The sequence below is a fragment of the Xiphias gladius genome, chromosome 11 (assembly GCF_016859285.1).
Source record: "Xiphias gladius isolate SHS-SW01 ecotype Sanya breed wild chromosome 11, ASM1685928v1, whole genome shotgun sequence".
NCBI classification, from domain to species: domain Eukaryota; kingdom Metazoa; phylum Chordata; class Actinopteri; order Istiophoriformes; family Xiphiidae; genus Xiphias; species Xiphias gladius.
Genome location: NC_053410.1, coordinates 14240203 through 14307010, shown reverse-complemented (window position 1 = coordinate 14307010; position 66808 = coordinate 14240203). Strand labels below are relative to the sequence as shown.

The following is a 66808-nucleotide window of genomic DNA, read 5'->3' as shown; positions in this document are numbered from 1 at the left end:
GTGTGTACTCTCTGAATGACAGACCTGTCCATACAAGCTGAAAAGGGCCTCCCCCAGACCTGTCACACACACATACAAACAACTGTACTGCATAACCGGCAGCCAAAAGCAGTCATCTCTTTTGGATGCAGTGTTCCATGGTTTATAAGCCAGACAGACATAGCGAGGGATTTTTGTGATCAAACTCAGATTACTGAGCAGGAATGTCTCCGCTGAAAGCCACGTGGGCAGCTTTGATAATACGAAATGGTGGAACTGTCTGGTTTTGTGCTGCCGTCAAGATGACTTGCTTTTTATCCTGTTCCAGGTGATAAGCTGCTGCTGCGTAGTCCAAGAAGCTGATGACAATGCTCATTAGTGTTTTGCTCCACTAATAATTGATTTACCTGTTCTCACTATTTTGTATGTTTACAGTATATGGGTGTGTTTGCATGAGCTCATGGATCATAAACACTAACCTGATGTACGGGCCCTAAATCACCACCAGGGACTGTTAATATTTACTGATAAGGAGATGCTTTCCTGAATGCTGAATGCGTTTGCATAATTGCCCCATCCTGTTGAAGGAAAAATATATTATGAGACCCATTCAATTTCATTGTCAGGCCCATTAAGAGTGTAAATGACTAGGAAGTGAGATATAATGATTCACAGAAGCAAAGAGAATGCTTGCAAATTAGTACAGTTCCTTTTCTTAGGTGCTTGTAAATTTTATCTGTTTTTCTATGTGATTACTGTAATGTTTGAGCAGTGTGTGTAAGTGAATGTGTCCTTATGTGTGTGCATGTACTTGCACACATACATAACCCGCCTCCCCACCCACCCAAATCCTCTCCACTACGGGATTTACTGCAAAACAGCCCTGTGAGAGAGTACACATGCTCTGCCCAGTCTCTGTACTGCACCCTGACAATTACTGCTATATATACCACTCCAAATGAGAGCCATGAACTGGCGTGATTATAGGGTGGAGCAGAAGCAAAGAGGTAGAGGAGGGAAATGAAAAAGTGAGGCGAGTCGAGAGAGAAGGGGGAGAGAGAGCGAGAGGGAGAAAGACTGTGAGAAGACAGGCGACAGTAGAAGAGGAAGTGACTGAAGTCTGCTGTAAATTGTATTGTGCATTTTTTAAATCACAGTGTATATGTCAAACTACGTTTAGTCTGAATAGCTACCTTTTCAAAATAGTTGAAGTGCGGAAGATGAGATTAAAGGGATGAGAAGCATGCAGGGGTTGAGTAGCATCTTCTGGACTTTTTTTCGTGGAAAGAGTCAAGATGATGACCTCTGTCTGCATGCTTCTCCTCAATAAATTACACAGCAGAGCTTTAAATACCAGAATACTGTATATGGCAGAAGTTACAATGACATTTTGTAAAGAAGTGCTGCCCTCTTCTGGAAGTCAAAGAAACCAAATAAAGGGAAAAGGGAAAAAAGTGACAAGAAGCACTAAAAGATATGAGATTTAAATCACTGTGCAGATCCTTTTCTTGTACAATCTGTCCACGGTTGGATTGGAAAAGTGCTAGCTGAGATAACAGAGCAAGTGGAGAAAGATTACTGGAAGCCTGACAAGAAAATAGCCACAAAAGAAGAGAATAATGTTTGACACAAACATCCTGGTAGGTGGAGAAGCTTCCTCGGGCCATAAACAGTCAGTCTCCATACCTCTTCTCCATCCATCTCTCACTTTCCCGGTGGCTGTCCAACACTAAGCTTGCCATTCCAGCTGAGTGACAGCCTGCTGTCGGTCACAGGGCTGCCCTGACTGCGCAGTCACCTCAGCCCGGCTGGCTGGCGACATCACACTGCCTAAAAAGAGGCCTCTAAAGAAAGATTGATAGCACAGTAACTGATGTCACAGCAAAATTGCCCACATATGTGTAACGCATTGAACTGCCACGTTTAATCGATGCAGGTTGTTGCACAGCTCAGGCCTCGGTGATGAGCCATTTGCTAAACAGACAAGTCTAACTTATGGGGTCAGGAGACTGTGGGAAAGGGTTGAACTGGGAAGTGTTGAGTAGAGAAATGGCTGTTCTTTTAATCCCCCTTCCATGTGCAGAAACCACCCCTGTGGGGGAAAAGCAGCGGGATCACATTACCCATGGACCAGTTTTTTATTCGTACCGAAACCCACGCTCTGCCTCACTCGAGCGGCTCGCATAATTGGAAGCATCTTGGCATGAAGATAGAGTCAAGGTGGCATATCAATAGGCGCGTACTCCAAGGGCATGCAGATAAGAAAAGGCTGCTTCTCTTAAAAGGCTGTGTCCATGATAGGGTCACTGGCCCTCCTTAAAAAAGACTGGCTGGGTGTTGCATCTCATACAAATAGCTTTAGTTGATCAGTAGTGTGAAACCTTGAGGTACAATTCCCTCCCAGTGGCGCTTATCCCTAACAACAACAAGAAACTGTTTTTTTTACCACACCTTGTCTCATTATGTATGCATGTATAGCAGCAGCAGAGAATCCCTGCAGCTCAGGATAAAGAAAAAGTGGTGAGATTTTTACAGTGACTACCTGCAATATGACTGAAAATCAAATTATGAACAGTAATTTGGTCGGTAACCTTACTGCTTTTTGTCCTTGCATTACAACGATAAGAGCTTCACGTATAAGTTTTTTTTTTTTTTACCTACTCTGCACTGCACTAGGACATTGGTATGTACAGTTTTTACCACGGTTGTTGGAATCAAGTTTTTCGAAATCAATATCACAATTTCAAAGGGGAAGCCCAGTGATTAGAGTTGGTTTCAATAAAATTTAAAGACTTGCAACAGACAGATTCTTTTTTTTAAATGGTCAACAATCAGTGCAGTGGAGGCCATGATCCTTACTTTTCGTCCCTAGTATGGGTCAAGTTCAAACAACACTGGAGCCTACATTTCCCACAATGCTACTCAACAGCATTTTTCCTTAGACCCCGCTTGTCATCTAAATGCCTTTCAAACTCCGCGCCAATTTGTAAAACTGGATTACGGATAAAATTTCCAATCCCAAACCAATACAACCCTGGGTTATTTTCAGAACTGTCTCCACTGAGGGAACTTTCCCAAGGGATCAAGAAACGTCTGAGGAACTCAGGTCATTTATTTGCATTTCCACCAGAGGAACCAGGGTCTAAGTTTAGCTCCTAGCCCATTGTTCTACCCCCCATAAGTCCCTGCTTGTGGGATAGTACTTTCCAAAGGCTCAGGAACTTTCTGGGTGAGCCACGCAGCACTGAATGTCGCTGATTGATCAAGTACACTACTATTTTCTGCAGCACTTTACAACATTTTTAACACATTCAGATGCAAACACGCTGTTTGTTTAGTACTTCATTGTGCTGTGACCAACAATAATCAGAATGGATCTGCACAGATTTTATGACTGAAGACAAAGTCTAGGCTTTATTGGGCACAGAGAATGTTAAGCTGAAAGAAAACACTACTGCAGCTGTTTTCGCTGGCCAAGTAGTACTGGCTATGACTAATAAATGAGTAAGTAAGTGTCCCTTTAGTTATTTTTTTTTAAATATATGTATATATTATGATGTGGCAAAATATGTAACACTTTATACAATATTCAAACTAGTGTATCATGGAATTAACTGTATTCCACTGTTTTGCATTACATCTGATAAAGACATTTGTTACTTTTTAAAGACAATTTCTCCGGTTAAAGATTCAGTCCTGCATACAAATAAAAATGGTCAGTTTGTCTTTCTACAACCTACTTGTTCTGTCTCAGCTGAGCATCAACCATCGCCCCACCTCTTCCCATCCTGCAACAGTTTCCACTCCGCTCCACGCCTGTCCAAAAGGGGGAGAAGAGCTGGATTTCTCCGCCTCCGCACAAATAAAACTGTGTGCCAAGCCACATTAACCCTGCATCCTTATCGCCTTTCTGACTTGAGACATTTTATGGGCAGGAGCTGTCAGCCCCCTCAGACTCCAACAGCAAGAAGAGGCAAGCTTTATGCACTGCTGCATCACCAGCACCATTGTCTACTAGACACCGTTATCATTTAACTGCATGTACACTACGAAAGGTCACATTTTGGACCTCAATTTATCACATCTCATTATATGACATGTATAAAGTAGCTTTTAAAGCTGTTCATGACCTGGGGGCAGGTAAAATTGAGCAAAGTTGTGGTGAAGTTAGACATAAACAGAGTTATGTGTACACACCTAGTTAAGGCAGAGACCTGCTGTGGCCTCTGCTACCGGCCTAATCCAGCTCTCTGGGCACTCTTAAAGTTTCTGCCCACACAAAAACTGACCGCCGTGGCCCTTGCTGTCTCTGAAATAGGCATTTCTGCTTACTGAAGAAAGAATGACTGGTCAACATGCTCCACCAGGACAAATTCATTTCATGCTCCGAAGTTTACAATTTAATTTAGTTTAGCCTGATAATTCTTTCTTTTCAGTATGCACCCACTGTTGCCTAATTTAACTGGTATTCAATCTATCAACGTGATTCCAGCTTGCTTTCAACTACAGCGTTAGTATATGCAAAACATCATAATCATGTTGTGGCTTTGGCCCCTTGTGGTTTCTATAGCAGTAACTTAATTCTGCTCCACTAATCATAATAATTATAGATATTACAGTAGTTGTGGTAATTACTGTAGAGCACCGGCTCCTATCCTTTAATGGATGCTTAAACAAACAGATTTTAGATAAGTTTGGGAAGAAAACTCATTTATGACCTCTGAAGGGAGATCAATCAGGTGGAGGGGTTGTGGTTGGGAGGGTGTAACAGTGAGTGGTTCAGTAATTAATACAGAATACAGTAAGAGATGGAACTTGGCTCTTCCTTTTTTTCAACTCTGTTTCCCTTGTATCGCTCCATCCCCCCTTCTCTCCATGCCTTTGCCACATTATTTATCTGCGCTGTCATACCATTGTTGTGATTATGGATGTCATGCAGCCGTAAAGCGCTCCACGATCAATAGGCCTGAAATTAAACCAAAAAATGAATTTCCGCAGTGTCGGCCACATGCACTCCTGAGCAGGAATTACCTTGCAGGAGAATGGCTGATTACCCCACCGAGGAGACAGCAACAGAAGCGCAGGAGGAGGGAGAGTGTTCGACTGAGGTCGGCAGCAATGGAAGCAGCACAGGACTGAGCAGTAGTGGTTGACTGGCAGTTAGTGTGATTGCAGTTTTGCCACTTTCACAGCTACACACTGGAAAACGTACGGTACAGGTGTTGAAACCTTAGCTAAACAAACACTCAACTAGCAGTTTTAACAAATGCTTGTGGATCAAATGGAGAAAAAACCATGCCTCGAAAGCTACCTGGCCAATATTCCATATTACAACTTCAAGAGGTTGGGAGTTTTTGTGAAGCATTCAGAGCCATATTTCTGAAATGTAGTGCAATGAGTCCGAGCCGTACGCCGTGACACAGGCCAACTAACTAAGTGATGTAGTCATTTCTTCCAGGCTGAGATCAATACGCTAGTAGGCATGATGAGATGAAGCAGAGCTCATTACTCCTATCCTCAGATCATTTGGAGAAGCTTGTAGACCAGGAAACTTTGGGCACATGACAAGACCTCGGGTGATGAGCACCACAACAGCACAATAATTAAACAAAGATGTACGGTTGATGAGAAAGGAAAGCTCATAAGAACCATAGAAGGCAGAGTAGTGCAGGAAAGAGGGCACGTTTGTTAGAAAGGTGCAGTACAAGCATCCTGTCTTCGGCGAAGTTATTGTCCATGTTATACCGCAAATGGCTTAACAGTTGCAGTCATTTTGGAGAGCAACAGGCACAATATGAAACCTGCAGCTCTCTGTGTTTTAGGACTGTGTACCTGCTTTCACTGTACTGTCCTACCTGTGCTCTCCATACCAGCTACTGCTATTTGTCCTCAGCAAAAGACATATATCAAGAGGCAGAGAAGGCAGGGATGTCTAAAATGTTCCCATGTTTTTAATATACTTCCTGTAGCTCCCTAAAACTTCTAGCATCTTCCTCTGCCTCTTCCCCTCTGCACATCCCTCCACCGGAGACGGATGCATCCTTTTGTTTCTCACTTGTTTCTCCTGTCCCTCATTTTGAATCGATGTGCTATTAATGCCAGAGCATCACAGAGGGAGGGAGACCGGGGCTGAGTTGGCTTCAGCTGCTTGACAGCCTTCTCCATCTCCTAGCAGGAAGTTTGGTTTACATCAGCCATGGGGCGGAAACTGTCATCGGGAGACCTGAGGGCTAATGGGCTGGATTTATGCTGTCCTCTCCTCCTCTCAGTGTGGACCAAGTTGGAAGAAGCTGAGGTCACTGATCTTAGGTCTTTTTAGTGTTTCTTCTGTGGGTTACGATTATGGTTTGGAGACAGGACGCTGACGCAAGATCTATTTTCTAGAGAAATGTAAAAATCATTATTTGTTCCTATGATGAGATGTGAAATCTGGGCTTAAATTCAAGCACGGTTATGACTTAAATGTTTTTATATAACATGGGCAAGTACTTCACCTAAAGTGATTTCTTTCCTTTCCCCTAACTTGACATGTCAAGACAAATTTCATTCATCACTCCTCCAAGGATCCTGTTGCTGGGCAATACCCACAGTTTGGTTTTCAAATCAATTTGACAAATCCTGTGAGAATTGTAAAACAGTCTTAGAGCAAATAATGTCCTGACACTCTGCATTAGCAGAAAAGATATGACTCAAGACTGACATCTAACAACGTGGCTCCTGGGTTTACAGAGAAACATCATGTTCTGTCACGTATGACACTGTGGTTAGTGTTATGAACACACAAAGGACAGCAATACCTGGAAGCAAAGTGGATTATAGCTCAGTACAGTCAGCAGGACTATGTCAGCCTTCAGTTCTGACCATTATAAAATTAATTCTAGTAATTAGTTCCCTCTGTGTAGGTAGACTGAAACGATCTTTTGCACCAGTTTAAATTGAACAATATTCATATGACTGAAATTCAGTATTTATCATTAATGTTTTCTGATGACTCTGCCCATCAACTGTTTTTTTCCTGCTGTTTGATTCGTTTTCTATTGCTTTCTTTTCCTGTTTCTTCCTCCACACTCCATCTCTCTACCGTCCTAGTGAATATCGCAGTGACTGAACTCATTCTCGACTATTTATTTGCTTTATTTCCTGAGATCAGCTATAAAGAACAAACACTATTAAGCCAGCCAATCAATAAGGGACCATCAGCACTCTTGTCCCCCCACCCCCCACCCTCTCTCTGCAAAATAGATTTATATCTTCTGCCTGAGCAACATAAATCACATATTCATACATTAAATTAAAAATGTGATTGATAGCAAAGCAGAGTGTGTGCAAAACTTCAGGATGTAAAAAAAACAAATATTAGTTAGGAACTGCAGAGGGTGAAGAGAAAACAAACATTGTTTTTCGAGTGTAATTCTTCATAGTCTTACGAGGACGTCCGAGTTCAGGAGATGAGTTGTTGAACTGACACTTGGTAAAATTGTAGTCACAGTAGCAGATCATATAAATAATTATCAGCATCTAAACTTAAATATAAACTTGGGGTCACTGAACAGTTTTCACAATAGAAACACCTGCTGGGGGGGGGGGGGGTAAAAAAATGTCCAAGAGACATTTATCTTGACTTTAAAGGAGCTGGTCAGCTTCCAGCCTCTATCCTCTGCATTTCATTCTTCGGGGCGAACTGAGTGTGGAGAAACAGGTTCATTCACAAAGTGACACTTAATGGGATATATACAGATTGTGTCATGCATTACAGGGCACAGTGGTTATGGGAGCATTCCCGAAAAGAGGGGCTGAGAAATATGGCAGCATCCATCAGCGGCTCGGCCAGAGTGGAAAAGCAGGAACAGAGCGGGAACTAGGGCTGGGGGTTGGTGGGCTGCCAAGGACATTTAAGAGAGTTGTCAAGGGAGGCTGATCTATGAAGCACCTTGTTGGCTAAACCACTAGCCCAGCATGTGAGTACGTGTGTATGTGTGAAGTTCAGTCACACCAGCGCACGCTGTAACAATCACATGCAATCACGCCCACGAGGCTAAAGTACAGCAGAGTAATCTCACTGCACAGGTTCAAAGGTCAGAGCTGGAGCTCATTCACACAGAAAATCAAATGTTATCATTCTGAATATAGGATGAAACGGAGAATAAAAAACAGTAGGAGGGTAAACAACAAGAGTTAAACCTTTCAACTGCAAAAAACGGTATGTTTTCTTGAGGGAAAACAATGTATATTTAATCAAAAGATGCAGTTTAGTTTTAAGTTATATTTATCATTATTGTGTCACGCATTGGTAAGTTTGCATGACACAATATTAACCAAATAATACAAACCAAGTCCAGATTGCAAAACATACATTTTCAGATTAACGACAAAAGTCCAACAATAGAGTTATCACTTCAAATATCAATTACAAAATTTATGCAACTGGATTTCAGATATTCTTGTCTACAACAGAGCTCCTAAATGACCAAAAAGTGTCATTATACCATCAAAACTAATTAAACAGTCCATCATGGACTGTACAACACAACGTGAAATGGAATTCACTTTCTTTTCCACGAGCAAACAGCTCACACAATATATTTTCCTCCTGAATATTTTTCAACCTGCCAGCCTCAATGGCTGGAGGAGGGAATACCAGTTCTTAAAAGGGCTCACTATAAGGCGCTCCACTGGTTCCACTCGTAACATTTCACACGGATACAGGACTCTAAAACTACTCAAGTGACATCACTTCTTGGGTTGGGGCTTGGAAACTACTTCTTTTTTTTTTTTAATCAGAAAGCTTGTGTTACCAACTGGTGGGGGAAGATATGGGCGTTAACAAGGCAGGGAGTATCTATAACAAAATACAGTAATCAAAAATTGGATTATGGATAAGATCCAAGTTTTTTGAAGCTTGAACCATACCAGCAACTACAAGTCATGATATCTTGGCCTCTGCTGCATTAATTATGAAAATTTTTGTCTCTTGCAAATCCCCCAGTTGAATGGAAGAGCAACTCTAATTTGCTGGAATAGTCTTTCAATACATCGTTAACTAGTGTGTCTTGAAAAGGTTCATATCTGCACAAAATTTGTCATTCTGTCTACTAAGAGCTTAAGCTGCTCATAATCATACTATAGTAAAAAACTTTAGCTTTAATTTCGTGTTAAAATAAGTATATATTCTTAAAATAACTAAAACTGAAAAACGGGGGCCATTAAAACTTTGTGTATAATATTAAATTGGTGAGGATACCCTCTGCATCTAGCAGCTTTGCTAAACATTGCTCCGGGAAGCTGAGTCTGAGTTAGCACAGCAGCAGCAGAGAAGCAGTGGGAATCTGCAGGTAGCCAGCTGGCCTGTTAGCCAGAGGAGTGAACGCCAGGCAACCCTGCCAGGGGGGGACGCAGCATCGAGACCATTACTAAAGCTTAATGATATGAGAAGTGTTCTCCTATCCACCGCGGAGGGGATTCATCATGATGCTGTAGCACTATATATCTTTCAACAGCTCTTAAAGAGGAAAGGGGACGTTTCTTCACGCTGTAGTAAAAGCCCCTCCCGTCCCCATTCTTCCCCTGAGCTTTCTACATTCCTCATCTTCAATTAAAGAAGCTCTATTTTAAGATCGTTGCGTCTGAGGATGGGGGGAGCACGACCTTGGAGACAAGTGAGGGTAAGGTAAGGTAGTGGGGAGCGCTGGATGAGTGTGCGTAGCTGATGGAGACAGGCCAAAACCACAACATCTTGTCTGGGATTTGTCCCAGTGTGCCCCAGGGGAAGGAATACAATTCACTCTCTGCCTCAAAGTCACACTATACACTGTCACTGGCTTCAGCTGAGTGCTGATAGATGCCTCTTTGTCCCCTCATAAATATAAAACACTCTGGTCTCCGCTGTGAGAGACTGTAGATCAGGGAGTAAATAGCTGAAGGTATCATGCGCTGCAGTAGGTCAGGTCTGGCGGATTTTCTCTTTCCCTAACCCTTCGCATTTTGTGACCATGTCACAGAACGCTGCAACCTGTAAATCAAATGGGGCAGATAAACTGCAACACACGATTAATCAAGATAATAATAAAAGTCGGACTGACTTTGGGTCTTTAACTTAATTTTACAGCCTGGAGCCAATATGTAGTAATCACAACATGGAAAAGCGTAATGTTTCTGTCCTGGTATTTGCATTGTTTGAGGCAGCGCCAGCTGCCTGCGGATTTACACTAGTAGATCACAGACAATAACAGTGAAGACAGAGGTTCACTGGTTTATGACTTCAGCACTTTCAGTTTGAAGTCTTCCAGCACCAGTGAGTTTAAATTATGGTGGGAGACGTCCTTGGGATGTGAACATCTCATTTCACCAGGCTGTGTGCAACCACACACACAAACACACACACGCACGCACGCACGCACGCACGCACGCACGCAAACACACAAACACACACACACAAACACACAACTAATTTCATTGGGGGTCTCTGGGAGGCTGGACTCAGTGGAGCATGACATAAGAATTATACATCTGGCAGCATTAAACCTGCAAACTCTCTCTATCTCTCTCTCTCTCACACACACACACTCACACGATTGTCACAGTTAAGAGACAGAACACTAACTTTTTGATCATCAGTCTGAGAAAGAATTATTTATTACTTCTGAGGTTCAATGCTATTGATACTTAAATCGGCTCAATGCCATTGTGATGCTGTGTTTGATTCTTTTTATTCCTGAAAAAGGGCTGAAACAGCTCTCTGGTTCTCCTTAGATAACGTAAAAGAGGCTATTTAAGAACTCACTTTCATTTGTAAGTGTGCACTTAATTACTTTAGTTACTGTCTTTTCTTCAGTCAGGTTATTGATACATCAAACTCAAAACCTTAAAGGGGACAATGAGTCTTTTTTTGTCTATACAAATAAGCATATTCACATATAAAACAGAAGATTTGACTTTTTGAGGCAGAAAAAAAAACATTTTATGTGTATGAAGTGCTTTGAAAACATAGACGTGTTTAATGCTTTGTTACAAACTGCAGTGTTTGCAGGGACGGGCCGGGGTCGAACAGATATGAGTGCATAGACTATGGAGTGACTATCGACTATTAGTGATAATGTATACAACGCAGGTTGCTAAACTTTTGCATATTAGGGGGCATTCAGGTCAGTGACACACTAAATCCAGATTTAGACAACATAACTGGATATGCATCAGGACTTTACCCTAGAATAACCCCAGTGCGGTTTGACTGGGGGTTACTGCGGGAAGCCAACCAGAAGAATCTATCTCTAGAACTGCAGCAGGACATTATTTCTGAGACCTGTGCTCTGGTGATTTTTATCAGAGCCACCTTTTAATTCATCATTGTTAGAAACTTTGTTTCAAAAAAAAAGAAAGAAAGAAAGAAAGAAAAGATTCTCTGCATAATTTAAGTAAATAAAAAAAACAATTAAATTATTAATCCATGTAATTACACAATTTAAACGAGTCCTGTCCACATGTACATAACAATGCTTCCACGTGGACGGGGCAGGAGTCAGAGCATCACAACTGAACCGAGGAAGCTCCGCATCCTCATCCCAGCTGCGCCCCACTGCCACATCATGATCAACACCTGGGGACACGCCCTCCTCCTGGTCCCCAGCTCCGTTATTGGCCGCCTGTTTAAATATTCCGCACGCTGCCCGGTGATTGGCTCATGTCTCACACAAGTGATTTCATAAAGCAAATCTTTTGGAAGTTGTGTAAGGGGAATAACTGGGGAAAAAAACCCCTGAGATTACTGCGACATCCACGGCACAATTAGCCGCCCGCATCTCCCTCTCGTTCTCTCCCTCTCTCTCCCCCCGCTTGTCAGTCGCCGGAGGATTTTTCGGAGTTTCCCGAGCATCCCTGCATCTGTGAGTACCTGCGTCCGCTTGCTGCTGAGGCTGCCGCCGCCTTCCTCCGGGGTCCCGGCTCACTGTAGCGCCCCGCTGGGATCTGCTGCAGGAGGAGCCGAGAGAAAGTTGACCTCCGCCGTGAATTGAACGCAACTTTCTTAACAAATCACGAGTCCCGATTAAGATTGGTTCTTATCAGTTATCAGTCCGATAGCCCGTAGTGCTGGTTTAGCATCACCTATATTAACTGCCACGGATTTAAGTGCTGCCTCACACAAAGAGGATTCCCTGAGGGGGGAAAAAAAAACTGCAGATGAGCAGATAGTAAAATGACCGCAGTTTTCCTTTGCAAAAATTGACTTTTTATTGCAGCAGTTATCCCTGTTGTAAAGTTGAAAGTCTTTTGTCATGGTGGCACATTTTTCTGATAATTTCTTCCACAGTTTCTTATTGTAAACGAGTTCCTTTTTGCTTTTGTACTTGATATATAATTTTTGAGTCATGTATTGTATCTAATTTAATATTTGAAAAAGACGGATAGATACACAGATTATTATTATTATTATTATTATAATACATGATCATAAATTGAAAAGTTATTTAGTATCATGCATCATATGGTTGATAAATTCAGGAGCGTAACTTTCTACAAAAACTCCCACAACTAAAATTGTATTCATCGTGAAGTTTTGTTCATGGCATGTAAAATGTTTCAAACTGATGTTATGATCAGTGTTGTGTTGTGAGGCAGATCAGGCGTTATAGAGAGCTGTTGCACTGTGTGTCTTTGCTGGAATGAGCTGTTTTATCGTTTGATATCTACTGTGGTAAGTGATGGATGAATTGGAGCTTAACATTAACAGTAATTGTTGATTGCTCAGTGACTGCTTAGTGTAATTCACTGGTACAGCAACTTGTTTGTTTGTGTGTCTGTGTGTGTGTGTTCTGCAGTGAGTGTCCTTCACAGAGAAGAGCTTCTGGAAGTGTGTGTTTGAAAGTGAAGATATTGCTGGCTCTTTGTCGCAGTGTTATCAGGATCAGAGCTGGGCTTGAACGCTCCAGAAAGCACATGCTGATGTTGCACGCTTTGATAATGGCCTCTTAATGCCAACATAAATAACCAAATTGAAAACATGTCCCTGCTTCAGACAACATTTTCTTCCAGAGCTATTTCATTGTCTTTGACTGGTTTACTACAAATGACTTTATTTGATGCTCCCTATTCTCATAGCGGGACAGACTGTTGTTGACCCTGCAGGTGTTACATCCTAAAACACCAATGAGTGCGTCAAATGTTTTATGAATCCTTGCTTGCGGAAAAGTCACATTGCAACTTTACTTGACGACTCAAGTGGGGTGTCTTGGTTTTTACCGCAGTGAATGCAGGGCAAAGCGACTGCGTGTCCTTGACTGGATAATGTGATACCACACATTTTCATCCCGCCGGTCCCCAATAGTTTCAATTACTCATCTGTCCTTTTTTTTTCAACCTCCCTCCTGACTAGTTGTTACTTTTTATGGAATTATTGCGGATACTCAACTTTTTCTCTGTCTTCAGACTGGTGTTGAACTGATATATGGCCGCAATCCTGGTGCAGCATGGGAATAAAGCCCTGCCTCATATTTTATACTTGTTTATATGTACATTTAAGCTGAGCTGCTCACCTGTATGTTCGCAGCAGAAAATAGTTGATTTGTCCACTAATTGCCTGTTTTAAAAGGATTCTTCAAATACATCTTCTCCTAAAAAGATATTCCAAAGGATCGTCAAAAGATTGTTCCCTTTTCCAACATACTTTTTCTTTTCACTTTTCAAGTTTACCTTTTAATCTGTAGCTCACTGTCCCTATCTAACGTGGAGTATACGAACAAGTCTATAAAGCTGCCTTCTCTAGTCTGGAACTGGTCGGCTCGTTTGTCATTACACCCCGTTCTAATGGGGAGAAACCGCCTCATCCAGAGCTCCCAGTGTTGTTAATTAACCCTTCTTGCTTACAGCCACAGTCTACCTTGCTACCAGCTCTCCAGCAGACATTATCAGTGCGCTGCCTGCCAAGAGAGCTAGCGTTTGCCCTGGCCATATTTCTGCAGGTGTCAGCAGAGGTGCTTCCTATACCTACCAATGCGCTTTTGAGAGAATCACTCAAACAGCAATGTGGTTTTTATCTTAAATTGAATTGTTGAAGGAGATATTAAAGGGCCATACATAACCTGGACACTGGGAGCAGAAAGGGAGAATCTGCAGCAGTATAGAGGCAGTGATGGGAACGGCTCAGTGGCATTACAGATGGAATGAGTACTATGACGAAGGCTGCGTTCATAAATCCACGGGCAGTGCAAATAAAGTTGTCAGCTTGTAAACGCCATTTAGTTTTTTGTGTGTGTGTGTTGTGTGTGTAAAGTTTTGCAGTGCTCTTGATGATGAGTTTTTTTTATTTTAGCCTCAAAGAGGTGACCTTCCTCTTCCTCCCTTCCCTCAGTCATGTTTCTCTTCTCTCTTTTCAGTTTGACCATCAGAAACTCCACCTCTGCCTGCCTGCACTTCTCAAGTCAATTGGATCAATTCCTCTACTATCACCTTTTATCTACTGACTGCTGAAAAGACACTTATGCATCACACAGCCCTTTTATTAAAGAAAAGCGTTCCCATTTTAGAGTTGGTCACCCTCCTTCAGGGAAGAGCACCTCGGGTCTGTTATATCAGGTCATATTGGTTTCCTCTGTGCTCACTTGGCCTCTGGCTAATGCCCTGCTCCATGTATGGATTTTCTGTCCTGTGATTCCTTAGCCTGTCTGCATGTGATCGGTTGCTCAGATCTAACCCTGAAGAATGGTGCTGACTGCATTGGTATATCTTCTTCTTTATGTCTGAGTATAGGAGAGAGCTCTGCCCACAATCCACTGATGTTTGCCCCAAAATAGATTTGGAGAATTAGCAACAACGGCATGAGTTGGAGTTTGCAAGTGTATGACTTATGGTTTTTATTTGATTTCCATTTGCCTGAACTGCCAGGACAACTGTACTTTGTAGTTCAATTGCAGAGTGTGGGAAGGGACGCACATTGTTAAAGTAGCGTTGTTCTGCTTTTTATTGCGCAGTGAATACTTTGTAAATATCTTTGAAGGATGGAAAAGTCGCAGTTTTTTTCTTCGGATATAAACAAGACATGCCTTCCACAGTTTCAAGCTGTTGTTTCAGCGGCATGTTTTTCCCTGTAGGTGAGGATGTTTTTGTGGCTGGTTTTGTTCCTGCCTGCCCACTCTGCTGCTCAGCGATCAGAGCCTATGTTCTCAGCTATAACCAAGACCGTCCTTCCTCCAGACTACGACAACAACCCCACCCAGCTCAACTATGGAGTGGCCGTCACTGACGTGGATGGGGACGGAGACCTGGAGATATTTGTAGCTGGGTGAGAAATGGGGAGGAGGGGTGGGTAAAAAGCCTCAAAGTTAGATTTAGTCTAGCCTCATGAATAGCCTCTAGATCCCTGATGCCCCCTTGCTCTTCTCAAGGCGTTACGTGCTCATTTTTTTTTCATTATAAACAATTCGAGCAATTAATTAACTCTTGAGTGATATCTAATTCTAAATCAGAGGCTTGAAATAAAAGTGCACGGTTATTTTCTAAGCTAAAGGTTGAAGACAAAGGCAAAAGACTAAAAGACGAGAGATGGTAAGGGTGCCCTGAGGCTCACTCAGCTGATGAAAATGGATGTGATTGGATAGAGCGCCATTGATGGGAACAGTTTGGCAAGCCTGCCTCTATCCAGTGAAGCAGCAATGAATTTCTCAGTGCTTATCAGAATATAGATGCGCCAAAATGACCCTGCTTAATAAATGTCATATAGCCAAGCCAATGTATTCAGCAGGCATCGTGGACAGGAGGGCACCACAAAACTCCATAGATGTTGTTATTTCATTGGGGATTAAAGGAATCCCAGGATGGAGTGTTTCAGTTTATATTATACTTCCCTTGCTGACCTTTCGTACTTAAGTATATCATGGTAATTTTCTTTTTACACTGTTACACTCTGATTATGTAATAGATGAAGGTCGCAAAAAGTCACAGTGCTATCACTTTTAACTGTGTAGCCATGTTAATGGAGATGAGCATTTAAAGTGTTGCTATATCAGATTTTTGTACTCCATCAAGAGATTTTTGGAGCAAAAATATTTAGGCAAATTATGATTTTAATTGGAAGTTGTTGACTCAGCCTCATTTGTTGCAATAACAGAATGATTGATTTAAGTGGTACCCTGAAGGAAACTTAGAATTATTGGTCAATATCAGGTTATAGCTAAAGCCAAATATATAAAATTGTGTTGATTATTAAAAATACTTACTCTTAATTTCTTACTGTAAATGATTCATTTTCAAACGTTGTAGTTTATACAACTTTTTTCCAAATAGGCAGTAGTACTCGCCAAGACAAGAAAACAGACTTTGAAGATTTGAAACCAAATGTTCAGGGGCTTTAAAAACTCAGTTTCGTAAAATTCTGCGTAACAGTCTTAGTAAGTTGATCTATAAATGAAGGAATTTTTAGGTAGCATCATGAGTTACTCCACATGAAGTGTAGAACAAAAATGACGCTGCACGATTTAGGCTTTAAAAATTCTTGCTGAGATTCTTACGTAATGAACACGTAACAGCTTGCCATTGGTGTCTGTCGACAGCTACAACGGCCCAAACCTGGTGCTGAAGTACGACAAGCAGAGGAAGAGGCTGGTCAATATTGCTGTTGACAACCGTAGCTCCCCTTTCTATGCCCTGAGAGACCGTCAAGGCAACGCCATCGGAGTGACAGCGTGTGACATCGACGGAGACGGTCGGGAGGAGATTTATGTGCTTAACACCAATAACGCCTTCTCGGGTACAGTACAAGCTGATACACTTTTGTAAAAAATACAAATGCATTTTGTGCACACTCCCACGGGTTATGTCTCTTGTACAGAGACAAAGCAGGAGAATCAGTATGCAGATATTAAGCTTATCTCATCTGAGTCTTCATCAGATAACAGATAAGCTTTTTGCTGCTATTAATCAATGTGAGAGCTGTAGAGCGCACACTGCTAAAACTGCAACACCTCCCCTCCATCATTTTTATAAAAACTCTCACTTTCAGCCACAGCAAGCTGCTCTTATGTTTCCAATCACCCACGGTTCTATATTGCATAATACCTCTTTACTCTCAATCTCTGCCTCCCCTGATCTCTCCCGAACATCTCTCCGCATCAAGGTCGGGCAACATATTCTGACAAGCTGTTCAAGTTCCGCAATGGACGCTTTGAAGATCTACTGAACGATGACATTAACGAACACAGAGATGTAGCCAACCGTGTGGCTGGGCGCTCAGTGGCCTGTGTGGACAGAAAGGTACTACACACACACACACACACACACACACACACACACACACAAAGGGTATATGCAGATCCACACCACAGACGCACTCAAACTCCCCAGAGTGTCTTCTGTGTACATGCATCGGTGCCTCTGTTTGTTTACCAGTGATAACTCATGCCCTGCCTACGCCGCCCTTCTCAGCATGTGCTATGACAGTTCATTTGGGGGAATGGTGTGCCATTTTCTTTCTTCTGTCCACCGCACCAGTGTAATTACAGAAGCCAGGGCTCGTTTGTTTCACAGAACATCGTACGAGGGGAGGAGTGATGACTACACACTACTATTTTTTGCCCGTAACAATTTCTCTCTCTTAGTCCCTTTCCCATTGTCTCCTTCCCTCTTTCCACCTCCTTCACTCCCATTTTTTTTTTCCTTCTGACTGACACGCTCACGCTCTTTCTTTGTCTCTTATCTCATACACACGCGTACAGTTCTCACTTCCAATCAGGGGACAGGATAAAGAAGGTAATAGTGGGAAGAGGACAGTAGGGATTACAATAGATTTTTTTAACCACAGTCCCATCTCACTGAGCACTAATAGGTTATGCAGCTGCCAAAGCGATTGGAAAGATATCTACTTTTAATGGCTAATGCTTTTACAGGAAGCCAAAAACCCTGATGTGTGCTCTTCCATGCTAGTTCCCGCAGACGGACAGAGAAAGATATTAAAATTTTACTATTGTTGAACAGATTTTGAACAACAGCGGAAGGTTACATACGCCAAAAGCAGAGCATGTTGTATAGCTGGCCAGGCAGCTAATGTGTTTGGTCTTGTTTACTCATAAGTAAAGTGTTATCATTCAGGAAAAAAGAGGGATAATTAGTCATCCAAGCATTTCGTCTCTCCGAGTCTCCTTGAGAGTGACATCCAACCATTAGTCTCATACAAACTGATGAAGGTGACGTATTGAGAGGTCTCGCATTGAACTGATGGATTGGTTCACTTTGCACTGGCAGGCAGGATGGAACTTCTAAAAATAAGTGTTTTTTTAAAAGCCAGATTAAAACGAAATACATTCGATTAAAAGCACAATACACATTTCCTTTGTAAGGGAAAAAAAATGGAAACTTAACATTAGAGGTGGTAGCTGTAAAGGGCTTGCGGTCACATATCCGTGCACCAACGTGCACTTTGCAGGCATGCATGTCACACTATTCACAATGCCAATTCCAGTGACAGAAATTAGCCTTGGGTGAAGACTTATTGAAAAATCGTTGACTTTTAGGTTTGTTAAGTAACTGCCAATGGCCTTCACTGTGGTTCATTCTCATTTTGTCAACTTCTAAGTGTGTGTGTGTGTGCATGTGAGTGAGTGTGAGAACGTGTGTGTGTAAGAGAGAGTGTGTGTGTAAGTGCTACCCATTCCTCCCCCCTAAACGGGCCATAATGTGACGCTTGATGACATTTCCATCACCCAGACTCATTTACTTTTCTTGTCTTGTAAAAATACAGTAAGGTTAACACAGGTGGTGAAATGTCGTGTGTGTGTGTGCGTTTGCATATGTGCATGTGTTTGTATTGACTGAAATATGTTAGGCCTGGTGGGAAAGCTCATTGGAGACGAGGGTGTAGTCTATTAGCGTGGTTCCGTCTGTGAGTTTGTGTCTGCAGGGACTCTGACTGATAATGGAGTGTGAAATTAATCTCCTAAGGGAGGCAGACAAAGGAGTGGCGAGAGAGGCAGAGAAAGAGGGGGTAAAGGGTAGGAAACAGGGTGAGGGGAGATAAAGGGGAAAGGAAAGGTTTGATTGGGAAAAGGTGAAAATATGCAGATAATATTCAGAGATAGAAAAGAATTTTAAGAAGATGGTTAAAGGATATATCTGCTGATTTTCTATATTTTGATATAGCTAACAAATCCCATGGAAAGACCAAAACCAAACAATCAACTGATCCTACTAACAAGTATTGTCTGTGTATCCGAAGCTTGTTATATCTTATTCCTCAGTGCCATAGAGCTCCACTGTTGTCCAAAAAACATGAACAACCCTTACCCTCGGGGACATATTCCTTCATTACAACAAACACCTTGTTTGCATTTTAGTTTATTTGAGGTCAATTCCACACACACTGTCCGTTGCCATAAATACTCACTAGTAAGTGCATTAATTCGCAGCTGAAAATAGTCCCCAACAAATGCCCAGCTCTATTACGAAATGACCTGGCCTGCTTTAAAAAATTTTAAAGATTTACATAATCAGTACACCCATGGGCTTCAAGCTGAGATCCACACACAGGGTAGAGAAGTCAGAGAGCACTGGCAGACTAACTAACCTATTGGTGGTTTTTTTTTTTATTGTGGACAACAATTACAAATAACATATGTTCTCACAACATCTAGTGAAATTAAGCCATGTAAGCAGCTTTGGTTTTATGTGACCAGGTTTTGCGATACTGTATCCAACTCTGAGATTTCTGCCTCCAGCCGAACACCAAGGAGTTGAATGAAACTGTGTTTGTGGTGCTTACAGCACTGAAAAGCTACATTTAAAAATATTAAAAATATGTCTTTCCAGAAACCATGTCCTTGTTACTCTGGATAATCCACTGAGCACACGGTCAAAAGTTCTCAGGGACTATGGTTTTCAGTAGAACATAGTTTCAATGACATCCGTTGATAGTCAGTACCACAAATGAAATTTCATACACCTCCATTGTACTGTGGTGGTATCTCAAAACCTAAATAAGCAGCTAGACACTACTAAAGGCAAGTTAAAAAAAAATTATGGTTTGTTTGTTTGTTTGTTTGGTAATTTTGGTAGGTTAAAGGTTCTGCTGAATCATCAAATGCTTTGTCAACTAACATGGTTAATGCACGTGCGGTTTCTTATGGCTTTTCTTTGAACTATGTTTATAAATCAAATGTAAATCACTGTGAAGGCTACGCACTCAAACCTGCAGGTGCGGGTGTGCTGTATAGCTCAGGACAACATGATAAACTTCATGTAGAAAACAACTACAATAACTTGCAAAGAATGCAGGAGCACTTGAGACTTTGTTTCATTAGCTGGTGTTTTGGCAACAGTGTGCCTTTTTCTGAGCCTAAAGGAAAAGGAAAAAACATGAAATCATATTTAACTCTTCTGAGGAAACTGAAAGTATGAAATAATCAGCATCTAAAAAAAAAAACGAAAGAGAGAAATTTCTTTTAAGCAATATTTGCTTTTCCTCCCAGGGCACAGGGCGTTATGCTATCTACATAGCTAACTATGCCAGTGGCAACGTGGGTCCTCATGCTCTCATAGAAATGGATGAGGCAGCGAGTGACCTTTCACAGGGCGTCATTGCCCTCTCCAGCGTGGCAGAGCAGGCCGGAGTCAACAAATTCACTGGTAAGTGTGAAGAAATGACTGTGTGTGTGTGTGTGTGTGTGTGTGCGCGTGTATGTGATGCGGGATCATCCAGCACTACTGGACCTTCAGTCTGATTTATACAGACATCTGCAGAGCAGCATGTGCTCGTTGTACCCACGGAGTCTGAAATATAGGACTTTAGTACAGAGAAAGTGTTAGATAGGAGTAGAGTGAGGGAGAGTTGGAGAGGTGCCAGGTGAGAAAAAAAAAAAAAGGAAAAGCGAGAGAAGGAAAGAGAACCACGATGAGTGTAAGCGTGAGAGTAAATAGAAAGGACTGGAGGGAGAGAAGTGTTAGCGGGTTCTTTTGGCCCTGTCAGCTGTTTACTCCAGTCAAAGTCAGAGGGAAGCGAAGAGGAAGGGCGAAACACACATACATCAGGGAAAGCTCAACAGCCAAGAGATGGCATCTATCACTGCCTAGTGTGGTTCTCCCAGACTTCCGAAGGTTTTAATACATGTATTAGGCTGCCACTACAGCACTGTGTATTTCATGTGCATAAAACGCTTAGCATTTAACATCAACACACTGGGTTCGAATCATGTCGAGGATCTGTGCAGCGTGTCATACCCCTCTCTCTCCCCCCACACGTCCTTGTCAGTCTAAACTCTCAGGTATTAAATGACGGCAAAAATGTCAGCTATAATAATTTATCTTAGTCTTCTAGTCAGCGATAGAGGCTTCAGGAAATTAGGTGTATCAGCTTGAAATGTATACTCATTTCACATGCAATAAATGCATTTAATTCAAATATATCATGCAATGCTTCTCAGCTCCCTGCACAGCCTGGCACTTTATCTTAGCCTTTGTCCTTAGTCTTTGCTGCATGCTTTCATATTTTAAGCTGCCTTGCCGCAAACAGAATTTCCTCCTATTTGACACTAAATATATTTAACTGAATTGAACTTCTATTTAAATTATATTGAAACTGATTGGATGGCCCTGAAATGTTTTTTTTACTTTGAAAAATAGTGCTGAAATCGGCTTGGATCAACTTAAGCCTGTGATGGATATCTGCTTTGGTATAGAAGAAGAGAATAGAAAATGCCAAAATGAACTATTTCACCACGATTAGTTTTCGTTTATAACACAGACCATAGTGAGTGAAAAAATTACTGCCTCTATGATACATTAATTGTAACCAATGAAAAGTCTTTGCCCAGGTAAGTTTTCAAAATGGGACATGACTTTGTATCGGTGCGTGACAGAATCAATCTTCATCATTTTTTTACATGCAGGATGTCATCTAAGCCACCAGGGGGGCAGAGTGAGCTGGCTCAGAATCGGCGTGAATGATGTACAGTAGATGGCTTTATCATAAAACCGCCATTAATCAGGGCAGAGGAACAGTCAGTGAAGTTGTATATCTAATGGTTACATATCTCTGGAGAGACATTAGTGGTTTATGGCTGTAGGGGGCGAGTGATATTTGTCTGGGCTGATGGAGCGGGCCAGTAAATCAGGAGCGAGTCCTTACTCACAGCACTGACTGCATACTGGAAGGGCAATCAAAGGCCTTTCAGTTCCATAATTAGACTCTGCTGGTCTGAGATGAGACACTTTAGGGAGACACTTCACTTTATAGAATGTCATTGGAAAATCCTGTGGTGATATTGAGCATATTGAACAGTCACAAAGATCTTTTCATAAGGAGAAAATTACCATTAGCTTTTGGTTAATGCAAAAGATTCTCTGTGTGTTGCACCATTGCATTTTTTGTATTTGATTGTGCTTCTGCCTATGTGTGTTTAACTGGGTGTTTGTGTGTGTGTGTGTGTGTGTGTGTGTGTGTGTGTGTGTGTGTGTGTGTGTGTGTGTGTGTGTGTGTGTGTGTGTGTGTGTGTGAAGCCCATCAGAGTCAGTGTCTGTATCTGCCCTGCTCAGGGGAAATTGCCTGGAAAGACAATAAAGATGTCTTGCCGTTCAATTTTGTTAAGGAGCTGATCTCTCTCCTTCTGTTCTCTGTTATTTCACCTATCCTTCTTCAATTTTTATGTTTAAAACTGTCCGGTTACCCTCTCTTTTTTAACCACCAAATTTTCTCTCACCACCATGGCTTGTCCCTCTGTCTCTGTCTGTGCAGGAGGGCGAGGTGTTGTGGTGGGGCCCATTTTCAGTCAGACGCTGTCCGATGTGTTTTGTGACAACGAGTATGGACCCAACTTCCTGTTCAGGAACAATGGAGATGGAACTTTCACAGATGTGGCGCAGCAGGCTGGTGAGAGGAACGTGTGCAGTTCAACCTTGTAGATCGTTTAATTCGCAACATGCCATGTGAATCTGGTGCAAAAGCAATACACAAGGAAGGCTTTATTGTATAATAGAGTGAATTACCATATAACTGTAGGTGTGGAGGACCCCATGCAGCATGGTAGAGGGGTTGCTCTGGCAGACTTCAACCGTGACGGCAAGACAGACATTGTCTATGGGAACTGGAATGGACCTCATCGCCTGTACATGCAACTGAATAACCGCAAACAGAAGTTCAAGGTGGGTTCAAATGTGTTTCCTGGGTATTTAACAACTCTACATGCACACAAATGCCAATATTACCGATGTCAATATCGGCTTTAAGGTCTCTGTATGGTTTAAATGAAGTGTATGGTGTATATACCTGTTCCAAACATTCACACTAGAAGGGTAAGCTGCAAAGGCTGCCGACACAGAGAAAGTCGAGACACAGTGACTGGGGATATAGACACACACCTTCAGTTGTACACACGAAAAAGTGACAGTAGTAATTGTATGATCCGTGAAATAAGGGAGCTTTAGAGAAAAGTTCAAACTCTACTAACTTTCATGCCTCTGCACACCTGGCCAATCAATGCGGAAAGCACCTGCGACCACATCTCTGGCCAAAGAGATAAACAACACAGGAATAATCTGGTTTTGTTTTGGAATATTACAAAACAATCATCAGGTGCAGTCAGATCGACTCAGAGCGAGGTTGTGGCTCTCTGTTCTGCTCCCTCTGACGAGCTCAAGCACGCCCAAAGACGGCACATCTAAGACATTAACTCTGTGAGTTGTCACTGCTAATGGACGGCAAGTGAATTAGCACTAGTCAGTGCAGGCTCACTTTGGGACCGAGTGGGGATTTATAAACAGATGGGTCAGCCACTCTATAGGCAACTCCTGTGGGACAGACAGCAGTGTGCATGTGTTTGTGTAGTACAGTTAAGAGCGGCAGAGACACAGACAGCCTCTGCTGCGTGTAAATCCGCGGAGGTTTTGTGCTCAGTGATCTATGCATCAGCACCTGCGACCACATCTTTTACTAAAGAGATAAACGTCACAGGAGACATCTTTATAGGGGTCAAATAAGGGGTTAATGTGTAATGGTTAGCCCAGAGAAAATTCCATCAGCGTGACACATACTCACACACACACACACACACACACACACTCTCAGCTCTCAAATACACACGAAAAAAACACAGAAGACAAATTGAATTAGCTAGCCAATGTTTTTTTAAACCGAGATTAAACCGAGATAAATCACAAACCCACAACACATTTCTCCCACACAAGCTGACACTCCTGCTACCCTGCACTGACCTTTGGCATGCATAATGAAGCTGTTGTATCACTCCAGTAAACCGCTAATTAAATTGGGCTGAAACAGCAGCTTGCCTGGGTAGTGGAAAGTGCCGATTAGGCCTGTTTGTGTTTTAATTAAAATCTATTGCTGAGGTTTTCCTTGCCGTGCGTTTAACATGCAGACATGCAAAAACACACCCTCAAATAACTAATTTGTATTTAAAGAGGTCAAAAAAGTCCAGAGTAGAAGTTTTCTTGGTCATTATGTACCAAGATGAGAGCTGGAGCCCCCTTAATATAAATGAATATAAAGTTATTGAGAGTTTGTGTTTAGAATAATTATTTAATTATAATTACAGTCTGTTATTTATAGCTATTATTATACTTGTTTTAGTCAGTTTTTTTGCCATAAGAAAAATATGAGATTGACATACTCAATTCAAAGCAAACACTTAAGGATAAAAATATTTCGAATTCTATTTACAATATTATCAAAAATTAAAAACTTTAATTTTTTTTGTCAGAATAAATCCACTGAAGTTGTGAATTATCATCCATTTTGAGATGCACTTTAGGTGCATCAATTCATAGACCCAATGTTTTTTTTTCTCAAACTTTGCCCTCTCTTTTCCTGTAAGTCTCATGTTTCTGTGCTTCATTTTTGTTTTGGTAAGCGTCCCTTTCTTTGTCCTTATTGCACATCTATCCATCATCCTAATAATAATAAACTAAATGTAGAACTCTTCCCCTCTCCCTCCCTCATGACCTCAGCTAGCCATCCCCTCTCCTTCACCCAGAAGCAGAAGGTCACTATGGGCAGCCCCCCCTGCAGCTTTATGAGCCTTATAATTAAAGCAGGGAGTAAATACTGGAGGGAGTGAAGGGCTGCTCTATAACTCTTCCCCGACTTATCACTGTGTCACTGAAGCGAGGCAATATCCGTTACTTTCTCGTGCAAAAACTCCTTTGCTGAGAAGACTTTTTCGGGCAGGAGAGATGCGGTCAACTTCTCTGATGCCAGGGGATACAAAAGGGGCCTTTGCTCTTATCTTTAGGCTTTAGTTTAAACTCTTTCTCCAGGATGACTTACAGCAAGCGAGTAAACAGATGACAGATCAGTGTCTAACTCAAGGACTGGACACTGATTATTGATGGACATGTTCTCTGTTGTGAAGATTGAACTTGTGATCTTATGTTCCAGGCTATGGAGCCATCTTTCTACCCACCAGCTCAGCTCACACCACCTGTCCACATGTTGAATTTTAGACGTACAGAACACACACTATAATAACAACAGGTTCTAGAAAGGTTCGAGGGAAAATCCTCAACATTCCCTTTCGTTGTTACTTTAACATCATCATCTGCTGATACATGACAGTTGCTGCGGTGTTCTTACAGTGCACTTCTCAGAGTTCACGTGGCAGTCAAACTGCATCTTGTTTTAGATTTTCTGCAACAACATAGTACCGTTGAACAAGACACGTAACCTCTGACTACTCTGTGGAGCTGATCAACAGACCAGACAAAAACAAACAAACAGATCTTTGTGTATCAACCTCATATTTCCCATTAAAGAAAAACTAATTTTAGAACTGCATTTTGTAGAATTTTATACTTTCATGTTTATGAAAGTGTTGGATGAAGTAGTAACCCTAACCCTAGTTCTTACCAAAAAAAAGAAGACAATAACATATAATTAGTCAAGCATCCACTGAGAAATTATATGAATGATGAATGATGAATCAATACACCTGCTGAGCAGGATAGGTCTGTGATCAGAATTTGGTTTTAACTGAATCAATGTGGTCTGCGATCGCTGCTGCTGCATTTGCTGATTTGCCTTCATCTTCTAAAAAGGCACATGAAGCACAGAAAAAGAACTTCCTGCATGTGTTGTGTATGTACGTGTCTTTGTCCGTGTGTGTGTCACTGATGCGCAATGTGTTTGCTTTTTTACCCAGGACATAGCATCCCAGAAGTTTGCCATGCCGTCACCGGTTCGCACCGTTATTGTTGCAGACTTTGACAATGACAATGAGCTGGAGGTCTTCTTCAATAACATCGCCTACAGGGGCCCCTCCGCCAACAGGCTCTTTAGGTACTCACACAGATATAACACAGACACACACACTCACACATACATTCACATGTGTTGTACAGGTATGGCAGTAAGTTTTAATAGCACTTTGGTGATGAGCTTAATGGACTGCTCTTGCTTCTTGATATAATATTCTAAAACTGGGCCTGGAAGCTGAGAAGAATTTAAAAATCCCAGCCAAGGATACTTATCTAGTCTGGCATCCCGCCCCCTCCTCCACACATGAATGAATCTTTCATTAAGACAGTTTTAGGTCTCTTTTTGGCTCACGCTTTGGCTTCCTCTCTAGATAATATTAATGAGCTCAGTTCTCAAAATGCAATATAAGATACATATCAATTGTAAAGACTTAACAGTAGAATAAACTCATGCTGCCTGAATAAAAATCTGATCTGGCATGTTTTTCTGAACAGGATGCAGAAATCATGATGAATGTTGCCATGAGCTGATGGGTCAGTTCATACTGAATATCAATAATCAGCGTAAGCCCCAGAGATTTCCTGGATCAGAATATTCCTGCAGGTCAGGTCATTGGAGGACATTTTTTTTCTTCCTAGACACGATGATGGTCTAACAGGGGTCACTGCTCCACAGCCTGTGGCTCTGCCATTGTCTAGTATAAAGATGAATAAGCTAATTTGAGTCTGCTCTCTGGCACCGAAAAAAAAAACAGAAACACAAGCACAAACTATTGTGCAAAAGCTAATTAATTCAATACAACAAATCGATATTTAGCTGAGCTGTGAGGCTTAACAGCCAGGATCAGCACATTATTGCACTGTGAAATAAAATTCTAACTTAAGGAAAGTTGCATATAGAAATGCTTTGTCACTGAAAGGGGCTATATGCAAGTTTTTTCTGCCGGCGAATGTGGTTTCTTGCCGGTGGCGGGTGGTGGTAATGGTCGCTTGCCAAGAGCTTCAGCCATTGTTGCATTTACAAGACAAGAGTTTAGAATACGCCCTCTGAGCAGCGCTACTTCTTCATCCTCTCATGTTGGACTGAAGGCAGACTGGACGCTACAGTGACACACTATCACAAAGTGGTATTGCAAGATGGGCCGGGGCTAGCTGGTTAGCATGCTAACTTCAGTGGAAGAAAAAACTTACATATAGCCCCTTTAAGGTACATGGTAACTGGTAATGTGCATGATTTTTTCAAGTCAAGTCATTTCATTTATAAGGCAAATTTAAAAGCAACCAATTTTGATCAGAGTGCTTTACATAAAGATGACAATTACACTCAGGAAAAAACACAAAAATAATCATGAAAAATCAATCAATAAACAGAAAGCATAACCGAAAATAGGAAAGGGAGGATTAATGAGAGAAAATTGTGTATAGCAAGGCCAGGCTTGGAACAAAATATCTAATTATAAAGTAGCAATATCACATTGCATATACTCCATTACAAAACTATATTTCAAAACCCTCTCTCTCAAATAAAAAATATTAGAGTATTGTCAGCAAAATGTATTTGAGCTGCAGTATCACAAGTAAAAGCTTAATGGCCCTACTTAGATGTTATATTATTACACATTATATTATTGGAGTGTTATCGCTGATACTATGAGCAATATTTTAATGTTGTAGCTGGTTGAGCCAAAGTAATTTTATCGGTAACACTTTAGTTTAAGTCCTTCTTTTTTGCATCTATAAGCAGTACATAAACATAAATGCTTCATAACATGCTGTAATGTAGTTTGATACAGCTAAAGTGTATTTTTAATTTCTCATTAATAGATAGTGTTTGTCAACAATAATAACCTCTCCTATAAAAAAATATTTTACATTATTAAAACTGTGATTTACTAAATTATCATTAATTGTCTGTTTACACACTTCTACTTATGGGTACCCACATGAGGACTTTGGGGTTTTTTTTAGCTGTTGACAAATACATAAATAAATGCTTATATTTACTTACAACTACATTGCAGTGTGTTATAAATCATTTATCAAATGATTTATAACACAATGATTTATACACTGCTTATCAATGCTAAATAGGGGGACAAAGTAAAATGTTGTCATTTTGCCTACTTTATGTACTGTTGGGGAGTTTACTTTTTTAACAATTTATCGACGACAATTTTTAGATGCTGATCATATATTTTGTATATACAATCTTAATCTGTAGAGTAATTAATAAGTATAATTGCCTAATAAATGTAATGGAGTAAAAAATAAAATTTTGCCCTCTGAAATGTGGAAATTAGAAGTTTAAAGTAACACAAAATGAAAATAGTCAAGTAAAGTACAAGTACCTCAAAATTGAACACTGCTTATATATTGACAGTGGTCATGGTATTAATGTTTTACAGCGATTTGCTGGATAATGGCGGTGATGTTGATTTGACAGGGTGAGCAGGAGAGAGCATGGAGACCCCCAGATAGAAGAGTTGAATGTTGGGGAGGCATCAGAGCCTGAAGGACGAGGAACCGGTGAGTGCGGCAGAACGCACAGCTGCCCTAAAACTCAACATGAACGATGAGAAGCCTTGCAAGATCAAGCCTCATGTCTGATGTTCCAATATCTTACCATTAGATGGCACCAGAGCTCCACTAGGGATTAGCGTTTCCTCCTGAGCTTTATAAAAATAAAAAAAAAGATGTGTTCCACATAATTATTCCTGTGACCGTTGAAACACAATGCGCACGTTTCTCTGCATGAGGAGGATAAATGTTATCTAGACTGTTTCCTGAAGTGCATCATTACTGTGATGGATCTCCAGGAGCTGTAGCCACAGACTTTGATGGTGATGGGCGTCTGGAACTGCTTGTGTCTCATGGTGAAAGTGCAGCACAGCCGCTTTCTGTCTACAAAGTCAACCAGGTGAGTGTTTGTGAGACATCTTAAAGGCCTCCAAATAAGTTTGACACTCAGTAGTTAGTGTAATCTGAGCAGAAACCCACCCTTTTCTCATTCTGTCTGTGTCTTAGGGCATCACTAACTCATGGCTGCGAGTCATTCCCCGGACCAAGTTTGGTGCTTTTGCCAGAGGAGCTAAAGTGGTGGTGTACACAAAAAAGACAGGCCCACACACGCGGATCATCGATGGTGGCTCAGGATACCTGTGTGAGATGGAGCCTGTCGCCCATTTTGGCCTTGGTAACACTTCATTTGAACTCTGAAGGACACACAACTGTTGCAGGGATCCACCTTGTGATGGCTTGGCTAAACACAAGTGTTCTCTGCTAGGCCTGCAACTACTGATTATTTAATTAGCAATTAATTTGTTATGTTGTTGATTAATAGGTTAATTGTTTTGTCTACGGAATATCAGAAAAATTGTGAAAAATGTCTATCAGCGTTTTAAGAGTTCATGGTGACGTCGTTAGATTGCTTCTTTCATCTGACCCACGGCCAAAAACCCAAAGGAATTTAATTTACAAAGATCAAATCCTCAGGAGCAAATCCTCACATTTTAGGAGCTGAACCCAGTGAATTTTTGGCATTTTTTTCTCGGTAAAGGACTTGTTGTTATTGGTGAATTAGTTTCTGACGGCTGACTACTAATCACTTTAGTAAATTGTTTCAGCGCTACTCTCTACTAAAGGATAGACAGATACTGAGACAGAGGAAAATGTAAGTAAGAAGAAGAAGGAAAATGAAAACTATGTTGCATTGGTTTAATACCTCCGGCCTGATTAGGCACCCATGGGAGAGTAAGTTGTCCGTGGCCGGCAGCTGGGTGGACAAAGAGGGAAGAGATGTGGGACAGGTGCTGCAGCTGGAAGCCAGCCTGGTTTGAGAGGAACCAGATCCTTGTCTATTCCCCCCCAGCACAGTCTGCTGGTTGCCATCCAGGCCTAGTAGCCCACCCACCGCTGTTCCTGGACCCTGCTCACTGAGCCTGTTCCGTATCAGGACTGTGCAAGCACAGATCAACTCCCTCAGAGGCCCTCAGTTTTAATGCCTGACTATTCATAACACACTAGCAAGAGCAAACTTTCCAGACCACTGTGGCTTCAGAACAGACCTCCGCACTTGCAAAATGCGTCACTACTGATAGACATGTTTAATACACTCCCCACACCTCCAGATGGGGCGGTGTCATGTGGGAACAGAACAGGTGAAATATTCTTTGGCTCTCAGGCAGCACACCTGCTGAGGGGATTGCTGTCTGGCAAGGTAACTCAGGATCTGCTTACATTAAAAAAATGCCACTTTAATTAAGGGCTGCAGAGGCCCTCTGGAGATGGGCTTTTTCTATGCCTGATTAAAATAGTTAATAGAAAGAGAAGAGCAGGGTGCCACTGGGTCTCTCACTATGTGTGTATGTGTACGTGTGTCAGGGAAAAACAGAGGAAGGAGGATACTTCATGAGAGCAACCCGTGAAAACCTACAGTATGTAGCATACTGTATGAGCCTTCAACACTCAGTAAGGGATCATATGAACAGTCTTTTTTGTGTGTGTTGTGTCTGTGCTGTATGTCTGACCAGGTAAGGATGTGGCCACCAATGTCGAGGTGTACTGGCCGGATGGTCGCTCAGTGGCCCGACCCCTGGAACCTTCAGAGATGAACTCAGTGCTGGAGATCCACTATCCAAGAGACGAGGAGGAAGTCACTCCTACTGTGGAAATAGAGGTACAGCAGATTCACTTCGGGTTGGCTAAAGGATTGTGAGGCTTTGTAGAATCGACTTTGCCAGCATGTGCAGAATTTCTCTTGCACTCCCAGTGATAATATCAAACAAGTAAAGGACCAGGAGCACCACTAAAGAACAATATCAACTGACACATTATCAGCATTATTACCTCATTTGAGGGCCTGTGTGTTTATTCAAATTGCAAAAAAGCAAACTTGAGTTCAAAAAGTCTTCTGACAAAAAAAAATGCCTGCCATCACAATAACTTAGTGATGCTACAGGTGGGTGACAAATCCAAGGAAAAATAGACATGTGTAGTAGCATGGAAGCATCTGTATTTGTTGTTTCTCCACTCATCTATTCAGGTTTTTCCTTTAATTTGTCACTTGTCTGTACAGTATAATCACATAAAGCAATATACACATAGTGGCTTTAAAGAACTGTAATGTTTGGTTTCAAAACATTCTTGTTTCTGATTAGACTGATTGTTTCTTGCAGTGTGGTCATGGGTTTGCTCTGAACGAGAATGGCCGCTGCACTGGTAAGTTGAAAAGATTCATCAACCTGCTGACCGCTCATTGCTCGTTTAAAACCGAGACAAAAAGTGTCTTTCCTTCCCTCACCTTCCCCTCCCTCAGATAAGGATGAGTGTACCCAGTTCCCCTCTGTGTGCCCCTCTGACCGCCCCGTCTGCACCAACACCTATGGCAGCTATAAGTGCCGCGCCAAGAGGAGATGCAACCAGGGCTTTGAGCCCAATGATGATGGGTCAGCCTGCGTGGGTGAGTGGTCCTGGCAGCGTCAGGGTAGACTTAGCTGGATTACCAAGATCTGGAGAACAAAAGAAGCACTGCCAGAGAATGAGATGCCTTAAGCTGCCTTAATTACTCTGGTTTTGAGTAAAGGCTTAAAGGTGCTAACATTCCTCTGACTGTGTCCCCTCTTTGCACCCCGCTGTCTTGCATGACTAACTCCCCCATGTGAATGAGATCTCTCTCAGCCATAAAGACACAGATGTTGGCTAACTTTTCCCTGCCCTCTCTTTCGCCTCTTTCTCTGCAGCCCAGGTGGCTTACTTTGGGGGGACACGGTCCTCTGGGGAACGCAAGTTGTCGGACCTTTCTTTCTGGTTGATCTCTGTCTCTGTGCTGCCCCTCCTCTCTACCAATCTTCAAAGTGGACTACTGTAGCCATCACTGCCTTCTCCCCATCCCAGCTCCCTCCACTGCTGAATGGGGATGCACAGACACTCTCCGAGAAAACTTTTCACTGAAATATCTACTCCTCTTTCTCCTCTATGGATCTCTGCTACCTTTTCCATCGGTTATTTATAGTCTTGGCCCCCAGCTCACCACTGCTATGTGTCACCTCTTGGCTCCCGGCCCCCTCTGGACTATAAAGAAACACACAGGGAGCATGCTCGCTGGGAGCTACGGGGTTCAGAACTAACTGTGTCACACACCCGCAGAGTCCGCACGTCATCACCTGGCACTTATCTTAGAGGGACCTGAACTGAGGCCAAGTCAATAAGTGGAGCAGCAGCGTATAAACCTCTGCACATACAGAAGACAGACCTACTGGCTCCACGGACCACATTCATTAGAGACACGCTGAGGCCCCATCTGTATCTCTGCAGTGCCACTATGTTAATCCTAACAATGTCACTCTCATTCTTATTATGGGCTTACTGGGAACACCAGGTCTCCACACTTTAGGTTTTTATGTGTGTATGAGCGCACGTGTGCGTGAGTGTACTACGGCCAAAGACGCAGTCGGCTAGAGGAACATATGCCAGACCATCTGTCTCCGATGGTAGGTTACATTTTGTTACTCATGAATACTACAACAACAGAGTGAAGAAGGTAAACACACGTGTATGTGTGTGTGAGCACAAGAAGAGTTTTAACTACAGTAACTGAAGGTGTACTTGAACCCATCATCATTTATTTAGCAGTTTTTAAATCATTTGCTACGTATTGGAAAACCACTCTAAGTTGTAAATATTAATTGAGCATCAACTCATAATATTTACAACGAATATTTGTCTTAATTTAATATTAATGCTTTTTCTTCCTAATTACATCAAATTAAAGGTTAGGGGAAAAGGACGTCAAGACAAGGATGTGGTGATGTTTCTTGCTCATGGTGAAGACGTCTTTATAGTGCAATAGAATGACTTTCTTACCATTTAAAATCTACAAATTTCGTAGCTGGAAAGTGTACTTGAATCTATCATAATTTATTTAACAATTTCTAAATCATTTACCACACCATACAAAACTACAAAGGATAACGCTGATGATGTGCTATATTTTTGTTATTGTCAACAAACTGCATATAAAGACCAAAATAGATGATGTGTTACTCAGTCTCTTAATACCCTATCTGTGCCACTGGTCCCTACTCAATGCATTACAAATATATAGTTTAATCTTTTAAATTAATTTCCTGATAAATTATTTTTTAAAACAGCTGGGCACTTAGTTTTCAGCAAATGGTAATCAAAAAGGAGTAAACAGTGTTTTTGTTGGGGATATGTTCAGCTGCGGACTTGGTGTGCTACAGTATTTATGGCAGCAGCATTGTCACTCAGTGCAACTTTGTAACTTGTTGATGTGTTTTTAATAATATTTGAACAATGTATGTCTGTGGCACAGAGGAATGAGATCTATCAGGCTTTGGATGCAGAGGGAATACTTGTTAGTTGGATCAGTGACTTGTTTGGGATTTTTAAGGGACATGTTGACAATAAGAAAAATTGAAAATATCAGTAGTCTTATTATTTGACTTGTGAATATGGGCTGCTGTGATTTTCTGAAGTAAGCTACAACAAACCTTGCTTGCCCATTTACTGTCATGTAATTTTGTTTCGTATAGCATTCATGGTGAAGCCCGCAATACAGTCTAGTAAAATGGATAAGCACAGATGTAATTTTTGTCCGGCTGCCACATCTTTCTTGAAACTTTTGAGGAATTAAATAAATATTTCGGCAGAAAAGATTACCAAAATGTGAAAATATTTTCCTCCACAAGATGTTTACACTGATGCTGACTGACAGATTTTTGCTTTCACATTATTCTGCAGGGCAGCATCAGTTCTGTTCTCAGAAATCCCAGTGCAGAAGCTTCGCAACACAACTTGCATCTTGTCCAGTGTTAGACAACGATCACTGTCCTAGCAGGGGATAGATTCATCAAGTGTTGGCCAGTACAATCCTCCAGAGTAGATTCTCTGTGTGTGTGTGTGTGTGTGTGTGTGTGTGTGTGTGTGTGTGCGTGCGTGCGTGTATGATTCATGGATTTCTCCCTATTCACTCGCTGAGGCAAGTGTTATGTATTTTGGACATTTTTAGCCAGAAACCTCACACATTCCATGTAAGAAACAGCACCAAACTTGGCCCCTTGACATCAGCCTGCTAATGAGCTGGACACAAACCACAGATGCCACCTGTAAATATCAAACATTTCAGCTGAGATTTAAAGACTGAACTTATTTGTCTCTGAGACATTTTCATTGAAAACTAAGAAGCATCAGAGCATGAAAAACTAATAAACAAACGATGATGGATGTGTTAACGCAATTAAAATTACTCACCACAGATCTCTGTTGGATCCGGGTTGACGATGTTGTCATGCTCTCTTGTGTAAGCCAAAGAATCTGAAAGTGAGAGTTACCGAGGGTTCAGCAGGATCATGTCGACTCAAGTCAAATACTTTAATATGTCAGTGCAGAAATTTTCAATTAACAGATATGTCAAAGAGGTTCAGCTGAGGTTGCTGCAAAGATGTTATTTTAAGGACAGAATGGAAACTTTTTTTGTAGTTAGAATCACACTCTTGGGTCAGACTTGAACTCTATCACCAAATTCTGATATGTAAGCTCACAGTTTGCATGAACAATAACATCAATTCATCAAAATTGCACGCTTTAAAAAGGAACGAGATGTTTTTAACCCTAGTGCTCACATTGTCCTACTTATAACTCCACAATCCTAACGGCATTGTAGTCATTTGTTGTCAAAGACATGGTTGTCTGAGAATCCAGTTTGTCTCTTTTCCTATAAATGTGTTGAAATGAGTTGTGGCATTTCAGCTAATTTTGAAGTTTGTGAAAAAGAGAGAGGATACCAATGAAGATTGTTTAACAACTCTTAGCTATATGCAATTAAACATACTGTGTGCGGTATTAACTGTATCTTTTCTGCCCATTCAAACATGCGAGGGGTATGGTAAATCACAGGTTATAATACAAAACTCAGTTCACATGTGAAGCTTTTCTGTGTCCAGTTCATGAGGTAACGTTGAAGAAAATAAATGAAAACACAAAATACAGAGTGATGGATTACTTTGTTCAACCACTTTATACATATCTGGTAGAATTATAGATTTTTTTGATTGTGCCTAAGTACATGACTACAGAAAGGTAGAGAAATGACACATGATATCAGTAACTACATGAACCGTATAGACTCCACTAAGAACAAGGTAAGCTCTAAAAGGAATTCATTCTGATTCTTAAAACTTGGTAAAGTAGCTGTAAAGTACCATTGAAGTCCAAGGACCTTCAGAAAGGATACTGTATGTGCATGTGTGTGTGTGTGTGTGTGTGTGTGTGTGTGTGTGTGTGTGTGTGTGTGTGTGTGTGTGTGTCTGGCATGGTCGCTGCCATGGCATTGTTTGCGTCCCAGAGGCGCCAGCTGTGTTTCTTTCTGCTGAAATGAGCTGCATGTGGAGATGTCCCTTTGAAAAAATAAAACCTGGAACACAATGCTCCATGCCCGTGTTTCAGGGGAGTTTGGACCTGTACATGTGTATATGGGCGTGTGGATGTGTCTGTTTGCCTGAGTGCAGCCTGTTTGTGTGTGGGCTTGTGCTGCATGTGGAAAAATTACCCAAATGCATTTTTTGTGATTTAGACCAACAATCACAAAATGTCCTACAGCAATTGCACAATGTACACACGCCATGAAGTTTTCACAGAAAATGACAGAAGGTCAGATATGGAGGGATATGTTAAGAAAATATTTGTACTGTACGGAAATGGCGAGAAAAAAAGGAGCGGAAGGAGACAGGAAGAAAAAATTGTATAAATGTGGATGTATACACATTTCTTTTTAGCTGCAGCCAGAGAATATGTATGTTTATTTTTCTCTCTTTGCTGATGCTAACAAACGAGCAGGCTTTTCAGAGCTTCACGTGTGGAGATGTGCTGTGTGCAAACCGCTGTCTCCTGTGTTTTGGGTCAGTGCAGGCCTAAATCGAGTAAAGGTGCATTAAGGTTTGTTGCAGCCTGAGATAAAGCTAATGCTTCATCAACCCTGCATATAATTGCCCGAGCACATTTCAAGTCATTTGATTTCAATTTATTTATTCCACTGTGCTCAAACACTAAAACTAGTCAGTGACGTTAGACATTAAACTACTTCAGCAACCACTTGAGCATGAATGGCATCACACACAACAACTGGCTGTTAAGTAGGTTATAGATAATTGTAATTGATGCTAATTTCAAGCCATCTTTTCAACACGTCAAAGATAATTAAATAATTGATTACATGATATCAAGTGCACTTTCATTCATTGCTTTTCTTTACCTAAATGGTCAAAAGACGCTAGAAGTATTCTCAGTATGCGATGGGCAGAAGGCATACAGTTAAAAAGAAATTCATGTTTTTTTAAACTTATGTTTGTAGTGTTGGCTATTATTTCTTACTGTTAAAAATAAATTGTACAAATTAAAGTAACTGCTGAAGCAGCATTGCTACAACAAAGTCTGACAAGGCGAGAAACAAGGGTAGTCAGACGATAAAACAGGTTGCAAACGAGGCCAACAGTTTGGCCAGTTTATCGTAACCATCCAAAATGATGGTAACACTCCCTCACTGTGCAGAATTTAAGAATAAAAGCCACAATTGCAAAAATAAGAAGTCTCCAATCCGCCTGACTTACAAAGACAGGCAACCTCATGGGTCAGTTCTGAAAGAAAAGGACACAAAGTAAGTCTGTATGTGGATACTATGAAAATACACTTTGCTGACTGTAATGGGACTACTTCATGTGTACATGCCCCATGCTTTGTTTGATACTGATCACACATGCTGTACAGGAACGTTCACAAAGGGTATGGGAATACCATACACATTCACATTTACTGTAGCGATAGACACATAATCTACTTGGCTTGCTGCATTTTCGCCTTGTGTTGTTGGGTGTAGAAAACAGACAATATTTCAAAGCTCTTTATCCCTGTTTCACACTAAGACACTGTCAATCACACTGTCAATCACACTGATGTTAAATAAACTGAGGGGATATTCATGCCAAAGCCAACAGGCTTGGCAGCGGTACAGTGGGGGAAAAAGTCAATTTAAAGGAGTCTCCAAAACCATACTAAGCACAATAAATCAAGTGTGACCAAAACAGAGAGAGACAAATCCTGCAGTTTCCACTGTGTTTTCCCTCCTTTTCTCTTCTCAGCACTGTGGTTTTCACAACGGAATCAAACGCGACATCCATACACACGTTCAAACGATAGGACAAAAGGGTCAGTGTGTGGGAGGGGCTTTGTGTGCAAAATGTCCATTATGAAGGGAGCAGTAGCACTGAATCTTTGTTTGTTGCATAACACAGGGAATGGTGTACTGCAAAATTATAACTCACCGTGATCTTGTATTTAGGCAGATGTGGTTAAATGTTTTGTGAGCCTGAATTTAGATGCCTCAGGACACATTGTGGCAGACTATCAGAGTTAACACATTACTTTATTTGACTGAATTCCTGTTGTTTTGTTATTTTTTGTTGAGGGAACTGAAATAAATGTGTATTTGTGTGTGATCCCAGTCACAAATGAGTGTCAAGAGCGAACATCCTCCTCTAACGTCACCACAGGCCTGACTTTTCTCCGATGCCAAGAGCTTTTCCTGAGGGGCTCTGTTTGATGCATTACATGCAAGCACACAATTGTGAACGTCACCATAATGACTACGTTTGCCAAGCACTGCTGCCAGTCAAAACATTTTTGGAACACAGAGGCAGCGGTGGGCTACTGATTTTCTGTCATTTTTAGGAATAAACATTTTAACCAATCGATACAAGAAAGTGAATTTTTTCCCTTCTGGACATCCGTGATTCAGACAGAAAAGAGACTGTAGGAAAGATAAAACAGGCCCCTTTTTTCCTGTTTAGAGAACAAGGAATGAAAGATCAGGAAGGGTGCAGAGAAAGTTAAAAAAAAAAAAGGGAAAGTGTCATGCAGCTAAAGAAGGTGGAATTTTAAAACATGGAAACACAAAACATTGTCACAACAAGCTGTAGCAGAAAGTATGGGAAAAAAAGATTTTAAGGAAGAAAAGGGGTCTGTGTAGAGGGAGAGAGTAGCTCTTAGCGTGAGAATGACCTTTCCCGACAGGTGTTGAGATGTTTCTTCACTCCTCTGCTGTCTTTGAGAAAATGAGTTCACTCCCACCGCTCCTCCTGTGTCCACTCCTGTGATCTTAACTAAGCCTCAATATCTGCCAGAACGTTATCACTAATTTTTGGCCTTATGAGCAGGCTATGATGGATCTACTGCACACCTCTTGTGCACACACACATGCTAACACACACACATGGGTACAAAATGCAGTATGGACTGCCACCGCTGCAAAAAATGTTCAATGAAACAAGTCAGTCTACAACTCACAAGTGTTTTTCCCTTAAACCTACATTAAAAATGAAATGATTTATTGGCCCCTTGGTGGCAACACAACAAGCTGCAAAGAAAAGACTGACTGTTAGCAAACAGTCACCAAACTTCATTCATTTGAAGTTGTGTTTCTGTCCATCTGATCATTTTAGTCCAACATTCCTTCCAAAATGTCCTTTTGCTCTGTTTTGGTCTCCACCAACTCCTGAGGGAAATATCTGGAAAAAACAAATAATGTACAGTAAATCATTAAACATTTATGCTGTTTGTAGACCAAATGGCTAGTTTATTAGAAATGACATTAAATCTCTTCATAAATTTAGGCCATAAAATGAGAAAAAAAAGGATAAATATTGTGTCTCAAAAAAATTTATTAGCAATTGAATCATTTTGATGCTTCATCAGGGGCCAAACTCTTAGGGTGGCTTGATGTGTACCAATGATTTCGGCCTTTAATTCCCTAAAATCTAATTAAAACCATCAGTCACATGGAGAAATACACATTGTGCACATTTTATGCTCTACTCTCCATTGTCCATACACTGAACTTACAAAATAATTGTGCTGTGATATAGAAGGGTTGATTATTTATGGCCAATTACATATTAGTCACACACCCGCTGCTAAATTCTTTGGTTAGTGGAAAACATCTCGTTTACAGAAATTGATCCATTTGTGTAGTCTGGCTCCAGTTTTGATGGTACTTGGTACAAAAATGAAAAATGAAAAATGAAAAATTCTGTTTATTGAACTCAAACTTTGGTGATGCTTAAGGCGAATTTGTAGAGAATCTCAACTGGAACATGTGCTCTAAGTTACCTGTAAGCTGACCAGTGTTTGAGTCCTAGCCTTTCAAATTCCAGTTTTGAGCTTCAGTTATACTGCCTCCTTTAGGGCATTTGGAGCAGAGCTGTACTTACTCTGCACATAACACAAAACTCTCTCAGTAACTGCTTTTCCCCTTTATGTACTGTCTCATGGTAAGAAAGTGAATACATGAAAAAAGCACTAAAAACTATAACCCTGTGAGCTTAAAGCTGCCATAATAAATATCACATTTGCCATACCCACTTAAAAGGTGACAATATGTCAGTGTTATGTTGTGGCCAAAACACCTAATTTAATTTATCCCAGAGGCTCATTTTCTTTACTCTCTTGTTAGAAGATTTTAATACTAAACAACTAGATTAAATGACTTACATTTAAATTATTTGTACTTTTTCACTTTGCGTTCCAGCATAGACTTCTGTAATATTCAACTGAGAGTGCCAGATTTATGCACAGAATGACACAAACAAAGCCTGAGGAAACTGAGGCACATGGCCCAAGTTTACCTTCCACCACCGACAACCTGGAGAGCATGCCCTCGTCTGACATTTCTTGGTCTCACTGTGGCATTTTGTTCTTTGCATATCTTGTGAAATGTGCGTAAATGAGAGAAAAACTCAGAGTAGAGACAGCATGGGTTGAGTTTCTAAACAGCAGCATGAACTGAACCTTGTTAGATACCAACAGAACAGCAGCCTGCAGTCACAATAATACTTTTTTCCATCATTTATTCATCTTTTGGAAACTCTTCTCCCCATGCTTTCAACAGTAATCAGCTTTGAGGAAAAAAAAAACATGAATCCATTTCAGTTAAAATGTAAATAACCTGATGTAAACACATCAATCGCATCAAGATAAGATATAATTTCCTCTCTCTCAGCAGCACAACTGAGGGACTTTGTTGATCAGGGATTTCACTTTTTATCATCTGGCAGGCGCTTTGTTTACGCACACATCATGCAGCATTAAACATCAATGCAGTTTTAGCCTCCCCGAGGCAAAACAGCTCAGAACTCAAGGCAACTCAAACAGGCTGGTACCAAGACTCAAAACATCAACTTTTATATTTTTAGGAAGACATCATATTGCATTATGAATGAACTCTCACTGTAACAGCATAGACAAGGTACACAAGGTATCTGGGCTTACTGATGACTCCACACATCTGAGCAGATTTGCTGCACTCTAACATACAGTACAAGATATATGGCATGTGAGAATTTACATACTGAATGGACTATACATCATGAGCTGGACCACAAGTTTTATAACTCTGGTCCTCTTTAAGGGACATGTTTTCCCACAGCAGTTATCCTGATAGTCAGCATGACAGAAGTTCAAGGACCCAAAGTTTAATCTGCTCTGTGATAATGTACTTGTATTTCAGTACACACCTTTTTAGGAGAATACATCTGATACATATCATGTATCACTCTCTTATTTGTCTTCTTTGATCAAAGAAGTCATTCTTGAAAATTCCTGAAAGAACAATTTACATAACGCCTGATAATATGGCACACAGTGCTTCATTTTCACCTCAGATTGTTTTGAGTCTATCTTAATACACCTCTCACATGCCCATATGTTCATTAAAGGGTCACTGAAAGACTTGGTTGCTGTGAACATTCCTTATGATTTTTTTTCTATTCTTTAAATGTACATATGGCAGGAGGGTGTTGTTTTAAGACACACTTAAACAACAGTAAATGCTAGTGTTTGCATGCTAACGTCTTCAAAGTGACAATGCTAATATTTAGCAGGTAAAATGTTCACCATCTTAGTTTAGTGTGTTATTATGTTTTGCATTTACTAATTAGCAGTGAAAACAAAGTACAGCTGATGGGAATGTCATTAGTTTTTGGTCATGAACCAGAGTTTTGGACAAATGAAAATTTGGCCCGATGATGGCGCTAGATGAAAGGCTGACGGATCACCAAAGTTATTATGCACAATTCATCCTGAAGGGAACGTGAATGTCTGAACCAAATTTTATGGCAATCCATCCAACGATTCTTGAGACATTTCATTCAAAACCACAAATGTCACCCTCAACCTCATAGTGGCTCTAGCGGAAAAGTCATGGGATCACCAAAATCTTGCGATCCATTGTGCAGGCTGATCCGAAAAGTGCGTGTATAGATAGTTCACTGGGTATGTTAAGACTGACCTACAGGTGGAACAAGAGGAAAAGTCTGGGATCACTAAAGTCAGGAGGGTTCATCCTCTGGGCACCGTGGAAATCTGTATCAAATTTGATGTCATTCCATCCAATAGCTGTTGAGAAATTTCAGTCTGGAAAGTGGCGGACCAACTGCCAGACCAATGTTGCCATCTCTAGAGCCGCTAGCATGGCTAAAAATGCGAACCTATCCTGTAAGAACTTTAGGCTTGAATTTGGCACATTATATACATAGACCTTTGCCTGAGGATCATCATCACCACCCCTCTATTTACCGCCATAATAATAAGAGATAGTGTTATTCTTACTAACAATATCATGAGCTACATAAGCAACACTTTAAACACTGTGTTGGACAAATAAAACATAATCTTCGTTTTACAGAAGATACTACACAGCTGTATAGGCGATATGCTTTTATAGCTGCTCTGTGATTTGGTGCCCAAACAAAAACAGAAAAAATTTTTTTTTGAATTAACACTGGGCAAAAGTGATTATTCGGAAATCAAAAGCAATATGGCATTTCCATCCACTTCTTTACACTTCACAAAGCCAACATGAATAAATACTGACAAGCATGTGCAGTACAGCTCTTCTCCTGTACAGTTCATATACACTAATTGTTTTTTTCTTTATACATTGTCCAATGAGCTCCTTTATTCGCTTATTGGCAGTGTTGAGTCATTTTTAAATTGGTCAGTCAATCAGCCCCAGGCTGGGTATCCATTCCAGGGGGATGAAACATGAAGGCATCGAAAAGCACAGGAGGCTGAACACAAGCACAACTGAACTCAACTGCTGTGGTAAAATGTCTGTGGTGGTTCATCACATTCATCCAAGTAGTAAAATGTTAGGTTGAAACTAAACTATCACACCGGACTGAAGCATACCATGTTCAGCTCTTCAATGACTTTCCAGTGAATAGGTTAACTTCAACTCAACACTGCTCTGGTAAAAGTAGGGCTGGTTTTAAAGCACGGGCTCTGCTGAGGGTTTTGCTCACAGTCAACTATGTGGCTAAAGAAGAGGCAAAGGGCTAAACTCCCAGAGTTAATTAAGATACATGGTATGAAGCGAATTTAAAGAAAACAAAGATGAAAGAGGCAAAAGAAAGAAGAAGACAGAAACTCTGGCAACAGAAATAAAATATGCAGACAATGGAAACAGGGTTTAATTTTTTTCAGGAAGTCTCTTTTGTTAGACATTGTGTGGGTGTGCTGTCTACTGGCATCTGCATTTTTGCTACATAACGACAATCTTTTGTCTCATCAGCCTCCACACATGCCTCAGTCAGACTGGATGCACTATTTCCCACTATGAGAGACAGACTTTTTGCTCCTCAGGCTGCGGTATTCTGGGTGTACTGAAGACACTGTATTAGAAACGTACCTGCAGAGCAGTGCAGCAGTGTGAATAAGTAGTCTAAGATGAATATCAGGCTTCATTAAGGAGCTACAAATAGTTTGAATCATACCAACTTTGTCTTTACATTCAATCCTTTTGGTGATTTTTCTCTGAGGTTTAGAACTTCCTCAGTCTGACCCTAGAGGGAGCTGCAACTGTGTTTGACTGACAAAATGACATATAAGCTGATCCCTGCATTTCTGATAATACAGAAGTATCAAATGACAGATAGCCCTAATGAACTTAAAGACTTTAATTTGATTTATCACACTGATTAATCACATCTCTTTATCATCTCCTCAATGATCAGCAAGCTTTCATCTCAGAATTGGTAAGGCTGGGACACATACACGCCCACAGCAGACCAGATACATGTACAAACTACCAGGGAAACTAGCATGGTCTTACAGGGCCTGGGTTTGCTTGCGTTCCCAATGAGCTGAGAGAATATTGTCTGGCTAGGTCAATTCCATGTCTGCCAAAATCTGTGTGTGTGTGTGTGTGTGTGAGTGTGTGTGTGTGTGTGTGTGTGCGTGCACGCAGGAATGCATGGCCAATTGCTACTGGTGTGTGTGTACTTGTATATGCATGTGTGTGCATGTCCCCTGGCTAGTATGTGTCTGTATGAGTACTTGGGTGCGGTTGTGTGCATCTGTATGCATGTGCACGTGTGTAGGTGAGAGTGTATGTGTATGTGTATGTGTGTGTGAGTGTGTGTGTGTGCGCGCACACACGTAGGAGTGTGACCTACAGCTGTGATGTGGATCACCAGTATCCACTGCTGTGAACGAGAAGGATAAATAATCCAAAGTGCTCTCTGTTAGCTGCTTGATATTGCAGCCAAATGCATGTGAACAGAGAACCAAGAACCAAGGTCCCCAGCAGCAGGCTGCCAGCATTCAAAGTGGCTTGACCCCCAACCCAACACACACAAATGCATTCAGTCAGTGGAGACTGGAGAACATTGGGTCTCCCAGGAGGCTGGTAGTTTTCCTCCTTCCAGATTTCAGAAGTGCTGCACGGACCTAAGACTACACTGTCAGTGCGTCAGCAGATAGACACAGTGACTGTGATCCCCTTGAAAACAATCAAGCATTGACGTCCGGCCAGTCAATGGTAAGTCTGCTCCCCTTGAAAACAATCAAGCATTGACGTCCGGCCAGTCAATGGTAAGTCTGCTGAAACAGCTATACCACAGAGATGGTGTGACTCATGGAAACAGACGTGATGGAATGAGAGAAAAGGTGAATGGAAAAATTGGAACAAAAGAAATTATTATTATTTTGGTTTGGATAGCTATTGGAGTGTGAAGGCTATTCCCCTCACAGACACTCTGGATGTTGGCTTGTACATGTGTCTACTGCCTATGTTCGGGTTCTGTTGCACTTGTGTTAATTCTGTTGCATATCCATTGTGTTTGTGTAAGCCAGCTCCTGTTCTCAAGGTGGTACATCGTAGGCTCCTGCAGGGAGAGTGTGAATGCGGTGGAACATCTCCTTGCCCCTTTCTCTCCAATGGTCTTAGAACCTAGTGCTCTCATGTTTCAGCATGCGGATGTTGGTAAGCGTCCCGCTGCCCCTGTGGTGGTACCCGTAAGCCTGGCGCTGCCCCTCCAGTCACCGGGCGCTGCTGCCTGCTGATGACATGCTGCTGCTGGGACTTGAGCTGCCCGAGCCTCGGTCTTCAAAGACACTGATTTCTAGCTGAGGACACAAAGAATGTCAAGGATCCTCATGGCAGAGACGGCAATACAGTACAGGTTTGAGAAAGTGCAGGAGGATCCTAAAGCTTTACAATTCCACAATCCCTAACAACAGCCATGGATCCGGTCACATCCATTCTCATTGCAAATGCATAAAGCTGGAGAAAACTACAAGAAATTCAAGATCTACAAGTTTCTTTACTGCTTATATTACAACACGTTGTTTTGGGGGGGCACAACCCAAACAACTGATCTCACATGAGGTGCACTAATGAGAGTTTTCTACTTGGAGAGATGGAGACATGAGTGGCTGGCATGAATGATTGCAATATTCAAGAAAAACACACAAGAAGTCACTGTGTGTGTGTGTGTGTGTGTGTGTGTGTGTGTGTGTGTGTGTGTGTGTGTGTGTGTTTGTGTTTGTCTGCTGCTTTCTTCCTTCCCTGTCCCCAGTTTCCTTTTGCTTTCCCATCAGATACTACATATCTGCGATCTCATGCTCACCTCTGAATACAACTGCATCATGTTGGAAAAACTCATGAAAAGGTCAAGATATGTCTCAGTACTGTTCAAACTAGATATGCAGATTCACCCATTCAAGGGCTTTTGACTAAAATCTCAAAAACTTGTCCGTGGGCAGGCAAATCTGTCCCAGACCAGGCTTTAGCTGAATCCAGGACGGACCATCAGCTGTGACCTGATGGTTCCCAATATGATGGGTAACAAGACCAGTTTCAAAGCAAAAATTAATCTATTATAATTGGTCCTTAATAATAAATGCAGCCTGTTCTTTGAGCCAGTGTGGGCCTGGTTTATGTGATGGTCTACTGGACACATTTTCTCTGTGCTTCTGCGTGCTGGGATCTCTCCGACTGACAAAGAGAGAAACGTTTCTGGCCACTTCTGAAAACTTAACAACTCAACTATAAGAACATACAATGAGCCATCTGAAGCGGTAGACCCGTTTGGTAAGACTGTAATACAACGCCAAATATTGGAATGATAAAACAGAACTAGATGGTTTAACAAAACACAAAATCACAAGTGCATACACATCTTAGTCTGTTGATTCACCACTTCATCCTGTCTTTTTCACCTTTTCTTATCCGGACAACTGATGAAGCATGCAGGCTTTTTTCAGCCCTACCCTGTTTCAAATTCACTCCTGGGAATGATAGCCGGCTACTGAACAGCTTCTCTGCAGCAGCTGGAGTTTAAGTGCCTTTTTCAAAGGCACCTTGATGGTAATTTATGAGGGGGAGAAGGTATTTCTCAGATGCCCAGATGCCTCTACCTGTTCCTTTAATTCTAACTGGTGACCTCCAATCATGACGTCTGGCTACTCCAACCTCTAAACCACTGACTCCTCCTATCAGTCTTTTTTTATGTCTGACTGTTCTGTCTGGGCCTTTATCCTTTATCTATTTATTATATACTTGAACAGAGAAAACAGTAGCAGATGAATAAAGGATACAACCCTCATTCCTCTCTCTATGGGGTCTGTGAGCAGCAGACCTCTAGGAGCGTAGATCTTCTCATTCTGCTCCTGGATGTAGCCTGATATCTTCCTCAGCACCTGGAATAAAACAGGGGAGTGGAGATAGGTTAGAATGGGCCAGACACAGTTGGACATAAAGCAGATTTGATTAGAACCATTGAAGGCATGATGAAAATCTAAACCACAAGCAGAGCAATGGAAGAAAATAATCTGAACGGACATTCCAACTGGGGATCCATTACCTGCATATTATTTTTTAAGTGTACTCTGTGGTACATGTGATAACCATGTACCTGAGAGAGGCTAAACATGGGCAGGGCTGTGGCAACTTTAACCTCCTCCTTTGCCATCCTTGGTGGAAAAAATGAAAAATGGAAGAAATGACTTTGCAGTCCTTCTGCGCATATTTAGCATACGGCATATGATACTGACTTTCTCGAGTCATTGCCCATCTTTATTTTTCCTGAACAGTATAACCTAAATTCAAAGTAATTTTATTATGCTCTAAGTATGGCAGTTATTTTTATACATAGTTCCAAGCCACTCATGTCAAGCAAGTCTGTATGAATTAAATTACTAAAACTGATGAGTATGAGCTTTTCTCTTTTTGAAGTTTTCCATTTGGAAGCTTTAGTTCCCAATTCCAAAGATGGCTCTCTCAGGCTAAATGTCATGCCTTGGTTAACTGTTGGGGCAATTTGGAAACACTGTAAAATGTGAGGTGGACAGTTTATTTAGATTACATTGGCACTGGACTAATTTCTCAGTTTTGCAAGCGAGTATTGCATCAACCGTGCAAAAACCACTTAGCAGCAGTGGAGCGAAGCTGAGCACTAAGTTCAGACCATGCCATGGCACACTAATTCAAACAAGCATTCTTGTCTATGTTCTTCTATGCATTATAACTACACACACAGTTTAACCTGGGGACTAAAGGAGTGTTTACAAAAACCTAAGCACTGTGATGTAGTCCCAGGCTGCTGCTGATTGCAACCAAATGATTGCTGACTGATAGCCAACCATGCTAAATGGACAGCTATTAGCGAAAGTTGCATCATTAGAGCAGCTCATTCAGCCTCAGCTATGCCTCCATGGACACCAACAATGCTGATGTGCCATGCCTCTCCAAAACTCTGTCTAACCATGTCAATCAGCTCAACTACGCTCCACTGGGCCTCATGTACACTGAGAAAGCTGTCACCACTCCTCAAAAGGAGGTTCAATCTTTAGCACATCTGCATTATATGCTAAAGCAACACATTTGTATCACGTAAAGAAAAAAACTACGGCATCACATACTGTATGTTGCACTGTATATTAAAGGAAAACTATGGTTTGTTACAACCTTGGTCTTATTTTTGTAACTTTAGCAATTGTTTCTACTCACCAAGCTCATTGCTGAGATACTGCTTAAACAAAGTCAAGTTGGGTGAGAAAAATGAGCATCCAGAAAATCCGAAAAGTTGTAAACAGGCAAACAATTTAGCCATATTATCTACAACTTTATTTGAGGGCGAAACCAAAACTGATTGCACCTGAAAGTCTGGCTAACTAAGGGGTTTGATTAAAACCTGTATGATCGACTTGTGTTTCTTTCCCAGTCAGACTCGTTGTTAGTATGCTATATTGGGATGTAACCCTTTTATGAGTATTCCTTAACTGATTCAGTGAACATGTCAGACTCACATCCTCTTTTGTAAGTTAACTTAAGGTCACTGCAGCACTCAGCCTTGAGAGATTAAAACAATAGATGATGAGCAACACACTGAGCAGCGCTCCTCTGGGATGTCAAAGGACTGTTACAGCTGCAGGCACAGCTGCTAATATAGTGACCCCTGCTAGTGGAGACTAGAGCATAGAAGAATACTTCTTTCTGTCTCCAACTGGAAGAAGAAGGAGAGACTTATGGACTGAAAACAAGACATTAAATTCCTCAATGATAGGCCGTCGAGGAAGTCATCAAAAGGCAGTGGTTTGCTCCAATGTGCTGCTTTCAATCAGTCAGATCCATGTAAAGTACACCTAAGCAGAAAGCAATCAATATTTGACATGGAACAATTATAATATATCCACAAATTCTCAACACAATTTAAACTGTGCCTTTTTTCAAAGCTCCATCAAAGAAAATCAAACATCCCAGAGAAGAAGCAGAGAGATGCAGAGCGGAGCCCTGACTAATAGGTTTATTGCGGGGAAAAGGGAAAAGGCCAATCCTTTCACTTCTAGCAAGTTCTCAGGGCAGCTCAGTCCTCTTCAGCCTAACAATATGACAGTCAAGTATCCAAGCTGTGCTTCTGTTGTACTGGCATGTGTGTGACAGCCCTTTTGAGAAAAGCTTTGTGAGTGTCTGTATATTCCCCAAGAAGCGAAAGGTGTCACAGTCTGTTTCACATGCGTGCCATGAGTGTGTATTCCTCTGCTAGACTGAAAGTTGTTTATGTCACCGAGTGCAATATAGAGGTATACTGTATACTTGTGTATACATGTGTCTGCGGGAGTTCCATATAGAAAGCCACATTCTTGTGAATAATGGAAGAAGAAAAATAGGGGATGGAGGGTATGGAGGGTAAACTATGAGTGAGAGAAGCTTTATGAATGTTTGTGTGCATATGTATCTGTTCTAACATGCTGGGAGCAATCAGTGCTCCTTTGATAAGGTGAGGTGTAAGCATCAAGGGCTCTTGGTGCTCCAATGAATCTGCACAATGATCCACACTCACTGGTGTGTGGCCTCTTTATCAGCACACACACGGATATAAGCACACACAGCATCAACTTGGGTGGGTATATTTGATCATTGTCAGTCATAACGTCATTCATCCAAGATGATTAGGTTAAACAAGTAAATAAATAACTCTCCTGTGGGGCTGATATCATCTCAGCGTCTCAATGGAGCGGCACCCAGCTGACAGGGAGATGAAAAGAGCCTCAGACGAGGCCATTTCTGCATGGCTTCAACACAGCATATGTCCTTTTGTACTTCTTGGTCAAGCTCCCAGTACCTCTGTACTGCTTTGATGAAGAAATGTTTACAAAATGCAACAAGACTACGGAGATGAATGTTGTGGGTGACAGAGATCAGAACAGAGAGGCATGCTGGGGCTTCACGCCACTCCAGTTTCACCTAAAACACAGGCAGGTACACACAAAATCACAAGAGAATTAATCAAACTCACTGTGTATGTACAGCTTTGCAGAGGTTTAATCACCTGCCCTTTCTTAACATGGACATCTTGTGCTAAAGCTAAATGTCAGTTTACAGCTGGCGTGCCCTGCATTGCCCACTGGCGCACAGTGGTGGGCTTTAGAGCAGGTTTTAAAATGTAGTGGACAGACAGTTGAGAGGAGCATTGTGCAACAGAGAATCAGATCGTATCTCCTTTTTTTTGGCTCTGCTGTCCCATGTTGAGTGGGTGTAAATAACCGTGTTTTGACCTTAGAGAGCCAAAGTGCATTAGAACACACAAGTACATGCTTTTCTGTTTGAGAGAGAGCTGGCTTCTATTAAAATGGACAAATATGGCAGTAGTCTTGGGGACAGGCAGTACAGTTTATAATAAGCAGCTTTTAATGAATAATGTCTGAGCGATAAATGTTCCCGCAAAGACATAACAAAGTATTCTACTGCGCACGAAGAGGCTCCACATCTGGGTTCAAACCTGCTGCCTGCTGGCACCTTTCTGTGTGGAGTGTGCATGTTCTCCCAAGGCCTGTATGGGTTCCTTCAACAGGCAAAGACATGCAGGATATTTGCAGGATACTTTAATAGGGCAGAACCGGTGAATTGCCCGTGGGCGTGAATGGTTGTTTGTCTATATATGTTAGCTGTATGACAGACTGGTGGCCTGTCAAGGGTGTACTCTGCCTCTCGCCCAGTGTAGGCTAGGATAAACTGAATAGCCCCCTGTAACACTCAACAGAATATGCAGGTTAGAAAAAGGACGAATGGATATTTATTATTTCTTATATTTACAGCACAAGTCCAAAGGAACAAACTCTGATTTCTTCCCTTAAGGCATCGTCAGGTTTGCTCTGCAATCCATAATAGATCAAAGTTGTCCTGACAGACTGTGTTATGAGACTGTGGCCTCTGGAATACTGATCAAGTTTTCTATAGAAAGCCTATATTAGCTGTAGAGAGAAAAAAATGCATAACAACCATATCAAAACAAGCAAAAGAAAAGGTAAAGCCTGGTGTGGTCTAAGGAAACGTTAGATTTCTAAAAGCTTTGAAGGCTTAATTCAGCAATTCAGCCTGTGTTAAGTATGGAGCTAGAGCTAGAAGGCAGTAGGTGTTTTTTAACACAGAAATTTTGACCTCTCATAGTAGGGAAAGCACAGGTGTTACTCATAACATTATGAGAACGGTGACTCTGTTCATTTCTCAATGTGCAGCCATTTTTGAACGACAGAACCTCCTTGTAAAAGCTCTTTCTAGCCATTTTGAACACTGCATTTAGGTGTCTACAGGTTTATTACCTTCTCATAGCGTGTCTCCATGCAGAGGAAGATGATGTATGCTGTTGCACAAGCCAGACATCCTTCCAGGTACGACTGGCCTCCAATTTTTTCAGCATCCACATAATAAGAGTTCAGGGTCTTCACCGTCTCCTCAAGCAAGGTTCGCTCAATCTACTCACAAACACAAACAGACATCCAGGTAGAGATATGAAGGGTGCATGGACCATAAGGACTGCAGAAGTGAAAAGTGCTCTGGCGTAACTGTTGGAGCAAGCTTATCAGCTATAAAACAGTCTGCCAAACAAACCAGTTGCATTGTGCTCAACCCAAAATACCCCTATGTTGTCAAAAAAAAAAAAAAAAATGAAAACAGAAACACACATCACTTGCAGAATATAAATAAATTTGAGGTTAAGATGACAAATTAGTGTGTGACAGCAGTGGTTTGAGCATCTGACAGAGAACATTTAAAGTGTACTGAAGCAGATTGAAAAAATGTTTTCTAATGGTCCTTTCAAACTGACTCCGTCTGTGTTTCTCTTTGTGTCTAAAACTGCAGTCACACATGCACTGCAACCCTGAATTTATCTAGACATTACCCAAAGGAGCTGTATGTGAGAACACAAATGTCCTAATCCGTTGCACTGGACATTAAACAGACTTTACCCTGCCAGCTCCCTCATACAAAGTTCGAGTAATGTCCAATTGAGGTGATGTGTGTATAGGTCATTGTCTGGAGAATTCACAGCGAGCGAGTGGGCATGTTGAGGGCGTTTCTATCCTGCCTCCTCCATGCGCCACCCCTCAACTAAACCAAACAGAGTATTTTCCATTAGGTGTCTCACACAGACAATCTCTGGACCTGATTCTCGGGACGTTGTCCGGAGTTCATATGAGATAACTGCTCATGTTCCTTTATTGCTCTCTGTGTGTTGACTGTCTGCTTCAGATGTTAATTGCTAGACAAATCTACAATTGTACCCCTGCACGACACCATTCACAGATGCTAATACAGCAACTTTAGAAGTTCAAATTTTCACCTCAAATAAACAGCACAGTCTCTCCAAGTTCTAAAGTGTTAAAGTGTGAAAATAAAAGCATTATGGCTTCTTCTTCTTTAGCTTTACCTTTCTTATGAGCACACACAGAAGAGTTTTACTATAGTTGTGTCACTTTTATTCTGCTTTTGTCTGCTAAGTTAAAAACTCCAGGATTTTAGGTCATGTTGCAAAGGTCTGTATCTGTCTGTGGAAAAAGACTTGGAAGGGGATTCTCGCAATATCATCGTACTTTTTTGTGATGTGTAACATTTGGATTTCCGACATCTATCTAAAAATTCTAAGGATTAACATTGCTGGATTTGTTTCTATGCTCAGTTTAATAAGTCCCCTCTATGTACTTCTGCTAATATATGAGTGTGTGCATTTACTTACAAGTTTAAGTTAAGGTACAAGATAACATCTATCATTCACCAAGTGTTCTGTCATCCAGGATGCACCATTGTAGTAATCTGATTAAGCTTTATTGAGCCATCACTCTTTCTGTGTTGGAGATTGTGGGTGTTGTCTCAGGTGAGTTTGAATTTTGCCAACATGTTACATTTAACTGGACATGTATATGTGAGTGTATGTTCGTATCTGTGCTCACCCTGCTGTCAAGCTCTAAGGGGAACTTGGTCTGGAAGCGGCAGATGGTTCCTTCACTGTAGTCTCTCTGTATAAACACCTTTGTTACGAGCGATGCACTGTGCCTCAGCTCCTGAAGGTTATGGAACTAACAACAGGAGAAAAAAACACTTGTTAAATTTGTGGTCCAAAGTACATTTATATTCATATAGGTGCAAGAGTAGCGGGTCTGTCTTTGATTTACTGTACAGTATATAAAGACTACAAAAAAGGTGGGTGTTTAAAAAGGCTTCCACTGTCAGTCAAACTTAAGTTTAGGCCTATCTCATTACCAAAACATTTTAGTTTAAAATCCACTTGTCTACGGCAGCCCTCAATAACACGGTCTGCACAATAGTTACAGTATATAAAGTAATATATAATATTTCCTGCAAGTTTTGAGTTGTTTTTCTGCCTGCCCCAACTGCAACATGGCTACACGGTGAGAAGAGGGCACTATGTTACTATGTCAACAGCAGTACAGGCATGCATAGTTAGCACTCTCAAGCATTCCTCTTGTATCAATAGGCCCAATTGCAATAATAACCAACCCCCTGAGAGACTCTCCTTTACGGCACTATGATGCTGAGTGGTGTGTTTTACAGCCCGAACACACCTTCCCCTGAGAGGCATACAGCAGCGAGCAAGTGGGCCAGTGCAAACTTGTCCCCTGCTAATCTAAATTACCTCCCTCGAGAGGATGGTAATTACAGATACAGTATGAGTGTGGAGAGAAGGATGAACAAAAAGGGGGTGAGAAAATAGAGTGACAAACAGAGATAGAGGCATGAGGTTTGCATTCATTTCAGAGCCTCAAATAATTTCACAAAAACTCCATATCTCACAAAATGTGTTCAACATTTGTGCAGTTGTTGCCTTTTAAATGCAATATTTACAGGCAAGATTTGGCTAGCTACCGCAGTGTTGTCATCATTAGAGAGCAAGCAGGGTCTCCGTTTATGAGGTTACCTGCATGTATGAGCCCCAGAGAGTCATTTCCATGTAAGCGGACATAGCACAGTGCCAGCCTTTCATCTCTATATAGGGTATATCCATCACAACCAAGAATAGCATCCAAGCTTCTATTTTCGTCTGCTAACAGCCAAAATCTCACAGCCACTAGATCTTTCTGTCTGCCAGGGCTTTTAATATCCTCCTTTTTGCCTTCTCAGTCTCTCTATCACCCCTCCTCACTATCTTCGGGCCATCGTGATGAACAACAAGTCACTCTATCAATAGAAGCAATTATCAGCAAACGAAATGAGCATCATTTATGCAATTTAGTATCAGCTGGCAGAGAGTAAGGTTATACAGGTTGACTTTAAGAATGTGTGTGTGTATGTACATTGCACAGAATTTGAGTAGGTTACGCTTGTTTACTTCAAAAAGATATTAGCAGTAGAAAATATTCAAGTATCCAAAGTGAGAGTTTAGTTTTGCTTGCAGATGACAACCTGCCCAATGAAAAAGAAGGAAGGAAAAAAGAAAAGTAGGATGGAAAGGAAAGGGATTAAAGGCACTAGAAGAAAAGACATGAGGAAATATGGAAGTAACCTAGAAGGAAAGAGGAACATGAATAAGACAAGAAAAAGATAGAAGGAAAGACTTAAGGAAGGGAAGAGGAAAAGTAGGAAGGAAAGTAAGATAAGGAAACTAGATAAGGAAAACAGGAAAGAGAGGAAGAAAGAGAAAAGAAAACAAAGTCAGACAGAGCTGTGGATGTGAACCCTGGTCTCTGGTGTGACAGTTGTGCACTTTGTACTCTTTAATCACCCTCCATCCACCCAAACCACCTCCTGGCACCTCTGCTGCAGTTAATAAATGCACTTTATTCATTCATTCATTCATTCAAAAACAACAAAAAAAACCTCTGAACATGATCCAACCGGGAAATAGCGTTGCAAGTTCAACTGCATATGAATGTAATTCCTAGGAGACAGGGTTGATTCAGGCCAGTGGGATGTCATGGTGTATTTTGGCCTGTTGTTGACCCACTGATCTCTGCCTTACATCTCTGTGCTGCACGTAGCTCGCAGCTGAGCAAAGCAGGCAGGAATCATGTCTCTCTGAGGTCATCAATGAAACATGGAGTCCATTTATTTTATATCTCTCCCACCACTCCCTTGATTTTAATCAACTTGGAAACTTGTGTTCCAGACTTTTAAACTGACTGGCCTAATGAGGATGTCATGGTTAAAGGTCAAAAATTTTACATCTGACTCTAAGGTGACGTATTGTGAAACTCTGCTCCAGTATTTGAAAAGTGAATCTTATAGGCCAAATGAGCTACATGTTTCACTTTTTTAACCTCTCTGTGTGTTAAGGGGCCTTGAGACTTTGCGACAACAAGGATTGTTTAAGTTTAGCGCATGTCACACTGTGTGAGATAGTTCTAATGAAATCTTTGTCGCAATCTGTGTGAGAGTGTACAATGTCAATTTGAGGCATGTCAGATTGTGCTGCGAATGCGTCCTGAGTTGTAGCGCGTGAAAAAGCGTGATGAAAAGGGCACCTAGAAAATGTCACACCAAGCCGTACATCCTGCGTCATTTAATATCATTTTCTGAATGGGGGTTTTATAGACATGGGTCACGGCAGCAGTTACATTGTGAGAATCTGGTCCTAAATTTCTGACACTGTCTTTGGCCACCAAAGCTCCAAACCAGCTGTCGGAGGACACGTCTCACAGCGCGATGTAGGACCACTGCTCTGGACTGACAACCAAAGATTTCACCATGTTTCTCTCACGAATGTCAACTTTGGTCTCGGACAGCCCAAAATTGCACAGTGTAAAGGGGCCCTTACATTAATCCAATCACAAGCACAAACATATAAACTCACACACACATGTACATGCACACACTGGGTTGACACATTACATTTACATACTGACCAGGGCTAGTTTTCTAGTGCTAGGGCATTCATTGTTTCTTGCTTATGAATTGCCAGAGGAAGGAGAGAACTGCCTCGTGGTACTTTCCTTCATCAATTGATAACTTTTTCAGCAACCCACCTCTCCAACTTTACCCAGAATAACCAGGAAGCTTTTACCCCCCTTACAAGTTACGTACAACTGCCCAAGTCCTTCAAAGTCCTGCTTTGATACTGGAGTACTTCATAAAAATATTTCTTTAGTCACGTGATGTTGCCGTTATTGGCAGAGTGGCTGTGTTTGTATCCATTTAAGCCTCGAAGATAAATAACTGCTGTTGGCAGAGTGCTCATGTTTACTTTTCTGCATGGGAGATCAGGGTTCAAATGCAGTCTATTTCCGTGTCTAAAAATAGTACACAAGCAGACATCAATGTTAAAGTGTCATACTGATCACACAGGATTCTGTTCAGAATCTCTTCATCGTGCTGTACTGTCTGACTTATCCTTCCGCCCGCACATCTACAGTAACACTTTCAGTTAAGTTTACATTTGTTTGCACATTGACTCAATGCAGAAATGAAATAAACAAAGTGAAAATAAGTTACATGCGGAAGACAGATTCAACTGAACCAAACAGCTAGGACATTAAACACATACATTTAACACTAACTGTAGAGCAATGATACAGACAAATTCAAGTAATTTCTTAAACTGTAAATCCGCATGTATTTTTTCCTACCAATTAGTAAGACATCATAGGGATTCAACCTACACAGCTCAATAAAAAGTTCTATCGTGAAGAAGTTGCCTGGGGAAATTCCACTGGTGCACAAAAAAAATTCCACATTTCACATTTTATGACCACAACTAGCCACTGGCTAGGCTGACAAATGAAAGGCAAAGAACCAAACTCCTCTATGACAATTTAAACTAAAAGTAAAAGAATACCCATAATGCATCAATGACCTCTCATCACCAATGGGTTTTTCTAGAATGAAAGAGATGACCATTTTTCATATATTTTCTTTGTCATTTCCAATTATCCTTACTCTGATAGCCTCCCCTTATTTATTTCCCCCCAGCTTGGATCTGTGGGTCTTTGTGATTCTCATCGCTATGACATGTTTCCTAGTTTAGTCACTCCGACTCAAGGAACCCACAGCGACAGCATGGGTGAGTGCTGCCAGTGGGCACATATCGCAAAAGGCACACACACAATTACGGCACGCACAGTAAACGCACTCAGACATTTCATTGTCGTCTCTTAGCTCTTTCAGCATTTTTCATCCCCTTCAGAATATAAGCTGGTTTCCTGCCACTGGGAGCAGAATTGTTCATGTTTAGTGCCAAGCTGGGCAAGCCAGAGGTCAATAAATCATTAAAGTTTAGACAGTGACGACAAAACAGTCACATTTCCATGGCATCTAGGCAGAAGATCAGTGACCGTGGGACCACAGCTGGAAGAGCAGATCTTTTTTGGAAACAGTGGAGCAATGTTTCAGTAGAGAGCTGAGTGTGTGCCAGCCTCTGATTACTGTGCTAAGATACATTATTCTTCAACAGTGTAAGACTCGAGCCAAGGCTATCCTACAGACTGAGAGGAGGATCTGGCAGAGGTGGACTTAATGCATCCAGAGACCATCCACGCAGCACAAACAGTCTGCACTATGAGCTGATTGTTATTCAGTCACTTAACATGGTCATTTGCTGACTTGGCACACAATAAATGTCACAGAATGAGTTCTAATAGAAAGTGACTGAGGGAGAGAGAGAGAGAGAGAGAGAGAGAGAGAAGGGCAGATGGGTAAAAGCACGGATAGGAAATCAAGTGTGCTCCTCATCTCAGACTCCAATCACTGACGGTTACAAACTGCAGCAGCCTGTTCACATTAAATATGCCATGAATAATTGATCAGTCTTGGACATGAAATCTGTCCTGGTTCCACACAATGTATGTGTTTGCGTGCATGTGCATGTTGTGTGTGTGTGTGTGTGCGTAATTGATGGGGCTTGGACAGGGATCCTGGCAGACCACCAGAGGAAATCGGGGCCCACTCTGCCAATCTCTCGCAGGCTAAGAAGAAGAAGAAAAAAAGAAAAAAAACTAAAAAAATTCAGGAATCCTGCTCAGCATTGTCCACTACACCTTCACCTGCAGCAGGCGAATGCATGAACCGCGACCTCACTCGCCAAAGTAACAGCCGTCTCCGCTGCTGACATCACTCCTATGATAACTAAGGCAGCTGTGTGTCCAGCATCATGGTGACATCACCTAGGACACAAGGGCGGAGAGAGGAAGCTGCCGGCCTGAGAGCTACCGGGCATTACTGAGGCCAAAGCTATGCCAGCAAATGCTGTCGGTGCCGTTTGGAGTGACTGGCTGTGCTATGTGACACTGGCTGAACAACACCGTCTCCGTCATGCGCTCGCCCCATCTTCTGTTCGGTGCCGTTTTCGAGTTGCCAATCACATTAATTGCATTTGTTACAGGAGTGGAGGGGGCATGACACCAGAGAGCTGAGCAGGCGAAGCTGTTTCATCGTGCGGCCCGTCTAAAGTGCAAGGACAAAGCCTTGTCAAGCCAATTTAAAAGTATGTCAGAGGGAAAGACAGAGAGAGGCTGTCCCTGTCCATGGTGCTGACAGCTCCATCATTATCACCACTCTCATCTGTCTCCTCAGCTTTGAGCCAACCGGACACGCTCTACCTGAGTGACATAGGTTTCTGGTTTCTGACTTGTCAAAACTATGTAGCTTTGGTACAAAGAAAAGGGAAAACACTGCAGTTCTCTGTGTGAGAATATCTGTCGACAATTTGGCTAACAGAGCTCACGGGGCTAAACGCTGATGAAAGTAAGTGAAATCGAGGCTCCTGGACGAAAAGTGTTTCACTGTCGTGAGCGTTGCATGACTCTCTGCCAACACGACTTGAAAGGCACACCAAGTCGGGTCCAGCCGGTGGATTCGGCCGAATTGAGGCAACAGTCACCCGAGCCACGACAAGCCACAGAAATCGGAGGCAAAACGAGCAAGACATTCAGTCCACAAGACCGCATTTCTCAACCTGCAATTCTTAGGAAAAAAAAAACAACAACAACAAATGGAACAGAGTTTTGTTTTTCCCCCGGTTTTGTTCGTAAAATACTAAGAGAAAATGCAGCAAAAGAGCCGCATCTCTTACCTCTGTCGCCATATTGCAGTAAGAGGGTAGAGGATGTGTCCCGCGCTGAAAACGACAACCGTTCGCTCGCGCTGTGTGGGACAACGCCACTACACAGCTTGGCAGGCAAGATTGGACACACGAGCGCGCGCGCACGTGCGAATGCGTGACTGCGCGTGCGCGCTGGGGGGGGGGGGGTTAATTACATGTGAATTTCTATTAATGCATAAACCGAGAATAATTTGCTTCAAGGTCAGACTTTAAAAACGCAAAGGAGTGATTTCCACGGTAAGTATCCGCGGTTTATTTAGATTAGGGTTACTTTATGTGACCCCCTTTTCGTAGGCTGTTCAAAATTGTATTGATTATCAATAATTCAAATGAAGTACCTTGGTTTCCAATCTATTTGCAACCACTCCAGACCAAGCACAACAGCAACAAAACACAACAACCAAGGTGTCTTCACGAAATGGCAAGAGATGAGTACCAGGAGGTTAAAACAGCTGGGTTTCAGAGCTTTAAGGTAATGTCCAAACAGGCATAGAAATAAAATAGTTCTGATCATATACACACAAATGCAATCCTACATATAATGTCTGACCTGTATATATTAACGTTAAGCTCCCTTAGAGACAGGGACTTTATTAGTGCCATAATATTTTTTGTAATGATAGTGCTATGAGAATACGTGCGTGCTATACTGAAACCCATGAGATAAAAAAATATATCAGATCATTATTAAGTCACCAGTGAGGGTCCCCTGGGGAATATTACGCTGAATTTACTGTCAAGCATGAACCACTTGTGTCTGCCAGCATGCAGAGAGGCTCTATTTTATTCAAATTTAAGCCTGTTCTCACATTTAGGCAGCGCTGTACAGTGATCCAGTACGTATTTACTGTAGCCAACAGTGCTGTCCTCTAAAAGCAGGTTGGTTCTGGTGCAAAGTGGTCATGTTGTGGTGACTCATACTGTAGCCCATATGTTTAATGCACCATTAGTGAGTGATCATATTAAAAATTTACCAGAGCCCACTTTGATGCACTATATTGCCACTTTTTCTCCTTCAAGAATAGCAAATTCTTCCAATTCACGATCAGAACAAGGTTCTACTTGGTTTGAATTTTTTACAAGGTTGATTTAAAATTCAAAACTAGACTAAAAATGTTGCAGCCAGATAAAAGCTCACATTTTTGTCCTCTTGACACACCTAGGAACAGGAAGATGTCTTTGATTAGATAAAAAGGACTTGGATGAAAGATAGTGAGTGAAAACACTTTGATGAGGCTATTTTGGGGTAAAAACTCGTATTTTCTTTATGTTGTTTGACATCATGAGTCATGACATGTGCTGAAATTAGTCTCTATCCCTGTCACTACAATACACATTCCCCGAGGTAATCTTAGATCACATTTCTGGCAGAGACTCAAATGCGCAGAGAGGCAGGCAAACACACACAACTATTTTCACAAAGACACAACGGCATCCAGCTCTTATGAATGGAAACAGAATCCAAAAATAAGATGGAAGCGCTCTAACAAAATCAGAATTATGCAGAACTAATATTATTTGCCAGGATCCTGCTGCTTGCTCCAGATTGCTTGAAAAGATGCGTATCTAATCACACACTGGCACAAATTCCTTCGGGGTGTGTGCACTTAGATTCACATTCACGTGTTTTTGTATGCATGTGAATCTGTGTGCGTTTGTGCATGTGAGTGTGTGTATTCCACATTTGGCATTCCCCAGTGTATCTTCTCAAGGTTTTCAGTCACACATACACACAAACATACAGTACACACTCACAACATCACATAAACCTGATCCCAAGGAATCAATTCAGGGGATAGTCTATAACTCATTATTAGTGAGTATTTTCTTTGCATAATATGAAGGAAGTAGAGCTCAATACAATGAGACTAAATGTTTCTAGCAGTCATATGAGACTGTGATGCTCATTATGTACCAGGAAACAAACTTTTGGATGGATGTTAAACAGTTAGCTTAGATTCTTACCAGATGTGTGGCAAAAACATTTAAGTCCTAAAAACAAAAGCTTTCCTTACAAAAACACCAATATGAATGTTTTCTGATCTAACACTCCTATTAGCAGGACAACATCTTTAGTCAGTGCCATCCAAAAACATTACAAATGACTGTTCCAGAAATATTTAAAATGAGCATTTTCTGATCTGTCACCATTACGTTAAGTTTTGGTTAGGTCTAGGCACAGAAACTATTGGGTTAGGGTGAGGAAAAGACCATAGTTTGAATTTAAAAAAAAACCCACATAAAGTCAAGGTTTGGCAAAGATTGTGGTCACACAAAGAAAGACCACTTCTGAAAAAAAACAGTAATCTTCTGTGTTAAAGTCGCGCACTTAGTCGACTGTTCTGTTCACCCTGACATCCTTCCCGCAAGGTTTTGCTGTGATATGACGTCATGCTACTTCCACAATTAGTCCTGACAGACAAGACTCGTGATTCACACGGCTACTAGAGGTTCTTGTCAAGTAAGCATATGTCATGTGTCATAGGCGTTTGAACAAAAAACCTGACACTGCTGTTTATGTTCAGAAGATAAACGTTAAATTTTGGCCTGAGAGTGGGCCGGGGGGGCATAGATAAAGTCTACATTTGTGGGACTTGGCATGACTTTGACCAGTCTTAGCTGTATTTAGGCTTAGGTCATTAACACACTGAGATCAGAGTGTTACCATGCTTGTTAACAACTGGATGTTAATGTGTGAGCAGTTCTTTTACATGCCGGACATGGCAACATACTCAAGTTCAGCATGTTATCGTGCTTACGGTGGCATTCTGGCATTCTACGTTGGCAGTGATCTCAAAGTAGCTGAAGCTGGCGGGAATGCAATCATTCATTTTCCTGGTATCCTGTCATCAGCTGATGAAATTTCACAGTGAACCAACATGTTGAACCGACAGACTGACATCGGAAAGAGGTATATTATAGGTCAGCGGTATGAGCATCTTGGGTCTTGGGTAAAGTTATAACGCACACTTTTGTGTCAGCTAGTTAGTGTGTGTAGGGTTGTCAAAGATATTTATATTTGATTTCAAGATTGACACAGAAATGTATATTTGGTTATATGTTGACTGAGATAGGAAAAATATTGGTTCCCAGTTTTGGGTCGATTGTCTTTTTGGTTTCGAGCGGATGTAAACCGACTGAAGAAAATTACTGGGTTGTTACATTCAAACTTCCATCATGGCTGAACATATGCATTCCTATTCATATTGAGAATGTAATGAAAGAAGATGCCTGCATATTACATCTCATTCTGGTCTTCCAGTGTGTCTGAATCTGCACTTCAGCAGAAAATAATAACCTTGCCGCAGCCCCAAATTATCATAATGACAGATAGCACTGTACATATACACACATACACACACACACACACACACACACACACACACACACACACTGTACACTTATATTGCCTTTTTCATATTTATAAAACTTACTTTATAAAATATTTATTTCAGCAAAATATTCTTGGTTTCCGCTTCACTCCAAAACTGCCAGTTTCTATTTGAAGCTTGTGCTGTGAAATGTTGAAGATGGTGATACTGACCCTGCAATGAAAAGAAAAAAAGAACTTAAGAAAACACCAAATATTACTTTGGTTTCTTTGGTCTCGTGTCCTTAGACTTGCAGTGTTAAGGCAGCATTAAGCACTTTGTCAAGGTTTCTTGTTAAATGTGGGTTTGACTTGTCAGATTAATCAAATCATCACCTGTGCTGTGGAAGACGGTTGACTTGACCAGTTCTTACACTTCATAAAACTTTTTGTTCGACTTTATTCTTCCTTCCATTTTTCAGTCATTTTACTGAGTATGGAAAAAAATAAAAATGATAACTTCTACGGTACTATTGATAACTATACTATTTTTCTTAGCTTTTGAGTTAAGACAGATACTCATAAAAAAATAAACAAAAAATAAACAACCAAAAATATTTGTTGCAATAAAATCTTTCTTTTAAAATATATATTACAGGACTTTGGTTTGTGTTTTTGTGTGCAGGAAACTTATAAATAAATCCACAAGAGCTTGGAAAACCCATGAGGTTATTATATTCCTGTTCACTGTCAGGATTAGTTTTGTTCTACTTGTTTGTGACCGGGCCGAACAACAGATCCCAGATATATTGGCCCCTTTACAATGAACAGACTGGAGACATTGGGACAGTTGGTGGTCACCCACAGTTTGAATGACCCTGCACCTACGGTATGTAATGCATGTGTGAATGTGAGTGTGTGTCCCTCAATGTTTCTGTATGTGCATGTTTGCTCACATGTATGCTAAAGGGTTACGTTTTGGATTAGATATTCAGAAATGTATGCTCTGACATTTACCACAATAACACAAATCCGATTGTGTGTTTGGTTGTTTTCATTACAAGTCTTGTCTTCATTTGTGGCTTTGTGTGTGTGTGTGTGTGTTTATGTCTGTGACTGGCCTGTCCCGGAATGCAGACCTGTCCCCCTTTTTGGCAGTCGATTCAGGGCTGAAAACTGTTAGAGCAGATTGTATATCCTGGGTGGCTGGGATTCCTAGAGCAGACAGTCTAAATTATCCTCTGCTGGTGAGATCTGAGCACTGGAGCAGATTTGTTTGTGTAGTACAGCTTGCATGTGTCTTACAGTGACATCAGCGTCTAGTTTTGCATGCACATGCTACCTGTACAAGGGAGTGATGCATGAGATTTGTGTTCATATATACTGTGTTTTCGATCTCCAATTTGTCTGGGCATTGTGCCATAGCAAACACCCTTCTCCTATTGACTTAACCACCAGTTTAGAATCTCATTGACATACAAATACATGGATACTGTCAGAGGAGCACATTTAAAGAGAGCTTGTTCTCTTTTAACGTGACAGGAAATTGGAACTCTCAAACCAAAAAAATCTATTAAATTGGAATCTTTAAAAGCAAATAAACATCTCCTCAAAAGCCTTTTCTGGATACCAAAGGCGAACAAAATAAAAATCCCCAAGTCATCTTTTTCAGTGAGTCTGCATTTGGAACCGTCTGCCACACGTCCCCCATCTTTCGTAAGTACAGGCTGGATTATTTGGTGTCTGTGTTTGAATGGCTGTGTTTGTATGGCCTTTGTTTGTATGGCCTTACAACAGTTGGCCTGATCCTGCAAGAATGTTGATCTGTCCCTCTTGCTAACAATCAAATCTGAGTTGAAGCCAGCGGATGTTCTTGTATCTGATGTCAGTGCTGGCTAGATAAATGTTGCATACCAGCTTCACTTTGCACAAGACACTGGCAAAGCAACTTGACCATTTCGACTCACACATCATTACTGGAACAAATTCCCGGTGTGAAATGAGAGGAAGACAGTTGGGCTGAAGAGCCATATTCACAGTTGCAAAGAAGAGTTAAAGAAAGAAGTTGATGAAAGGGATGAATAAATGGCAAGAAAGAAAGAGGCTAATTATAGGATATTTTAAAGAGAGAGGGTAGTAGGACACCCGCAGAAAAGAAGACCTGTTTTTAAGAGTTACATGCAAGTGAATCAGTGAATGCTTGTTTGTTCTTACTGAGGAATAACAGGGAGGAGTTGGCTGCGACCAAGGCAGACAGATGAAGCAAAGAGGCCGACATCCCTGTGTGTTCCCCATTATGTCTTGCATGGGCCAAAACACAATCAGAAACGATGAAAAACTTCCCCTTTGTAATAATCCACATATGATTTCATGGCTGTTCTCCAGTAATAGCTGAAAAGCGAAAAAAAAATAAATAAATCACTCATCGACATGAAAGGGACAATACCGACTGAACTGTATATTAATCCAGCTGTATAGAAATATGTATTAATTCCAAGCCAGGCAAAAAATATTATATAATGCAATTGAATAGGACATCTGGAATGACAGAGTACCATGCCAGAGGCAAAACAGATCTTCCTCTAATAAATTTCAGATCAAGGGAGAGATATCAGCGGGATTTAGTTCTTCTGAGCTATCAGAGGCAGGGACTGCAAGGGAAGAAAAAGGGGGAGGGGGAAGAGGAGAGATAAAAACAGAAATATATAAAGACAGAGAGGAATTGATTTGTGTTAACGTGATCCCTTGTGAGCGAAAATATTGTTAATTTAGCGGTGAGGAAGATAACATGTAACAAATGCCATTCCCCTGACAGCGCAAGGTTGTTTGTGGCTCCAGGAGGGACTGACATTATGTATTCCCTACAACATTTTGATAGAGTTCATTAGGAGTAAAAATAACACTGATTTAATTGTTTAAATCTCTATATATATATATAAAACTGTATTGCTTGTGGCTCACTGCACAATGACGACATGATTAATTAACCTGGCATTCTTTCTTTAATAATGACAAATGACGAGCAATGGTCATGACTCTATATTTTGATTGAGACTGACACAAACACTTCATATTGTTCCCACTTTAAAATGCCACCCACCCTATTCTTGCAATCTCATTAAAATGATGGTTCACAGGCTTTTCACTCTCTTTCTGAATAATAATATTCTCACTGCATGCTGTGGTGACAACTGTGGTCCTCCAGTACACCCACTGCCAGAGGGAAGGAGACGAAACAAATGAGATGAGCCAACAGATTCTTGCCTAGATCACTCATATGCACACTGCTGCACTGCCATATAAAGACATATTCAGTTTTGTGTAAAGAGACACAGAGAGAATAGCTGTCCCTCCCTGCCGAACACACAGTCACAATATTAACATGCCAGTCTTGGCTCATCGTTATTCAATGCCTATGTTTGTCCAGCTTTAATCTAGAGCTTTGCAAAATCATGAAGCTAGATTTGTAAACACAAACAGTAAAGCCCCAAATCCACAGCGCTTGTTTTCTTGCTTTAGGTTCCAATTAAATTATGACCTAACTATAGCTGCAGAGCTGATACAATTTCTGTTTTCTCCTGTGACTGTACTGATCTATAAAAATGGTCGACAGGTCTCTCGGCTCCTGCAGGTTTGACATTGGACACATGTGGAAAGGCTTTATAGCAGAGAAAACATCCCAGTCTGCTTATACACTGAGACACACATAGCTTCCCACTGAGCTAGTGGAACTCACAGTACCCTTATATAAGTATACATCTGGTTTGTTGCCATGGTTTCACTCACCTTAGCGCCTGCTACTGTGTCATGTAAAACAAAAAAAAATTATTACTGAGGCAGGGGGGATTTTTCCTTTTAAAAATAGTCCATATAGCAGTGGAAAGGTATTTGTGAAAAATCAATGAGTTAACTTTTCAGAAAAACATTCACTGTAGTGTTGCTCTGTGACTTTACACATCCACTATTTCTGTCTTGTTGTGTATAATGTCAGCACTGATCCATAAAAACTAAAATAAATGCTTTGTGTCTGCTCTGTCTTTGCTCATGTAATGCTGTTTGATCAAATGCAACACATCCATCAGAGCCAAGCATCAAAGCTACTGTGGGTGATTATTAAACGAAAGCCATGAGCTCACAAATAGCCATATTATTGGCTATAATGCAATGATGTGATTTCATGCTTTGGTTGGGGGATTCTTAAGTTTGTAAGTGCTAATTGAGGCTTTATCTAAACTTGCTTTTTGCTTTCTACTGGGATGATGTCGGCTAAATCTGCTTCTTATTTACATAGCTTTGCAATCTGAAGAAGCTGTTGTATTCAAATTAGTCAGACTGGATTGTTTTAAATTTCTGTGCCATTTGCTCTGGATCAGAGAAATGAGATTATAAATAGTTGATTTCAAGAAACAAAACAAATAAGAGTGTATTTTGAGAAAGATTTTTGAAACATATAGTGCATTCAGAAAGTAGTCAGACCCCTTCACTTTTTTCACATTTGGTGATGTTGGAGTCTTATGCTAAAATTGTTTAAATTCATTTTGCCCCTAATCAATCTACACTCAATACCCCATAATTACAAAGTAAACACAGAACTTTAGAATTTTTAGAATTTGTAAATTTATTGAAAAGGGAAAACTGAAATATCACATTGACATAAGTATTCAGACCCTTTGCTATGACACTTAATATTTAGCTCGGGTGCCTCCCATTCCTCCTGATCCTCTTTGAGATGTTTCTACACCTTAATTGGACTCCACCTGTGGTAAATTCAGTGTATTGGACATGATTTGGAAGGGAACACATCTGTCTATAAGAGGTCTCATAGCTGACAAAGAGTATCAGAGAAAAAAAACAATTCATGAGGTCAAAGGAACTGCCTGCAAAGCTCAGTGACTGGACTGTGTCAAGGCATAGATCCGGGGAAGGTTAAAAAAAATTTCTTCTGCATTGAAGGTTCCCAAGAGCACAGTGGCTTCCACAATTTTTAAATGGAAGAAGTTTGGAAACACCAGGACTCTTCCAAGAGCTGCCCGCCTGGCCACACTGAGCAATAAGGGGAGAAAGACCTTGGTAAGAGAAGTGACTAAGAACCCAATTTAACCCTGGCTAAGCTCCAGAGATCCTGTGTGGAGATGGGCGACACTCTCAGCAGGACAGCCAT

General features: G+C 41.2%; 2 protein-coding genes across 2 annotated transcripts; one reads left to right on the top strand and one right to left on the bottom strand.

The window, feature by feature from the left end:
* The first annotated feature begins 11780 nt into the window (after positions 1–11780).
* On the top strand, positions 11781–32023 carry crtac1b (cartilage acidic protein 1b). Its single transcript, XM_040139576.1, has 15 exons — positions 11781–11858; positions 15060–15250; positions 16518–16714; positions 17081–17217; positions 20424–20580; positions 22685–22819; positions 22949–23091; positions 26103–26239; positions 28601–28683; positions 28974–29074; positions 29182–29350; positions 30687–30832; positions 31332–31374; positions 31472–31615; positions 31896–32023. The coding sequence occupies exons 2-15, from the start codon at positions 15066–15068 to the stop codon at positions 32021–32023; spliced, it is 1905 nt and encodes a 634-aa protein (XP_039995510.1). The 5' UTR covers positions 11781–11858; positions 15060–15065.
* Positions 32024–44544: 12521 nt separating this feature from the next.
* On the bottom strand, positions 44545–58402 carry golga7bb (golgin A7 family, member Bb). Its single transcript, XM_040139741.1, has 5 exons — positions 58308–58402; positions 52237–52362; positions 50608–50760; positions 46105–46206; positions 44545–44631 (listed from the first exon to the last, which is right to left on the bottom strand). Exons 1-5 carry the CDS (start codon positions 58317–58319, stop codon positions 44545–44547), a joined length of 480 nt encoding a protein of 159 aa, XP_039995675.1. The 5' UTR covers positions 58320–58402.
* Positions 58403–66808: the final 8406 nt, after the last annotated feature.

Excerpts from the sequence above, each read along its gene's own strand:
- crtac1b (XM_040139576.1), top strand. The coding sequence starts at position 15,066 with ATGTTTTTGTGGCTGGTTTTGTTCCTGCCTGCCCACTCTGCTGCTCAG. Across the intron at positions 17,218-20,423 it reads TGGCCTGTGTGGACAGAAAG|GGCACAGGGCGTTATGCTAT; the intron begins GTACTACACACA and ends TTTTCCTCCCAG. Across the intron at positions 30,833-31,331 it reads CTCCTACTGTGGAAATAGAG|TGTGGTCATGGGTTTGCTCT; the intron begins GTACAGCAGATT and ends TGTTTCTTGCAG.
- golga7bb (XM_040139741.1), bottom strand. Across the intron at positions 46,207-50,607 it reads TGGAGACACGCTATGAGAAG|GTGCTGAGGAAGATATCAGG; the intron begins GTAATAAACCTG and ends GTTTTATTCCAG. Across the intron at positions 44,632-46,104 it reads TAGAGAGAGGAATGAGGGTT|CTAGAAATCAGTGTCTTTGA; the intron begins GTATCCTTTATT and ends TTGTGTCCTCAG.